Here is a 72,089-nt window from a genome sequence, read left to right as displayed (position 1 = left end):
AAATAAAACTGGAATTAAAGGATAGATAAACTATGATTTCTTCATCCTATTTCTACACACACGTGTGAATATTTTGTGGCTTCTCTACGAAAATTACAGGTCTAAACTTCATCCTTCACTATAGGTCCAAAAATTCTATGATTTGACCTTATTTTAGAGTGTTTAATCAACGCTGAATTTCATTGACTTTGACTTGGTTGGAGGAGACTTCGAGTAGGGTTGACTTGGATATTTGTGGCAATCTTGGTCTTGTTCTTGGGTCTTGTATATCTCATTTTGATCTAATTTTATAAGAGAATTATTTTTTGGTTTCCCCCTTATGGGATTTTTCCCTAGATCAGAGCCTAATTGTTGGTGTTCTTTGTTTCCTTGTGATCTTTATGTATTGGATTTTTGTGTAATGTCTTGATGAAGAAGACAATCTAAGTAATAAGAAGCCAAAAAGCATTCACAAGTAATTATCAAGTTAAGATAAATCAATAATTTTCTTCTAACACTTGGTTTGTGAACATGAAGTAGGGTAATAGGTCCTATGACATCCAACCTGCAATCAATGATGGGAAATCCTCAATAATCTCTTTGAAGAAAGATGACCTATTGAGGTGGTCAAGAAGAGGTATTAGGCATCACCAATTTTATAGTTGAAGAAGTTCAAATATTGGTTTTTCATTTTTTTTCCCTATGTAGGAAAGAAAACATGGAAGGAGGTGATCCCCTTGGAAGAGTTGAAAAGAGGAAGGCCACATAAGGCCTTATATAAATATCTAAATCCAAGGACCTCCCTCATAAATAGATTTAGACATGTATTGAAAGAGAGTAAAAAATGATCCTTCCAAATCTTAATAAAGAAAATAAAACATCCATTAAATATCATAATAAATGGGGCATCTACAGATGAGGAGACCCTCTGACTCTATCTCATGTATATGGAAAAGCTAATAGATATTATTGAGAAGAGGAAAATATCCCAAGAGAGACAGAAAATGTAAGAAATCTGATAGTGATACATATGCAGAAGATGATCTTTAAACTTGTAAGTTCATGAATCCATGACTGTAAGGTCATTGGCATAATCATAATCATTATCATCGTCTTCATTATCATCATCATCACCACCATCATCTTCATAATTATTGTCATCATTGCATTATCATCATAATCACCATTCATGTCATCATCATTATTATCATCATCATCGTCATCATCATGATTATGGACATTTTCATCAATTGTTAATAATTATTGGTGTCGTAAGAAACATCATCAACCCAAAAAATGTTACAAGTGCTATAAAAGGGTTGTTAAGACACATGATATATGCAAGACAAATAACAATTTTATTTTTGAGACATGATCGATGATCATCATCATCACTACCATTATCATCATCATTATAATTTTCATCATCCCCATCATCATAATTAATGTAATTTCAATCATCATTGTTGTCATCGTCGTCATCAACATCGTAATCATCATTCATGCCATTATTGTTGTTGATGACAACCAAGATGAAAATAATGATAATAATGATCATATGATGATGACTTGGAAGACGATGCCAAAGATAATGATTATGATTATGACCATGAAAACATTTTAAAATTGAGAAGATTGGCCAAGGCCATTAGCATTTTCATCATCATCATTGTCATTGTAACCCCCATCATCTTTATCATCATTGTCATTATCATCATAATCACAATTCATGTCGTCATCATCATCTTCATTATAATCATTGTCATAATTATTGACATTGTCATCAATTGTTCATAATTTTCAATATCATAAGAAATATCATCAATGCAAAAAATATGATGAGTGTTGGAAAAGGGATGCAAAAGTGAACAAAAAAATGGGGGCAACAATAGACATAAAATTGGATGAAGAGTGGACAAAACATAAGTAGATGAAAAACAAGACAGAAAAATTGACACAAAAGTGGATGAAAAAGTAGATGCAATAGTTGATGCAAACTTGAACACAAAATAGGATGCAAACGTGCATGCAAAAGTGGAAGAAAACATGGGAGAAATAGTAGGCATAAAACTTATCATGAATTGTGGTGAAACAAATGTGGATACAACAACGATCACAAAAAAGGACACAAACTTGGATGCAAAAATAAGGCAAAATTGGATTCAGAAAGGGATGTAAACATGAACCAAACATGGGTGCAATAGTGGACACAAAATTAGATTCAAAATTGGACGCATCAGAAGTGGATGTAAAAGTAGATGAAAAATGGGATGCAAAAAACATAAACAATATTTGATGCAAACTTGGACACAAAAGAGGATGCAAATGTGGATGAAAAAGTGGAATAAAATATGGTTGCAACGATAGGCACAAGGTATGACAAAAATTGTGGCACAACAAAAGTGGATGTAATAATAGTAACAAAAAAAAGATGCAAACTTAGATGCAAGATATGATGAAATAAGGGATGTAAAAGTGGATGCAAACATGGTTGCAACAAAATAAAAAGAATTGGATGCAAAATATGGATGCAATGGAAGTAGCAAAAGAAGATACAAAATGAGACGCAAAACCCAACACAAAAGTGGATTCAAAAATAGATGCAATATTTGATGCAAAAGAGGATGCGAAGATGGATGCAAAATTGGAAGAAAACGTGGGTACAAAAGTAAGTACAAAACATGGCACAAATTTGTCACAACAAAAGTGGGTGTAATGATAGATGCAAAAAAATAAGCAAATGAAGATGCAAAATAAGAAGCAAAAAGGGGTGCAAAAGTGGACATAAACATGGGTGCGGCAATGGATGCAAAATAGGATGCAACAAAATTTGATGCAAAAGTAGATGCAATATGAGACACAAAACCTTACGAAAATGTTGATGCAAAAGTGGATACAAAAAGAGATGCAAAAATAGATGCAAAAATCAATGAAAACCTAGATGTATATGAGGAAGCAATCGTGGATGAAAAATTAGAAGCAAAAATGGGTGCAAAGGGAGGTTCCAAACTAGGTGCAAACTATGGCACAAGAAAATTGGATCCAATAGTAGACAAATTAACAGATGAAGAAGAGGATGTAAATATGGATGAAAAACAAGATATAAAAGTGGATTCTACAAAAGTGGATTCCAAACTAGGAACAAACCTCGATGCAAAACTTGGCGCAAAGGGGATGCAAAAAATTATGCAAAAATTGATGCAAAAAATGATTTAAAAAATGATGCAAAAGAGGATGCAAGAGATGATGCAAAATTTGATGCAAGTGTAGGCGGAAAAAGTGGATGCAATAGAGGATGCAAAAGTTGGTGAAACAAAATTAGGTGTCAAACTTGATGCAAAACATGGTGCAAAGTATGGCACAAACCTTGGCATAAAACCTGGTGTAAAACCTCATGCAAAACTTATTAGAATACCTGGTGCTAAACTTGGTGTCAGACTTAGAGCAAAACTTAGTGCAAACTTGGCATCAAGTTTAAACTTGGTGCAAAAGTGGCATCAAGTTTTGCACCATATTTGTTAAATGGACACAAATAGCACCAAAAATGGGCTCTAGACAGAAAAAGGAAGCAAAAAGGGATGCTAAGCATAGGGTTTTGTTGTAGTGAAAGATGGTGTGTCCCACCATAAGCCTTATGCATTAGATAGAGAATTTTTTTCTAGGGAAAATAAAGTGGAAATATGAATAAGTTGTAGGAGTATTTTGGTGAGATATAACCAATTTTGGGAACAAAAGGGTCATCACAACAAAAATGCACAACTGTGGTATCATTAAAAGAGCTTATTTAGTCATTAATTTTTGTGCACAAAGCTATCAAGTATCAATGAAATAGTGATCCTCAATAATCCTTAGTGACAGACAAAGAGCATCAAGACAAAGTGTGCTAAAATAGTTTGTAGTTGTAGCTAATACATGTAAAAATTACCTTAATGTCTTTCTTGGAAGTTTTCTAAATCAAAATTTGTTGGAACTATCCTACTACATGAATAAAAATACACAGAAGAACCATTAGACTATATTTTCTAAAGTTTTTTCACTAAAACCCTAGTTGGTTATTATAGCATGATAAAACTTCATATCTTCACTTTTATATATAGACTCCTTTGTATGCAAGTTCATGATTTTAAGATCTGAAGCACCCATTAAAGTGCCTATGCATATCATTAATCACATACAATAGTTTGTAAACAATTGAACTAATACATGAATACACACTGAGAAACAAAATCTGCATGGCATGTTGGCATAATATCGAATATAACAACAATTACTATGCATAACATTGGTAACTTAAATTATTGGGACAAGATACAATTATCCTTTTACATCATAAGAATTTGTAATTCCTTCAAATCAACTCCAAGGTGCACTAAATACATTATTTCAACTGGATTCCCTTCCTATAACAATTTATAGTGGTCATCAAACACATTAAAGGTACACAACCACAGTTGAAACTTGATTTTCCTCAAGATTTACTTTCCCTTCAATGGCAGTTTAATGAAACTAAATAAACTTTTGTTAATGAATAATAAAATTGATGAAGGTATATCCGATTTGTTAAGGGATATATTTAAAACACCCAAATAAAAATCCCTAGTAGGGTATCCTATGGATAAACTATGCAAAAGGTTAGAAAAAATAGACTAATATGCAAAAAAATCTCTGTACACAACTCTTGACAACTTCAAATTTGAACATAGAAAGAAGGATATGTACAAGAAAATCATAAAACTAGGAGAAGAAATAACCACAGTTCCTAAGTGGGGATAATGTGAAAATGTTTAATAGCAACTCAATATAAAGGACTAAAATAAAAAACCCCAAATAGTGTGACCAGCTAGATAACTATACAAATGAAAGCTGCAACACATTGAGAAGAATCCATATATCCTTCTCAAGGTCTTGTAACAAAAGGATCTAGATTTAAGATAACCTTTATACTCTCAAATCTTCCAAGATTTCAGAGTCCAACAGAGCCTCAACAACTATATTGTTATGAGGGATTCAAACCCATATTATTGCACTCTGATTTTCTACGGATAATTAGATCATAAACAACCATACAAACGACAACTATTTTCCATTAAGAAGAATCTACATACCCCTCTCAAGGTCCTGCAAGGCAAGGACATGGATTGAAAAGAATTTATATTCTCTTCTCAAAATATTCCTAGTTCTCCAAGTCACAACCGAGCCTCAACAACTATACAATTGCGAAGCATTGAAACCCATATTCTTGTACTCTGGTTTTCGTCAAATGATTAGATAATAAAGAACTATACAAACATATGTGTCCTATTGAGAAAATATGTATACCCCTATCAAGGTCTTGCAATGCAAGGGCATTGATTGAGAAGAGTCTATATACTCCACACAAAATATTCCATGTTCTCAGAGTTGTAGCTGAGCCTCAACAATTGTACATTTGTGAGGCATTTAAACTTGTATTCTTGTAACTCTATTTTTCTTCAGATGATTAGATAATAAGAAACTATACCAAGTCAAACAACATCTTCATTCCAATAAGAAGACTCTATATCCCCCTCTCCAAGTCTTTCAAGGAAAGGACATACATTGAGAAGAGCTTATATACCCTCAAAATCTTCCAAGGTCATGTAATCACAATTGAGTCTCAACAAATATACAGTTATGAGGTAGTCTAACCCATATTCTTGTACTATGTTTTCCTTTAGATGATTACGTAATAAACAACTATACAAACAAATCTAAATTCTATTGCCAAGAATCTATATACCCCTATCAAGGTATTACAAGGAAAGGAAATGCATTGAGAATAATCCCTATATTATTATCCAAATGTTATGATATCTCAAAGTTGCAATTTGGGCCACAACAACACTATACTTGTGACTGATGAGGCATTGAAGCCCATATCCTTGTAATTTTATTTTCTTTAGATGATTAGATAATAAACAAGTTTACAAACAATATATGTATTCCATTGAGAAGAATCTACATACCCCTCTCAAAGTCTTTTTAGGCAAGACATAGATTGAGAAACTGTGTACTACTCTCAAAACCATCTGAGACTTGGAGTTGCAACCGAGCCTCAAGAACTATACAGTTGAAGGCGTCGATAAAACACATATTATTGTACTCTATTTTTCATTCATATGATGAAATAACTAGCCAAGGCCCATCTAAACCCTGGTGTCATATGCAACTTGAGGTTCAAAATATTGAGGTTGCATATTTCAAGTTCCAATATATGATATCCATTTATATGAACTAAAGATATTCATCCTTGATTTTTGTAACCTTTATGTGCATAATGTACGCATGTTTGAATAGGTTTGGGCTCATGCTCATATTAAATGTACTAGTCCACCCTCTGGATTCAATGAAGTGTTACACGGACACCACCACTACCATTCCTACCCAATACATAGAATGTAGCTTACTACTCTTGTGCACTTAGATAATTTCTTCTGTAAAAACAAAAAAACTATAATAATATTGGATCCTAGTACTCTATAAGAAAATAAGTTATATTTCTTCCTGCAACTGTAATTCACCCTGGTTACATCAAACTCCAACTTGAGTCATGAATGAATACAATACCATTCAAAATGGGATGAATTAAGTGAATTCCAACTCAATATACATATTACCAACTGTTTCATCAAATCAGTTGGCGTACTCCTATCATCGCAACCAAGGCTTGACAACTGTATAGTTATGAGGCACTGAAATCCATAGTCTGGCACTATTTTTTCAGATCATTATGTAATTAAATATTATATTCTATACAAACTTAAAAAATTACTAAACTGATTGGATCCCGATACTTTGCATCCTCCTCTCATCACATAGAAGCCTTGACAATTATGCACTTGTGAGGCATTGAAATCCACACTATTGCACTATTTTTTAAGATAATTATGTAATTAAATATTATATTCTCTGCAAACTCAACAACTGACTAAATTGATTAGATCTTAATATTCTACAAGCAAGTAAAGTATCTTTCTCCTTGTGACTGTAATCACCAGATTACATTATACTCCAACCCATGTTATGAGACATTTTCAGTAATAACCAACCCAACTTTGTATCACTGAAATAAGCAACACCCTACCTAACTGAGAAGAGTCGACCTTTCAATCATGCCCAAGAAATGAGCAATGAACCATTATCTGACAAAGAGTTGGTCTCCTAACTTCTAAGGCCAATCCTTAAAAAACAAGGTTTGAAAAGGTTCTAATAGATCTTGCATTGGCTTTCTTTAGGTTGGTCCTGAGTCAATCTTGGAGTAGGTAAGGTTCTACACCTTATCTAGTCACTAGCCATAATAGGTTGGTCCAGACTGGGTCCACCTTAAAGAAGTCAGGTAAGGACTTGAAAGGAGGTTGTACCAACATAACCCTTTGTAGAGCTTGCATAAGACCTTTAAGAACCAACCATTCTCTCTCAGATAAGGGCCAACTTTCCACCACTCTTAGCATGTACAAAATAACATTCAATATAAAAATAATTGATGGAATTCCAACTTCACTTTCAAGCTAAGTGCACTTTCTAGTGCCTAATGGATACTATTGTTATTGCCACTCACTGATGCTTAGCAATAAACAAATATTAATTTAAATAAATAGAAGGGAGCTATGAATAGACTGGGATAGAAAGCTAAAAAGGCTTGATTATGGTGAAAAACATCATGATTAAGTGTCCATTGAGCCAAGAAGCCTTAAAATGGTGATGTGACCTTCCTGTGAAGTCCTCGTTACTAGGTATAAGTCTCATAGGTGACAATTGATGCCATGTGATTTTATTTCATTGTATTCAATGCCACTTCTTCACCCTCTCACCTCATGCAATGAGCACATGAGAAATTGATCATTATTACCAATGCTCATGCGATATGAGTCACATTGAATAGATTTATATTCTATATAATTCCCTTGACTCAATGAGTGCATGAAAAATTGTTCATTACGACTAATACTCATGGGAGGTGGGTCGTGCATAATGACATAATACTCTTGCAAGTTCATTGTAACCTGATACATTGAATAGATGAGAAATTGGTTGTTATGATTAATGCTAATTAGAGATGAGAGTGCACGAGAAATCTAGCATAATGACTAATGTACATGGGAGATGGGTCCTGCTAAATGACTTAATATTCTAGCCAGTTCCCTTGATGCAATGAATGATAAATTGGTCATTATGAATAATGAATAATGGTCATGGGGTATGGATCATGTTGAATAACTTAATACTCTATCCAGTTCACCTAATGTAATTAGTGTATGATAAATTGTGTTGAAAATTGGAAGCTAAGGGATGAATTTCCTTGAATTAAATTTCAATTATGGCTATTCTAGAGTAACTTTCTAAATATAGAAATTCACGTCTATCATTGCAACAATGACTTTGTTGGTCAAGGTTGTCATTGATGTCAATATGGCATTGTTTATGATGGAAAATATTCTTGTCGTACATGCCCTAAATATTTTGCCCTAACCCTAGGCATGAACATGATGCATAACCTAATAATGAATATTAAAGCCCTAGAAAACCTCCTAGGCACATGCATGTATAATAATGACAATATGGTATTCTAGCCTTGTTGAAGATGCTTATGATGCCCTTAAATCCTTGCCCTAATGAAACTCCATCTATATGACATCCTTGTTCTTGATGAAGAAGCCCCAAATCCTCATGAGAATAATGATTGCTAGATGTGCTAATCCTAAGGCCTATGTCTATAAGAGGGGTGACCTAACATTGTCCAAATAATAAATTCCTAAAGGATGCCGTGGATAAATTCATTGGTAAAAATATAAGCTCATTACAGCTGGGAAAACCTCTCTCATTTGATTCCACTAGCTAAAAAATGTTTTATTTGATGATATAAAGAACTAGGCTTTTGTTTAATGAGAGACAATGTAATTTTTGCCAAAATGTTCTATTTCACAAGACAATAATTCCATAAATTGTGGGTATTGTGCTCATGTGGTCCTTGGCCAACACACTTGCGGTAGCCTACAAAACAATTATGTTGCTCGGTTTAGATTTTATGCCCCTAAACAAAATTATCATTATGTCCATGTAGAGATTCAAGAAGTGAGTTAAACCTCACATTAAAACTAAAATTTGGACTCCAATCGAAAAACCATTGATGATATTATAATTATAACATTGAATGACAACTTAGGGTACCTCTCTCATTTGTTTCCACAGGCAATTTCACCATATATTGCAAAGGAAAAGTCATAAGGCATAAATTGAAGAAGAATTGTGACATGTAAATTATCATCGAAGCTAGGATTTAGTAAATAATATTCCATGGAAAGGTAGAAGATGAAGGTAAATGATTTATATTATGTGAAATTTACAGAATGTGTAATGTTTCTAACATACATTGCATCTTGATTTTTTTTTTTTTAATCGTGAACACCATGATGGTTATCCTTCCACGTTTAAATTTGCATAACAACTTGTTGAAGACATCGGAGAGTCGAAGAAGTAATAAGCAACCTGCAAAAGCAATATTTCGTTCAAACTATATAGAAGAATTATTATTATTTTAAATATTGAAGTTAATTGTTGAAATTGACTATAATGAGTTTGCATGCGAATTTTGTATAATGAAATTGGAGTGAATGAAATTGAACTTACCTTTGTCATGGGAATTTCAATACTTCTAGTCGAAAATGCAAGGGGAACGATGGCATATCGAACACCATTGAAGATTTATGCATAATTGAAGATGCATATTTCTTGATTGCCAGTCCGTTCATATTTTTCACATTTTTTCACGTTCATGTATGTGGATTATATGTTTTAGAGTATATTTTATTTTTAGTAATAAATGTATAGTTGGTCGAAGGCGGTATAGTGGTATATTTGGATTTGGCATTGGTAGAAATATTGTTTCTATATTGTGTAATGTAATTATTGATTCCTCTATTTCTTTGCAATAATTATCTAGTTGTGATATCTGCAAGTCCATACGTCTTGTTTCAGAAGATGGATAATGTTAAAAGCAAGTAGTAAAAAAATATAATAACAATGTAATATTTGCAACTATGTATTAATAATGGGTAAATTTGACTATTGTTAATAGATAGAAAATGTATGCAAAAAAATAAATTGAGTTTAATAATTATGGGAAACCTTTTGGATATGTTAACATATGGATTGGGGCAAGTCATCTGGAGGAGACATTGAACAAAAAATTTCTTTTGCATGTTGTCTGTGAGAAATATTGTTAAATTTGGAAACTAGGGCCAAACTCCACCTTGGACAACTCATATGATGGAGATGATATTTTTGTTGGATTCCTCCTTCCGAGAGGTTCAGGATTGATCTAAAGGTCATCTCATTCTGACATGTATAAATGGAATTATGAATTTATTTCTTCTATGGACAAATTGTCAAGGTTGACTAGTAATCTAATGTAGGCTCAAGAAGCCCAAAAGTCATGTCTCTTCACCCTCAAGGTTGGATATAAATAGAAGGAGCATCTACCTCATTTGGAAATTCATCATCTCACACATATCTCTCTCTCTCCTCATCTGATTGGGTCATACGAATTTTAGGCAGCCTTCTTCTCCTCCACATGTGCGAAGGGTTGACTATGTTTTCTGTTTTCTTGCATTGACCAAGACGAATCAAATTTTACCAGCATTGACCTGGAAAGATTTGACCTTGCTTGACTGCGTTTTTCTTGGGAGAATTTCTATTTGGGTAGGCCTAATTCTTTAGCACATATTTCAAGGATTTCTAGGTAAGCGGACCAGCATTGACCATAGGCCCTTTGACCAGCATTGACCATAGGCCCTTTGACTGTAGGATTTCTAGTGCGTTGACCAATTTTGACTGATTTCTTCAGGACTGTTTTGGGCTTATTTCGATTGTTTTTGGAGGTTGAATTGACCGGGTTTTACTAAGCTGATTTGGAGTAATTTTGTTGATTTGACCATCGTTAACTTTATGGTTAGGGAATCCTGTTGACTACAATTTGGTTGAATAGATTTGACTGTGTTTGGGCAAGTATATCTTGTATATTGTACTCTCTCTCTCTGGTGAGCTTTTGAAGAATAATAAGAAGATTTGATCAAAGGGTTTTCCCCACAATGGTTTTTTTTCCTAGAATCTGCCAAATATTGTGTCCTCTTGACTTGGCTTGTCTTCTACTTATTGTTTATGTTATATATGCATTTCCTATCAATGTTAATGTGATTTCTAATCTAGAAATTGATATTGGGATAATAAGAAAAATTGAAGTAAATTTCTCTAAAGCATAGAACATACCATTGTTATCTAAAAATTAACATGGTATCAGAGCTGAGGTGAAGAAAAATCCCAAGCAAGAGTGAGAAGAGAAATCACTGAGATTTGTTGGAGAAGAACAAGATTCAATTACCTCCTCATCTTACTTCAAACCTGATGACAAGATCCATTATATGTCTGATTATCATGCATGGAAGATGTCTCTTGATTTGAATTTAGAAGAGCATGACGTTATGGACTATGTGTAGGGAAAGATTATGGAACCTCCTTCAAATGCATTGGCTGCTGCTAAGACAAAGTACAAGAAAGGTGAATTCAAAGCCAAGAAGATCACCAGGGATTCTATTCATAAGCATTTAGTTTCTTACATCTCTGATTCAAACACATCTAAGGAGATATATGATAGGTTGTTTGGCATGTTTTAAGCTAGCAATGCAAACCAAATCCTCTTTCTCAAGAATAAGTTGAAGGGCATAAGTAAGGGAAGAGGTGAAGATATCCAATCATACTTCATGATGATTACCGAAATAAAAAATGATCTTCTTTCAATTGGAGAAGTTATTGGTGACAAGGACCTCTGTTAGGTCCCTATAATATTAGTGATTACTCCATTACTGTTGTAGTTGTATCCCTTATTAATATTGTTGTGCCCCTATTGTCCCCATATTGTTATTAGTGTGCCCCATAGAATCCCTCTATTGTTATTTTTGTGGCTTTATATTATTATTGTTAGGTCGGCTGGGTTATATTGTGACTCCTTAGACTCCTATATATAGAAAAGAGGTTTTGTCATTTGAATCATCCAAGAATTGTTCATTTATGTAATGTAAAAGAGGTTTCCCCCTCAAAGAGGATGAATTCTAAGGCATTGATCTATCTTTTCTATCTTTTTTTGAGCTGGTTTCATAACATTTGGTATCAGAGCTTTGGATTCTAGGGTTTCGCTGCTCCAAATAGGTGATCGTGGCATTTTCACTATAATTTTTTTTCTGCGACATTTCAGAAGCTAAAAAAAAACCCATTTGAGAAGAAATCGCACTGAGCCTCGGGTCCAAATTTCAGAGCTTTTCACACTATAGTTACGGAGATGTGATCTGAGGAAGTGTGTCTTTTTGCAGACTCCTGAATTACATTCCAAACAGGTGACCTGGGGAAAATCGTCATAAATTTCTCTCTGAGCATCGGATTGAAATTTTGTAAGAAGGTATAGAAAGAGGACGGACTGCAGTTTCTTGTATATATTTTTTAGAGAAAAATGTCGAAACAGGGACTCATGGCACGTCGTACAAGTTCGCTCTATTGAACTAGTCTATAATCAGGTCACTGTGGGAGATTTGGCATAACTCTTCCTTGGAGAATCCAATTTGGATCAGACTGGTGGCATTGGAAAGCAGACACAGAGGGCTACTACGGATCACAATCTCAGAATTGGATGATCTAAAATTATAGAGATACATCAGAGGCAATATCGAGCTCCTACAAAGTGAAAAAAGGTGTGTAGATTTTTTTAAATTTTTTCTTAAGCTTGGTTTGAAAAATTATTTTGAAGAATTCAAAGGGCATAGTAGAGCATTATTATCGGTAACTGATGCCCCGAGAAAATAAAATGCAAACACCTAGTAAGCAACCTAAAAGCGCTAGCATGACTCATGAAGAAGAGGAAGAAATGCTACATGATATATCAAAATTACAAGACCAAGTGCAACAAATGTCACTCTCACAAAAGCTAACAGAAGCTAAGATAAATGGCGTGGAATCTAAGATAAATGGCGTGGAATCTAAGATAAAGGGCGTGGAAGCTAAGATGAATGGCATGGAAGCTAAGATGGACGATTTGAAGATAGATTTGAAGACATGCATGGAAGATTTGAAGATAGATTTGAAGATAGATTTGACAAAGTTTCTACAAGAAATTCTTACTAATGGTGAAAGGGTAGTGTCACACGGAATGATTCGATCTTGCGGACAAGATAGATCTTCCTAGAATCTAAAGAAGACCTAATGACAAGCAAACCAACTAGACACTATCTTTCTCTAAATATGCTTTTATAAACAATAGCAAATCAAGTGTTTTTAGGGCCTACCTTAGGTCCAAAGCAAGTTTGTGGATGCCCTCGCTCCTTCGATCCAAATGAGCTCCTTTGTCGCGAATCTGCAAACACAAACAAGGCAAACAAATTAAATAGCACCTGAAAAGCCAATATCTTAAAACATATTTAACATGAAAGTCAAGGAGTCCATGAAACAAATAACATAAGATACTTGTTGAGAAAAATGAGTTTGATTGTATTAATTCAAAAGAAGAAGAACTTTACAACCTATGCCTTGACGCTGTACAAGCTCCTCCCAGGGTCCAACAAGAAGTCTCCTCTACTTTGACAAGTTTCACTCACTCCCCAATGAAGCCAAAAAGGTATGTGATATCTCCTCTTAAGCTCAACTAGGAAGTCTTGATTTCACCAGCATTTACCCTCAAAATCTTCAGCTTCTAACCTCCCTAGTCCTCACCCCAATGCCTATATTTATAGTGCAATGGAGGGAAGTTACTAGGTCCTCCTTCAAAGGGATAAAGCCCTCCTTCAAAGGGATAGCTCGTTTAGTCAAGGGATTAGCTCCTTCTCTTTTGGGATGCATGAACCACCTCAGAGCGAACAATCCATGTCAAAATTCCTTCTAGAACCCTCTAGAATTAACCCAAAGTGAGTTTTTTAAGATAAACTTTGCGCCTTTTGACTTTCACAGGGGTACACACCCACCCGTTTATAGACAGAGCGTGCAGATATGCAGTTGACACGAACAAAGGGTGCGGGCCCGCAGGTGACAGTAGGAGAAAGTGCAGAACCAGAGCTTTGATTATTTTCAATGTCTTTCTCTCATTTTCAAAGCTTGACTTAAAGAGCTGAGGTCTGAGACTTGCTTAGGAGGACAGTATAAGTGTTGATAGACCCATACTGACTGCAGATAGTCATGGTGACGATATTTTTGTGTAACAGGTAGTAAAGGAAACTCATGATGAGAACAAAGGAAATGTTAATCATGATTTCATAGATTCTAATGTTGGACTGAAGACCCACCATATTCCAAAAATCGATATGAGGAAGTTTGATGGCAAGGATCCCGCAACATGGATATTACAAATGGAGCAATTTTTCGATCTCAATAATGTGCAAAACACACAAAAGGTACGTATTGCAACTTTATATTTGGAACCAAATCAGTTTGTATGGTATCAATGGCTTTGCTCTCGTAAACAAATTATCACTTGGGAAATTTTTACGAAAGAATTGACAGCACATTATGAGGATACAAAAAGCAACACTTTTTTTAGCCAATTGATAAGTCTCAAACAAAAGGGTTCAATAATGGAGCACATTGAGGAGTTCCAAAAATTGAACATAAGGGTAAAAAATATTCCAGAGGAGCATAGGATTGATGTGTTCATAGGGAATTTAAAGGATAATATCCAACATGATGTTCACCTTTGGGAACCTGATTCATTAGAGAAGGCATTCAGGTTAGCAAGAAAAATGGAAAGAAAAATTATGGCAACCAGGAAGCATACCACTCACAACTATAAAGATGGAAGTGTTGTTGCCCCTAGTCTTGCACAACCTATAAGGTTGACACCACAATAATTGGAAGAAAAAATATCAAAAGGTCTTTGTTACAGTTGTGATAGCAAATACACTAAAGGTCATAAGTGTGTTGAGAAGAAATTATTCTACATCGATTGTGAAGAGGAAGAAGAAAAGGAGCAAGAAAGGTCAAAAGAAGAGGATATACTCCAGGAACAAAGCATAGATAAAGAAGAAATGAATCTGACCATATCTTGTAATGCATTCACTGGAATTAACACTCCTCAAACTATCAAGATAGAAGGACAAATCAAGAAAAAAAAGGTAATAGTGTTGATTGATTCAAGAAGTACCCACAATTTTATTCATTGTAAGATAGCAAAAGAATTGAATTGCTTCCTATATCCAGCACCAGAGTGTCAAGTGATGGTTGCAAATGGAGGAACGATAAATTGCTCTGGAAAGTGCCATAATATCAAGATATCCATGGGAGAATATGTATTGACTAGCCCAATGCTTTCCATTCCAATGGGAGGTGTTGATGTTGTACTAAGAGTCCAATGGCTACAATCCTTGGGTACAATAGCTTTTAATTTTCAAGAACTTTTCATGAAATTTTCTATGGAAGGAAAGGAAGTTGAATTAAGGGGTATTGCAGGGAAACCGGGAAAGATAATCAGCTCTAACGGTATGACAAAGCTTCTAAAGAAGGAACAAAGAGGTGTACAATTATGTTCGCTAGATGTTTCCACATTGGAATCATCTATTTCTCCAGATCTCCAAAAAGTCTTGTACAATCATTCCAAGGTATTTGAGACTCCCAAAGGTCTCCCACCTATTCGTGATCATGATCATGCTATTCATCTGATTCCAAGAATTGTTCCTCCAAACATCAGGCCGTACAGATATCCCTATGCCCAAAAGAGTGAAATTGAACGTATGGTTGCAGAAATGCTAGAGGCTGGTATAATTCAACCTAGTCAAAGTTCTTTCTCTGCTCCAGTAGTATTGGTGCACAAGAAGGATGGATCATGGTGCATGTGTCCGGATTATAGGGAGCTCAACAAGCTCACTATTAAAGATAAGTTTCCCATTCCTGTCATTGATGAATTACTGGATGAATTGCATGGATAAATTTACTTCACATCAAATCAGAATTGATTCTTTTAGAACTCATGTTCAAGCATACATTTCATTTGATGAATTCAAATTCCTTAGAAAATTTGTGTTAGTATTTTTTGATGATATACTAATCTACAGCAAGTCTTGGAAGGATCATGTTGAACATGTTGACAGGGTGCTACAACATTTATGCAAAAAGATCCAAATGCTTCTTTGGAGTACAAGAGGTGGAATATCTGGGTCATATTGTATCTCATGAAGGAGTTATGGTAGACCCTAGCAAAATTAAAGCTATTAAGGAATGGAAAATCCCCACATCCATAACGCATCTGCAAGGATTTCTCGGGTTGACAGGGTATTATCGGAAGTTTGTTAAGAATTATGGGAGAATAGCAGCACCTCTAACAACATTATTGAAGCAAGATGCATTTCCATGGACTCCAGAAGCAACAAAGGCCTTCGAACATCTTAAAGAGGCAATGTGCCAAGAACCGGTCTTAGCTACACCGGACTTCACAAAAACCTTTATTGTGGAATGTGATGCTTCAGGAAATGGAATTGGTGCTGTTTTAATGCAAGATGAAAGACCCATTGCTTTTGAAAGTCATCCAATCAAGGGAAAGTTTTCACACAAAGCTATTTATGACAAGGAAATGTTGGCAATACTCCATGCACTTAAGAAATGGCGACCCTACCTAATGGGAAGACACTTCAAGGTAAAAACAGATCATGATAGCCTTAAACACTTTTTAGAACAAAGATTATCCTCTGAAGAGCAACAAAAGTGGGTCACAAAGATGTTGGGTTATGACTTTGAAATCATCTACAAAAAAGGGAAGAAAAATGTGGTGGCAGATGCACTCTCAAGAAAGGATGAGGATGTGGAAGCATTGTTCTGTGCCATTTCTATTATCCAACCAGATTGGATAAATGAAGAAAGGGAGGAATGGAAGAATTATGAAGAGTTGTGGGCACTTATTCGAAAGTTACAACAAGATTCCAGGAACATATACATTTAGATGGAAAAATGATTCGTTATGGTACAAAGATCGCTTATACCTCTGTAAGAATTCCCAACTAAAACAAAAGATTCTTATGGAGTTGCACACTTCTCCCTTAGGAAGGCACTCAGGATTTTTAAAAACTTACCGCAGGGTTAAGAAGGAATTTTTTTGGGATGGCCTTAAATCGGATATTCAAAAGTTTGTTGCAGAATGTTTGGTTTGCCAACAAAATAAAGTTGAAACAATTAAGACACCAGGTCTATTACAACCTTTATCCATTCCAAGCCAACGTTGGGAGGAGGTTTCAATGGATTTTATCACAGTTTTACCCAAGTCTGAGGGAAAGAGTGTCATCATGGTGGTAGTTGACAGACTTACCAAGTATGCACACTTTTGTGCATTATCACATCCATTTGAAGCCAGTACAGTTTCTACTGCATTTATGGAAACAATTCAAAAGCTACATGGAAACCCAAAGATTATTCTAAGTGACAGAGATCCCATTTTCACTAGAAATTTTTGGACAGAATTATTTTCTTGTCTTGGTACTCATTTAGTTCATAGCTCATCTTATCATCCTCAATCTGATGGGCAAATTGAGATAGTAAACAAATGTTTGGAAGGATATCTTCGTTGCTTTGTAATGGATAAACAGACATAATGGGTCAAATGGTTGCCTCTGGCTAAATGGTGGTATAACACTTCCTTCCATACAGCAACAAAAATGACCCCATTTATGGCACTTTATGGATATCAACCACCATCCATCACATCATATTTAAGAGAAAATTCTAAGGTTCAAGCAGTGGAACATCACATCGAACATCAACAACAAGTCCTCCATCTCTTAAAGGATAACCTCGTGTTGGCATAGAATAGAATGAAACAACAAACAGATCAACATCGTAGCGAAAGAAGTTTTGATGTAGGTGATTGGGTATTCCTACGGCTACAACCATATAAGAAAATGTCCCTCAAGCAAGCTAAGAAGGATAATAAATTATCACCAAAGTATTATGGTACGTACAAGGTGTTGCAAAAGATTGGTACTATGTCATACAAATTGGAGCTTCCTGCAGCTTCTCGATTGCACCCAGTTTTCCATGTTTCATGTTTAAAGAAGGTTATAGGCGACAAGCTCCCAGTTCAAACAATATTGCCAGAACTTGACGAGGAAGGAAAAATTATATTGGAACCGGAAGCAGTCACAGAAACAAGAACTCGACAGCTACAAAATCGATCAATTTCGGAGTATCTTATCAAGTGGAAGAACTTATCCGCTGAAGATTCCACATGGGAGGATGAAAATTTTATACAGAAGCATCCAGAACTACTCAAGCATTGAGGACAACACTTTTCTGAGGGAGAGGGGCATGTTAGGTCCCTATAATACTAGTGATTACCCCATTACTATTGTAGTTGTATCCCTTATTAATATTGTTGTGCCCCTATTGTCCCCATATTGTTATTAGTGTGCCCCATAGAATCCCTCTATTGTTATTTTTGTGGCTTTATATTATTATTGTTAGGTCGGCTGGGTTATATTATGACTCCTTAGACTCCTATATATAGAAAGGAGGTTTTGTCATTTGAATCATCTAAGAATTGTTCATTTATGTAATGTAAAGGAGGTTGCCCCCTCGAAGAGGCTGAATTCTAAGGTGTTGATCTATATTTTCTATCCTTTTTTGAGCTGGTTTCATAACAAGCTCACTCTCATTTCCCTTGGAGGTCTCCCTCATGATTGGAATGTGTTCAACACTACTATCCTCAACAATGACATGATTCCAGGTTTTGATGAATTTCTAACTAGATGTACTAAAGAAGAGACAAGGATGATGGAGAGAGACATGCATTTAAATAGAAATGATCCTACTCCATTCTCTTCTCATGCTAAAAGAAAGAACAATGCAGGTTCAAAGAAGAAATGTCAAGGAAGACCAAGATTCAAAGATGGAAGGAAGGGAAGATGCTTCATTTGTAACAAGATTGGCCACTATGCTAGGGAGTGTCCTAATAGAAGGGATACACCTCGATTTTATGGAAACAACCACCACAATAATTTATGGGGCAACAACAATCAAAGGAATGGCAGGTTCAACAACAAAGGAAAAAGGAATTCTCCCATTACTTAACATGGAAATAGTCGACCTCCCAAAAGATCAAGAAACTCCAGGTATGATGAATCTAATGTTGTAAATAAAAAGAGAAAACAATTTCATCTTATATCTTTCCTCTCTACTTCCTCTCCTTCGGATACCTTGGGAATTGGTTGATTGATAGTGGTGGCTCAAGGCACTTCACTTGGTATAAGGAAGCTCTTTCAAATCTGATAGAAGAGGATAAAAATTTGGAAATCATTCTTGAAGACAATACCACCTATCCCGTGAAGGGAGTTGGGAGTGTTACTCTTCAATTGAATCAAGGTAACACAATTCATCTACAAGAAGTACTATATTTACCTTATCTAAAAAAGAACCTGGTATCTATCTCGATGATTGAAGGGAAAGGATTCAGGTGGCACTCATTGATGGAAAGGTATGTGTTTGGAAAAGAAATTTAAAAGATGCATTTACTCTTGGATTCAGGGTTGATAGCCTATGTCAAGTTGGATGGATTCCATTAGGAGTTGTCTTGTGACACATATCTTCAGTCTGAATTATTGCACTCGAGGTTTTCTCATCTACATTATAAGGCTCTACCCGATGCAAGGAAGAAGGTGACAGGTATGCCAAAATTTAATGTAGAACATGAAGGTGTTTGTTAGGGATGTTCGAAGGAAAACATACAATGGGACCATTCCCCTCAAGTGATATCAAGACTACTGACATTTTGCAATTGGTTCATTATGATTTATCTGGTATGTTGCTCGTGACATCTTTGGGAGGATACTTATATTATGCTATCTTTGTGGATGAATTCTCTCGCAAAACTTGGATTTATTTCTTGAAGAAGAAGGACAAAGTGTTTACATGGTTCCTTTCTTTGAAATCCTTGGTTGAAATTCAAACATGGAAAAACATCAATATATTGAGGTTCGATAATGGAACTGAGTATGAATCAAATGAATTCAATGACAATTGTAGAGAAGCTAGCATCAAAAGGGAGACTACTACCACATATACTCCTAAGAAAAATGGTGTTGTTGAAAGGAAGAATCGTTCTATTATATAATCCACTCGTGCCATGCTTCATGATCAAGGCCTTCCGAAGCTCCTATGGGGAGAAGCCGCCAACACTGCTCTGTATGTTCAAAATAGATGCCCACATCAAGCATTGGACTCCAAAAATCCTGAAGAATTTTTCACCACTAAGAAACCTGATGTTTTTCACTTTGTAATTTTTGGTAACCACATGTATTTTCATGTGCCGAAATAAAAGAGAAGCAAATTAGATGCATCTGGGAAAAAAGGAACATTTGTGGGCTACAATGAAACTTCAAAGGCATAAAGAATATATGTGCCTAGTCAAAAAGAAGTGGAGATAAGTCATGATGTCACTTCGATGAAGATGTTGCCCTTGGGAAGATTAAGAACTTTCCTATTCCAAGGAAGGACAAAGAAGCATATACAGGAAAGCAAGGAGCACCGCAGGATGAGTTGATGCCTAATGTTGAAGAACCAATGGATCCCATTGATCCACCTCCCCATGAGCCCTCCTCCTCAAAAAGGAAACCCTTATGGCTTATGGACACTCTTGAAGATTCTTAGAGACATATTGTACCAAGGGGGACATTTCGTGAAAGTAAGAAGGCAAATAGGTACCAAGGGGACTTAGCTGCCATGAGCACCATTACTCAAACTAAGCCTTGCACATTCGAAGAATATGTGAAGAACCAAGTTTGCAAGGATTCTATGAACGAAGAGTATGAGTCGATTACGAAGAATGATGTCTGAGATGTGGTCCCTAAACACAAGGAAAAATATATTTCCACCTCTATGTTAGCCTCACTCTCTTAAGAATCAATAATAAATCCAATTATTAAATTAAATAAATAAAATCATGAGAATTCCTCAAACTAAGGAGTCTAGTTTGGATGAGAGATTCTCTCCAACTAGCTCTCCTAAATTAGTGTGTAAGTTGAGAAATTGTCTCAACCAAGTGAGTCTAATATAGACGCATTATCTTAAGACCACTTACTCATGTATTTAAATGTATTATTAAATTATTTGAATAATGTGAATTACATGAGCATGAGAGACCACATGACGGCTCTCTGCTGTTTCCGCTAGTTTAATTTTTGTGTGTTAATTTGTTGTGAATATGGTTATATGACTTTGTGATTCTTATACATGTGGTATCAAAGCTTTTCGAGGGAACCTGTGTAAGGAGTGTTCAGCAGAGCCTATGCATGGATTAATCCTGGGAAGTCCATCGAATGTGGAAGCTAGTTTAAGTCAGTCATAAAATGTGAAGTTTGCGTAAAGGAATTGAAGTCCTCTTGGTGTGCGCTATTGAGTACTGAAGGTTCAATTAATTATTGAGTGCTCTATGTAGCATATGTTCCATTGGCAAGAATAACATGTCTCCTCGAAGAGATGGTAATGGCGTCGCCTGAGCGATGGACAGATGGACCTTTTTGATCTAGTTTGAAAGGAAATGACTTGGGTTGCATCAACACCTCTTTGTAATTCTATTGGTGGACTAATTCCGCCTTAGAAGATTTAATTGGGGCCTCCCATTTTTCATCAATATTCATCCATTCGGGCACACCAGAGTGACCATCGTGTGTTGACAAGACTGATTAGAATCGTCTGATTGCTTCCATTGTCCAATCTTTAGCATCCCAGCTGCAATCAGTTCAACTGCATTATCTTCCAAAGGTCATAATTGGGATAATGCATGTTATCAACACCTATTCCTTTGTTGATTTATTTTATGTCCTTCACTGACATCTTTGTAAATCTAATTGCAAGCGCATTCTCTTTTCCTTCAGCCATTACTGCCACAGGTGATTCTGCAAGAACGTCATCATCCAAAGCGCCACCAGGAGATGTGAGTCCAGGACACATGATGTTTGCTCCAGCAAGGACAAATTTGATTGCCCCTCTGTCTACCTGAAAATTTTTCATTATGTTTGGATATTGATGTAATAGACGCAGGGTCGGCATGTAAGGACCATCTCGAACGTTGAAGAAGAGTGGTACATTATTCACCAAAATCAGATTAATATGATTCTGGCATTTTGCAACTATAAGAGGAGATTTCTTTGGAAGTAAATCTTCTAATACAGGCTCCAAATATGGATACTCCTCTGCAATGCTTTGACGGATCTTGCGTTGCACAGATGCCTTTACTTGATTCTGGGAAGAAATTTCTTCACTAGAAAACTTTTTGAACATTTTTGCCACAAATTGTCAATCCCTGGAAATGAGTAAGCTTGGATTCAGTTAAAACCTGGATGAATTAATATCATATTTCCAGCCAAATGAGTTGTGTCAGATGAGAAAGTACTTCGCATCTTTTTCTTGTGTCCAGGTTTGAAAAATGAACTCTGTTAGATTAGCGAGTTCCATGCTGCCAGCCCCACACTTGCAGACCATTCGCTCATCAAGAACCTCTACGACCGCTTTGATGTTAGCTCTTTTCCAGCAATTCTAGGTTAATATCTAGAAAAGCGTCCACGTAGACTCCTTTCTCGTTGGCATGTGGTGAAAAGCATCCACGCAAACAAGTGAATGCGTTAATTTTTTTTTGGTGTTGTAAGTATGTAATTGCTTCCCTTCCTTTTAAGGTGCATTTTTGAATTGTGCTTTGACCTTTCAAAAAAGAGATTAGTTCACTTTTAAAGTGACTCCATTCAATTTTTAATTCACTTTTTAAAGGAATTTCATAAAATTCTTTTAAATGGGAGTTTAAAAGAAATTATAAAAAAAATTATTAAAGTTTTGGAGAGATAAGTGTGTATTTTTTTTAGTGTGGAGTGACAAGTGAGATTTTTATAAAGTAAGGGCTTATTTCTTTGTAATGGAGTGATAAGGTGTATTTGTTACGAAAGTCATTTTAATATTTTGTTGAAGAAAGTGGGTGAGTCAGTTTTGAAGACAATTTGCTTCCAAGCAGTTTTGAAATTTTTCAAGGAGTTCTGGAATTTTGAGAAGTTTCAACGATGATATTGTGAAGGTGAAGGTTGATGTACTCCATATTTAAATAAAAACACATATTTTTGGTGGTGATTGTGTCCTAGACCAACCCGAAATTGAATAAGGGGATCTTAGGTACACCATGTGTAATGAATGCATGTGCATGACTTGTGTTCAGATTATCAAAATGCTCTCTTTGTATTATGCTTAAACAACTACATGCACATAAGCAAGCTTAAGTATAAGAACACTTAATCAAGCTCCAGTAATCAAGCTTAAGTACACAAGCATAAAGCGTCACATCATCAACTTGATAAGATGATCTTCCAAGCAAGCACATTTCACATCATGTAATCAAAGCAATCAAGTTAAGGATGCTACAAAATCAAGCATTTCAAGCCAAGATGACATCAACATCATCAACACATTTTGTATCACTTGCAGATAAACATTTTTTAACTGAATTGTACGGGTGCATTATCCGTTGAAACCGACACCCAAGCTTTGAATTGATAGGGAATCAATTAAACCAAGTGAATCCATTGTTTTTTAACTGAGTCATTCAAATCATTGTAAGCAGTTCTCTTGGGTGCATTTTCGATAGTATTTGACACCCTTGTTTTGATCAATCAAGAGTGTGAGTTCAAGCAAGTGCAAATCTTACAAGCATCAAGCGAGCGTGAAAGCAAGCAAGTGTGAGTACAAAAAATCAATTGTTAAAACAAGTTCAAGCGAGCGTGCAACAATCAATCAAACATCAAGCGAGCGAGTTCTGAAAGTCCAACAAGTATTAAATGCAAGCGAGCGTGAGTTCCAACAAGTTCACATGGCAAAAAGCATTAAGTTGTTAAAGATTCTCAACAATTTGATCCTCTCAACTGCTGAAGACATGGTGAACATCAGCAAAACAACTCTTGCTGACATTCAAGTGCATATTCAACATGCACATGAAATGATTGAGTTCCTTCAACTATAGCCGCAACTGCAGAGAAATGAGTTGCAAGAGAAGCGTGTTGCTTCCAAGTCTTTGACCAATCTAGAGACAACTTATCATTCGACTTCATTCATCCAACTAGCTTCTAGTGTTGAAATTGTTCCAGTTCAACTTTCTTCCAAACCCATCATCAAGCCATGGGAAGAACTTCAAAGTAATCAAAATAGACGCGGTTTAGGATATGTCAAAGATAATGACAACTTACATATCCTTGATTATTCAAAGCCCATTCAGTTCGTCAGTGCCGGATTACTTGCACAAATCACCTCAACAAGTTCTAAACAACTTGGAGACCGACGCCAATGCACACAAACTGAAGTTGCAGACAAACCGACATGTTCTCATTGTCAAAGAACCAGTCATCTGGAAGATCAGTGTTTTGATCTCCATCCTTGTCAACATTGTGGCAAGCAGAATCATTCATCAGAGAAATGTTGCAAACAAGACTAACCTGCTAGATTAAAGATCGATTATTCATGGATTGATCCATGGGAATGGTCATCCACAGCCAAAATATTGTACAAGTCTTACAATCAGATTCACTCACACATATTGCAGCCAACAGTCAAATGAAGATGGTACTCTCGTGCAGTTGAACGGGGGAGTACACCAGTGAGATACTCCTCCACCTACAGGGGGGATTTCAGATATAACCTGGAGAAGATTGCCTCTCCTTTTAGCTGACAAAGGGGGGAAATGTCAATGAAATTGACAAGTGGTTTTCAAACTGAAAGTCTCAACAACATCAATGAAGCAACCAGTGGGAATCTTCATTATCTAGTGGGCGATCATCATCAGCAAATACGCCAATGGGTGTTCATCAAATTGTGTTAGTGGACACTGGATGTTGTTTTCAAGAAAAGGACAGTTGTATCCTTTTGTGGCTTGGCACATGATGGAGTTGTCAAGCGACATTCAGAGATGAATCAGTCATGCAGCTGACTCATGGTCTCTTCATATTGTAGTTTCTTCAACATCCATCTTTGGTGGTTTTTCAGGAAAATGTTTTTTGAGGATCAACTTGAGAACTTGGAAGATGGTTCCTTGCTCATTTTGGATTTATCATTGAGGGGGGAATGTTAGCCTCACTCTCTTAAAAATCAATAATAAATCCAATTATTAAATTAAATAAATAAAATCATGAGAATTCCTCAAACTAAGGAGTCTAGTTTGGATGAGAGATTCTCTCCAACTAGCTCTCCTAAATTAGTGTGTAAGTTGAGAATGTTGGGTTGTGTTATATTCTTTCCACAAATAGCCCACGTAGTTAACCGGGGGGTTAGAAGGGGGGCATAGCCCCCCTTTGTTGCGCCGATTGTGTAGTGGGGGGGGGGGGTCACAGGGGGTTTGAGGGGTGCAGGTAACCCCACTCTATGGGGTCTGGGGCAGCGTCCTAAAAAATTTTGTTTTTGGACCCTATGTTAGGTTGGGTGGACCTACATATGGTTTTGTGCATGATTTTTGCACATGGTTTTGGACGCGATGGTTTTTTGGTCCATGGTTTTGGATGCGATGGTTTTTGGTCCATGGTATTGGATGCTTTAGCATGTATAGATATGTATTGTAACATTGAAAGTAACATAATAAAAAATCAAGCTGGTAGTCCCGGTTTTTGGATCCAGGGGAAATCTCTATGTATATGTGTTTTATGTGTTATGCTCTCGCATTGTTTATTTTCTATGTTTTAGAATTTGTATGCAGGTAATTTCTGTATGGGGTTAAAACCTACATTTGGTATCAGAGTTGTTTTGGCTTCAAGGGGACGCCTTTGTTGCTGAGGGGTTTCGCTCGGGCCTGTGGTAGACCCTGTTCAGTGGGAGATCTGTGAGATCGATTCTGGTGGTGAAAGAAGATGGCGAGTAGTGGAAAGATAGAGATCGAGAAATTTAATGGTCAGAGTTTTGAGCTGTGGAAACTCAAGATGGAGGATCTGTTGGTGGATAAAGATCAGTGGATCGCAGTAGATCTGGGTACTAAACAATGGGAGTGTCCGATGAAGAATGGAAGAAGTTGGATCGGAAGGTAAAGAGCACAATACGGTTGTGTGTCTCAGATTCAATGTTGTTGAATGTATCAGGGGAAGCTACGACGAAGGCTTTGTGGGACAAGTTAGGGACTTTGTACCAATCTAAGTCTCTAGTGAATAAACTGTTCCTACGGAAAAAGCTGTATAACCTGAGGATGAAAGATGGAGACTCAGTGACAGAGCATCTGAACGCATTTAATACTGTGGTAATTCAGTTAACATCTGTTGATATTAAAATTATATATGAAGATAAGTGCATCAGTTTGTTGTGTTCTCTACCATATTCATGGGATAGTCTGGTTATTGCAATAGGTAGCAATGCAACTGCCTTGCAGTTTGATGAAATAGTCTCATCCTTGCTGACGTAGGAGATGAGACGGAAAAATATGGAGAGCTAGAATGGTGATGCCTTATTTGTACAAGGGCGGTCCTAGAACATAAACAAAAATAAGTCATCGAATGGGAGATCTAAATCTCCAGGAAAACCTATAAAAGTGGTGTGCTAGAAATGCGGAAAGGAAGGGCACTACAAAAGGAACTATAAATCTAAAGCTCCTAATAAAGGAAAGGGATCTGATGATGCTCCTTTTGCAGAGGTGAAAACCACCTCAGATGAAGGTGGGGATGTGTACTTGTCTTCTTCAAGTACTCATGTAGATCGTGAGGCATGGTTGATTGACTCATGTGCATCCTTTCACTTCACTCCCCATAGAGAGTGGTTCTGCGAGTATGAGAAATATGATGGCGATGATGTCTTCTTGGGGGATGATAGGAGGGCTAGAATCATTGGTCGTGGAAAAGTAAAGTTGAATTTGCAAGGTGGAAGGGTTAGAACACTTGTGGGTGTTTTGCATATTCTTGCACTAGCCAAAAATCTGATTTCTGTAAGCAAGCTGGATGATGCAGGTGTAAAAATAGTGCTCGAGAAGGATACCTACAATATGGTTCGGGGGGCACTGGTATTGATGTGGGGATTTTGAATTGGAACTCTATACAAGCTGCAAGGTAGCACTGTTGTTAATGGGTGCAACAGTTCTGTGGTTCCTAAAAGTGGAGAAGAAAATCTGGTGGTCTCTGGAGAGAAGACCATGTTGTGGCATCAAAGGCTTGGACATATTGGAGAGAAGGGCCTTCGAATACTTCATGGTAAAGGTATGGTAGAAGGTATGAGTAATAGCTCTCTGGATTTTGATTTCTATGAAAATTGTGTATATGGGAAGTAGAATCGGGTGAGTTTCCCCTCTGGTGGTAAGAGGGCGAAACAAAAATTAGAACTTGTGCACAGTGTTGTTTTTGGACCTGTGAAGGTTCCATCACTGGGTAAGTCTATGTACTATGTATCATTTATAGATTACTTCTCAAGGAATACATGGATATATTTTCTTAAGAAGAAATCTGAAGTCTTTGACAGGTTTAAAGAATTTAAGGCTCTGGTGGAAAACTAGACAGAGAAGAAGATAAAGGTGTTGAGGACACATAATGGTGGAGAGTTTTGCACTAAGGAATTTAAAGAATTCTGTAAGAAGTGTGGTATAGCATGACAAAAGACTACTCCATACACACCTGAGAAAAATGGAGTTGTAGAAAGAATGAACAAGACGTTGATGGAAAGGGCAAGAAGCGTGCTCAGTGGTGTCGCGTTAGGATAGGAATTCTGGGCAGAGGCAGTGGAGATAGCATGTTACCTGGTCAACAGATCATCTTCATCAACGTTGGAGGATAAGACTCCACAAGAGGTATGAACTGGTAAGAAACCCTCTCTTTCACATCTGAGGGTATTTGGATGTGATGCATATGTACATGCTCCATAGTAGAAAAGACCTAAGTTGGATAGTAAATAAAAAAAGTGCATCTTTATTGGGTATAAGGATGGTTTAAAGGGTTATAAGCTTTGAAACCCAGTAACAAGGAAGGTTGTGTACAACCGAGATGTGGTATTCATAGAGGTGAAAGATGTTATTAAACATGAAGTCCAACCAAAGGAACCTGAGAAGATAGAGTTTGAGCTTAAGGAGGAAGATTCAAACTCTACAACAGAGGAGGAATCAGAAGATGAAGAGCCACAAACTCTGGGTGTGAGAAGATCAGTTCGAGAAAGAAGGCAGCCAGAAAGGTATAGTCCATCTACTTTTTGTTCAAATTTTGCTTTATCTATTACTGATGATGATCCCAGAACTGTGAAGGAAGCAGTAGATTCAGAGGATGGAAAACTCTGGAAAGAGGCCATGGTTGATGAAATGGCATCTTTGCACAAAAATGAGGCATGGGATCTGGTGGAGTTGTCGGCTGGAAGGAAACCCATTGGCAACAAATGGGTGTTCAAGAAGAAGACAAATGTAGAAGGAAAGGTGGAGAAATACAAAGCTTGGTTGGTAGAAAAAGGTTATTCCCAGGTGCCGGGAATTGATTTTGGTGATATTTTTTCTCTTGTTTCAAAGGTGGCTTCTATTAGATTACTTCTATCTGTTGCTGCTGCTTTTGATTTTGAGGTAGAACAGATGGATGTGAAGACAACATTTCTTCACGGGGATCTAGAAGAGGAGATCTACATGAAGAAACCTGAAGGCTTTGTGGTGAAGGCTAAGAAAGAGCTGGTATGCAAGTTAAAGAAGTCTATGTATGGGTTAAAACAATCACCAAGTATGTGGTATCAGAAATTTGATACATTTATACAGGGACTTGGCTTCACCAGAAGCAAAGCATATCACTGTGTGTATTTTAAATTAATTGGTGACCGTGTTATTTATCTGGCCTTGTATGTGGATGATATGTTGCTGGTTGGAAATGATAAAGAAATTATCCAGGATTTAAAGACCTATTTGTCCTCCAAATTTGACATGAAAGATATTGGTGTTGCAAACTATATTTTGGGCATGGAAATTAAGAGAGATCGGACAAAGAGGAAGCTCTGGTTAAACTAGAGGAAGTATGTTGAGACAATATTGCAGAGGTTTAATATGTAGGGTAGTAAACCAGTGAAGGTTCCTATTCCTTTAGGTGTAAAGTTATCTGCTGAACAGTGTCCCAAGACACAAGAAGAGGAAGAGGACATGTCCCGTGTTCCATATGCAAGTGTAGTCGGTAGCCTGATGTATGTGATGGTATGTACTAGACCAAATATTGCACATGTAGTGGGAGTATTGAGCAGGTTTATGTCAAAACCAGGGAAGAAGCACTGGACATCAGTGAAGTGGGTTTTCAGGTATTTGCGTGGCACTAGTGATTATGGTTTGTGCTACCAAGGAAGATCAGGATTGGATAGAGTGTTGGATATTCATGGCTTTGTTGATGCAGACTAGGCTGGAGATCTGGATCATAGAAATCTACAAGTGGGTATCTTTTTAACCTATTTGGAGGTGCAATCAGTTGGTTGAGTAAGAAACAGTCTGTAATGGCACTATCAACTATAGAGGCAGAATACATGGCAGCCACTCATGCAAGCAAGGAATCAGTTTGGTTACAGAGATTGTGCTCAAGTATGGGGTTAGTACGGGGAGATATAATGATAGACTGTGACAGCCAAAGTGCAATTTTCTTGGCAAAGAACCCTACTTACCATTCAAAGACAAAGCACATTGATGTTCAGTATCACTTTGTGAGGGGTATGATAGAAGACAAAAAGGTGTTGCTGGTAAAGGTGGACACTTTGAAGAATACTGTAGATGCATTGACAAAATTTGTGAGCTCTGAGAAGTTCTCTTGGTGTAGAGAAACAATGGGCATTGTAGGGCTGGATAAATGACTAAGCTCTCTTGTGGCCCCCTGTGGAAAGAAAACAACAAGTGGGAGAATTATTGTTTTGAGGCTTCTGCGATAAGTCGACTTCCATTCCCCGTGCATCTCTCATCCCTATTTATTCAAACCCAAGGAGATCTGTCCTACACAATTACTGATCTATCCTAATGATGAGCCACGGTGGAGGTCTCGAAACTTCGATACAAACAAATCATGGATGCGATAACTCTGGAAGAAAACAATGCACAAGTGGGAGAAGGTTGGGTTGTGTTATATTCTTTCCATGACTAGCCCATGTAGTTAACGGGGGGTTAGAAGGGGGGAAGATCCCCCCCTTTGTTGCACCGATTGCGTAGCGGAGGGGGGTCACAGGCGTTTGAGGGGTGCAGGTAACCCCACTCTATGGGGTCCGGGGTAGCGCCCCGGAAAATTTTGTTTTTGGACATTATGTTAGGTTGGGTGGACCTACATATGGTTTTGTGCATGATTTTTGCACATGGTTTTGGACACGATGGTTTTTTGGTCCATGGTTTTGGACGCGATGGTTTTCGGTCCATGGTATTGGATGCTTTGGCATGTATAAATATGTATTGTAACATTGAAAGGAACATAATGAAAAATCAAGCTGGTAGTCCTGGTTTTGGGATCCAGGGGAAAATCTCTGTGTATATGTGTTTTATGTGTTATGCTCTTGCATTGTTTATTTTCTGTGTTTTAGAATCCGTATGCAAGTAATTTTTGTACGGGGTTGAAACCTACAGAGAAATTGTCTCAACCAAGTGAGTCTAAGATAGACACACTATCTTAAGACCACTTACTCATGTATTTAAATGTATTATTAAATTATTTGAATAATGTGAATTACATGAGCATGAGAGACCACATGATGGCTCTCTCATGCTCATGTAATTCACATTATTCAAATAATTTAATAATACATTTAAATACATGAGTAAGTGGTCTTAAGATAATGCGTCTATCTTAGACTCACTTGGTTGAGACAATTTCTCAACTTACACACTAATTTAGGAGAGCTAGTTGGAGAGAATCTCTCATCCAAACTAGACTCCTTAGTTTGAGGAATTCTCATGATTTTATTTATTTAATTTAATAATTGGATTTATTATTGATTTTTAAGAGAGTGAGGCTAACATTCCCCTCCTCAATGATAAATCCAAAACGAACAAGGAACCATCTTCCAAGTTCTCAAGTTGATCCTCAAAAAACATTTGCCTGAAAAACCGCCAAAGCTGGATGTTGAAGAAACTACAATATGAAGAGACCATGAGTCAGCTGCATGACTGATTCATCTCTGAATGTCGCTTGAAAACTCCATCATGTGCCAAGCCACAAAAGGATCCAACTGTCCCTTTCTTGAAAACAACATCCAGTGTCCACTGACACAATTTTATGAATGCCGACAGGCGTATTTGCTGATGATGATCGACCATTGGCTGCTTCGTTGATGTTGTAGAGACTTTCAGTCTGACAACCACTTGTCAATGGCTCTACAAGATCAAGCATGGAGTTGATGAAAGTGCTGAAAATTTCAAGGCCAGGTTTGTTGCTCAAAGCTTCTCTCAAAAGGAAGGTGTGGACTATGATGAGGTATTTGCACCAGTTGCCTGATATACCACCATCCATTCGATTATAGCCCTTGCTTCCTCACAAGGATGGAACCTAGACTAGATGGATGTCAAAATTTCCTTCTTGCATGGTTCAATTAATGAGGAAGTCTATGTAGAAAAACCATAGGTGTTCAAAGTTCTAGATCGAAAGACACATGCATGCAAGATAAAGAAATCCCTCTATGGGTTGAAGCAAGCTCCCCGGGCTTGGTATGAGAGGATTGACAGTTATCTGATGAAGCTGGGTTTTAAAAGAAGTGAAGCTCATCTAAAGCTTTACTTTAAGGTTGAAATTGATAGGCCTCCCATCTTGGTACTTTATGTGGATGATCTCTTTCTAACAAGTGGAAAACCTATTATTTATCAATGCTAGAGGGAGTTGGCTTCCGAATTCAAGATGAACGACCTAGAATTGACGCACTACTTCCTAGGCTTGGAGGTCTTGCAAAATCCAAGTGAGATTTTCCTTTCCAACTGAAAATACATTGTGAAGCTATTTGAAAGATTTGGGATGGTGGATTGTAAGTCCATAAATACTACGATGGAACTCAATTTAGAGAAGCTACATGGAAGTGTTGTTGGGCTCGATTTGGGAAATACTTCTGAGTATCGTCAACTCATGGAGGCCCTGATGTTATTGGTGAAATCTTGTCCGACCATATGCTTTTCAGTGAATATGTTGAGTTAATTTATGGCTGACCCTCATCACATACATTCGATTGTTGCCAAGAATCTTCTAAGATATCATTGGGGCACAATCACCTATGGAATGAGATACACAGCCGAGAATGTGATGCTCCATGGTTATTCTGATGTTGATTGGGTTGGCAGTGTGGTGGATTGTAAGAGGACGTCTGGATGTTTCTTCTCACTAGGTTCTCCTTCGATATCCTAGATGAACAAGAAGCAAAAATTGGTTGCCTTGAGCATCGCTGAGGCTAAATATATTGTTGCTAGTATGGCCTCCTGTGAAGCTATTTGGTTAAGGAAGCTCTTTAGTGAGCTGTTTGGACATGTGCTGGATACCACCATGATATTCTACGATAATCAAAGTGGGATTTGTCTTTCCAAGAATCCTGTGTTTCATGACCGCTCCAAGCATATTGATAGTAGGTACCACTTTATTCGAGATATGGTACAACGAGGAGAAATAAGGCCCCGTCACATTGGGACTGATGAACAGGTCATAGATATTCTTGCAAAGGCCCTGGGGAAGGTCAAATTCTTAACCTTCCGTGAACAACTTGGAGTTGTGGGGAGACCATCTTATGAGGGTCCCCTTTGAGTTGGATATTAAGCTTTGGGAGCTTTGGGGGGCTTTGGGTACTTCATGGAGCTATGAGTGACCATAGGGTGAGTGGTTCACCTTCCCCTAGTGGTACGCCATGTATAGGGTGAGTGGTTCACCTTCCCCTAGTGGTACGCCATGTATAAGGTGAGTGGTTCACCTTCCCGTGTGATACCCCATGATGGTTGATATATTCATAGGATGAGTGGTTCACCTTCTCCTGCGAATACATCCTACCCCTACAGTCCGGGACTCATGGGAAGTACCTCTCATCTAGCCAATGAGTAGGGAAATGAGGATAGGGACCATTGTACTACTGATGGATGCATCGTGTACTACCATACTCCCTATGTGAGGATGCTTGATATTGATATGGGATTAATGGAGACTGACTTAGGGTCAGTGGAGAGTGGTATGATACACTCTTGATCATTTCTTATTCATTATTTCTTCATGGTTCAATAGAGCAGAGTGGAGTAAATCAGAGCAGGGATGACAGGGATGGTACAAATTGTTAGATGGTTTTGCACGTGGAGTTCTCCTAGGTTGAAAGGGAGTGTTAAATTTGGAAACTAGGGAAAAACTCCACCTTGGACAATTCATATGATGGAGATGATATTTTTTTCGGATTCCTCTTTTCAAGAGGTGTAGGATTGATCTAAATATCATCTCATTCTGACATGTATAAATGGAATTATGAATTTATTTCTTCTATGCACAAATTGCCAAGGTTGACGAGTAATCTAATTTAGGCTCAAGAAGCCCAAAAGTCATGTCTTTTCACCCTCAACATTGCATATAAATAGAAGAATAATCTATCTCATTTGGAAATTCATTGTCTCACACATATCTCTCTCTCTCCTCCTCTGATTAGGTCGTATGAATTTCAGCCAACCTTCTTCTCCGCCACATGTGTGAAGGTTTGACTATGTTTTCTGTTTTCCTGCGTTGACCAAATTGCAACAAGTTTGACCAACTTGACTAGGAAATATTTGACCTTGTTTGACTATTTTTTTCTTGGGAGAATTTATGTTTGGGCAGCCTGAATTCTCCAGCAAAGATTTCGAGGATTTATGGGAAGGTATAGTTAATGCCCAAGCCATATTTAGTGGAATTTGCATACGCCCATTTATTTTTATTGTTGGAATAGGCAAGTGAGTAGGATTTATATCATCCCAAGGAGGCTCGATGTATTTGGGAAAATCTATGACAACAAATGTTGGAAGTTGTGGAGGTGCATTTGATTCTTTGTAAAATATGGATATAATTTGCTCGAGGGAACCATTAACAAGTCCAGCTAAAACCCAAAGGTTGGAAGTTAGCATTACTTTTTGGCCTTTTCATAGAAAGACATTTGCTCAAGACGCTCGTCTTCTGAGGAAAGGCTAGAATATGTGTTTTTGTCTTCTTCGATGGATCTCGCGACTGGAGTCTCTTCCTTTTATTGTCAATACTCATCTGGAAGACAAAGTTATTGACATATGTGATGGATATTCCTTGGTAGGAAAACAAAGGGTATCTTATAAACATGCAATTATTGAAGCTTTCAGTCATACGGATCTATTTACACCTCTAAATGGATCTATTGTTGACAATAATGAAGTTAGACAACCCTAGAATATTGATGAAACTTGTAATGAAACCCTTGAGGACATATACAACTACAGTGCAGAGAATGAAAATGATGCCAAGAAAATCATTAATGAAGAATACGGGCTTTCCCTAATAAAAATTTCTCTCTGGACCACATAAAATGCAAAGATGTTCTCTTCTCCATGAACGTGTGGACAATAATTCATGCACTAGATTTTAAAAAGGAAATGTAGAAAATGAACCTCTAAAAAATCCACATGAAGTCAATGTCGAGGGACAATTTTAGGGCCTGGAAAATGTGCACTCTGGAATGATCGATGATATAGGTCAAAATGATCTTGAAACCAAACAGAGGGCATTTTCTCAACATAGTCATAAACAAGATATGGTTTCTCTAACCACTCAACTTATGGGGTACCTTTCAAAGTGTGATTCACATCAATAAGATCTGTATACACACAGGTAACCAAAAAATACAATTGCAAGAAAAAAAACTACTAGCAGGAGTAACAAGTTTGGATATGATCACAAGCCTTATGATATTTTTCATAGCAAAGATGCTCTCTAGCACATTGAATATGTGGTTCATCCCAAGTGGACTATTTTCTTGCATCATTACATTGGTTTCAATGCTACCAGTGAAAGGGCTAATGACAAGTTGAATATTTAAATCAACCATGTTGGAACCAAGCAACTAGTGGTTCAAAACTATAGGCTTGTTGAGCACCATGCAAATATAGCTAAAGGAAAACATTCTGATGCGGAATCTAGTGCCAGAAGCCATGTACAACCCAATCAAGAAACTGACATATTTATCAAAAATTTAAGTGCAACTTACATGACATGATACCACAGATAGTTGTAGTTGTAGATCTGTCCCTGACTACTCTGTATAAAGATCTAGGAACAAAAATGACAAATGAAGTCATACCCACTCTTTTCATACTCTGGGGGACAAGACTAGTTCTAATATAATTCAAAAAGACACAAAAATTGGCAGAGTTGACCAATGTGAAATATTTTTGAAGAGTGCTCTTCATGCTACTAGAAGAATAGCTAACTCACATGATATTTTATATCTAGAGGAACAATGGGATCCATATCCCCTCCATGACTATGAGTTCCTTGTCCACAATGAAATAATGGAACGAATGGAAAGAATTTTAAGCTTAAAATATTTAGAGTTTTAATTTTTACTACACAACATATGGGTGACCGACCAAGAATCAATTATGATGGAGAATCCATCTTAAATAGCCCGATAGACAAAAAAAAATGTGTTTTTACTCTAAAATTACTTAATGTTCGACATGAGACTGAGAATAAAATTTGGATTTTAAAAGTATTTCACATGGATTAATGCTTTCCCAAACAATTATTAAATAGGGATCAGTTTGGTTGGATCACTAGCACTTGCAATAGATTTAGGGGTCAGTTTGGTTGGATCACTAGCACTTACAACAAATATAGGGGCCATTACAAGTGCTAGTGACACATGGGCAATCAACCTCCAACATGTTCTCTTCTAAGACATAGTGCTGCAAAATTAAATCACATCATAATTGTTTTCAGATTCTAAACAATAGGCAGTAAAATTGATATTATATTGTGCAAAATGAAACTGTTACAAGATACATCCATGTACCACTGGCCACATCCAGCTACTAGTTTAAACTAATTTATCACAATATTGTGGCCATGCTTTAAACTAGAACCCAAACTTTGACTGGCATAAGCGTGAGAGAATGTTAGGCCTATGAAAATATTGGAAAGAGCCATAAATAGGCCAGACAAATAGAAAATAAACAATTACTAGTGACCAATCTTTACTAGTTTGTAAATGTTATGCAACCAGCTCACAAAATAGAAGAAAAGATAGATCAACACCTTCAAAATCAGCCTCTTTGAGGGGGCAACCTCCTTTACATTACACAAATGAACAATTCTTGGATGATACAAATGACAAAACCTCCTTTCTATATATAGGAGTCTAAGGGGTCACAATATAGTCAAAGCCGACATAACAATAATAATATAAGGGCACAACAATAACAATAGTGGGCTTCTATGGGGCACAATAATAACAATATGGGGACAATATGGGCACAACAATAACAATAAGGGCTACAATGACAATAGTAATGGGGGAATCACTAGTATTATAGGTACCTAACATGCCCCTCTCCTTCAAAAATGTGTTGTCCTCAATGCTTGAGTAGTTCTGGATGCTTCTGTATAAAATTCTCACCCTCCCATGTGGAATCTTTAGCGGGTAAGTTCTTCCACTTGATGAGATACTCTGAAATTGATCAATTTCGTAGCTATCAAGTTCTTGTTTCTATGACTACTTTAGGTTCCAATATGATTTTTCCTTCCTTGTCAAGTTCTAGAAATATTGTTTGAACTGGGAGTTTATCACCTATAACCTTCTTTAAGCATGAAAGATGGAAAACTGGGTGCACTTGGGAAGCTGTAGGAAGCTCCAATTTGTATGCCATAGTACCAATGTTTTGCAACACCTTGTACGGACCATAATACTTTGGTGATAATTTATTATCCTTCTTAGCTTTCTTGAGGGACATTTGTTCATATGGTTGTAGTGTAGGAATACCCGGTCACCTACATCAAAACTTCTTTCACTGTGATGTTGATCTTCCTGTTGTTTCATTCTATTTTGTGCCAAAGTGAGATTATCATTTAAGAGTTGGAGAACTTGTTGTTGATGCTCAATGTGATCTTCCAATGCTTGAACCTTGGAATTTTATGTTAAATATGATGTGATGGATGGTGTATGATATCCATAAAGTGCCATAAATGGGGTCATTTTTGTTGGAGTGAGGCAACCATTTGACCCATTATTTATGTTTATTAGATACAAAGCAACAAAGATATCCTTACAAACATTTTTTTACTATCTCAGTTTTCCCATCAAATTGAGCATGATAATATGAGCTATGAGCTGACTGAGTACCAAGACAAGAAAATAATTCTGTCAGAAAAATTCCAGTGAAAATGGGATCTCTCTCGCTTACAATAATCTTTGAGTTTCCATGTGGCTTTTGAATTGTTTCCATAAATGCAGTAGGAACTGTACTTGCTTTAAATGGATGCAATAATGCACAAAAGTGTGCATACTTGGTAAGTCTTTTAACTACCACCATGATGACACTCTTTCCTTCGAACTTGGGTAAACCCATGATAAAATCCTTTGAAGCCTCCTCCCAACATTGGCTTGGAATGGATAAAGGTTCTAATAGACCCAGGGTCTTAATTGTTTCAACTTTATTTTGTTGGAAAACCAAACATTCCGCCACAAACTTTTGAATATCCGATTTAAGTCCATCCCCAAAAAATTCCTTCTTAACCCTGTGGTAAGTTTTTAAAAATCCTGTTTGCCCTCCTAAGGGAGAGGTGTGAAATTCCATAAGAATCTTTTGTTTGAATTGGGAATTCTTACATAGGTATAAGTGATCTTTGTACCATAACGAATCATTTTTCCAGCTAAATGTATAAGATGTACTGGGATCTTGTTGTAACTTTTGAATAAGTGCCAACACTTTTTCTTCATTCTTCCATTCATCCCTTGCTTCGTTTATCAAATCTAGTTAGATAATAGAAATGGCGCAAAGCAATGCTTCCACATCCTCATCCTTTCTTGAGAGTGCATCTGCCACAACATTTTACTTCCCTTTTTTGTAGATGATTTCAAAGTCATAACCCAACATCTTTGTGACCCATTTTTGTTGCTTTTCTGAAGATAATCTTTGTTCTAAAAAGTATTTAAGACTATCATGATCTGTTTTTATCTTGAAGTGTCTTCCCATTAGGTAGGGTCACCATTTCTTAAGTGCATGTAGTACTGACAACATTTCCTTCTCATAAATAGCTTTGTGTAAGTACTTTTCTTTGATTGGACGACTTTATAAAGCAATGGGTCTTTCTTCTTTCATTAAAACAAACCAATTCCATTTCCTAAGGCATCACATTGCACAATAAATGTTTTTGTGAAGTCTGATGTAGCTAAGACTGGTGCTTAGTACATTGCCTCTTTAAGATGTTCAAAGGCTTTCGTTGCTTCTGGAGTCCATGAAAATGCATCTTTATTCAATAATGTTGTTAGAGGAGCTGCTATTCTCCCATAATTCTTAACAAACATGCGATAATACCCTTTCAACCTAAGAAATCCTCATAGATGCTTTATGGGTGTGAGGATTTTCCATTCCTTAATGGCTTTAACTTTTCTAGGGTCTACCTTAACACCTTCATGAGATACAATAAGACCAATATATTCCACCTCTTATACTCCAAAGAAACGTTTGGATCTTTTTGCATATAATTGTTTCTCCTCCAGTAGTTTGAGCACCCTGTCAACATGTTGAACATGATTCTTCCAACAGTTGTTGAAGACTAGTATATCATCAAAAAATAATAACACAAATTTTCTAAGGAAGGGTTTGAAAATGGAATTCATCAAACCTTGAAATGTAGAAGCTACATTGGTAAGGCCAAAAGGCATGACCAAAAATTCATAATGACCCTCACGAGTTCTAAATGTTGTTTTCAGAATGTCTTCAGTCTTCATTATGATTTGATGATATCCTGAATGGAGATCCAACTTGGTCAGGTAAATTGATTCATGCAATTCATCCAATAATTCATCAATGACGGGAATGGGAAATTTATCTTTAATAATGAGCTTGTTGAGCTCCTGATAATCCGGACACATGCACCTTGACCCATACTTCTTGTGCACCGAGACTACTGGAGTAGAGAAAAAACTTTGACTAGGTTGAATTATACCAACCTCTAGCATTTCTGCAACCATATGTTCAATTTCACTCTTTTGGGCATAGGAATATCTGTAAGGCCTGATGTTTGGATGAACACTTCCTGGAATCAAATGAATAGCATGATCATGATCACGAATAGGTGGGAGGCCTTTGGGAGTCTCAAATACCTTAGAATGATTTTCCAAGTCTTTTTGGAGATATGGAAAAATAGATGATTTCGATGTGGGAACCTCTAGTGAACATAATTGTGCAATTACACCTTGTTTTTATTTCTTTAGAAGCTTTGTCATTCCGTTAGAGCTTATTATCTTTCCCGGTTTCCTTGCGGTACCCCTTAATTCACCTTCCTTTCCTTCCAAAGAAAATTTCATGAAGAGTTCTTGAAAATTAAAAGCTATTGTACCTAAGGATTGTAGCCATTAGACTCATAGTACAACATCAACACCACCCATTGGAATGGAAAGCATTGGGCTATTCAATACATATTATCCCATGGATAACTTGATATTATGGCACTTTCCAAAGCAATTTATGATTCCTCCACTTGCAACCATCACTTGAGACTCTGGTGCTAGATATAGGAAGCAATTCAATTCCTTGGATATCTTACAATGAATAAAATTATGGGTACTTCCCGTATCAATCAACACTATTACCTTTTTCTTCTTGATATGTCCTTCTCTCTTGATAGTTTGAGGAGTGGTAATTCCGGCCAATGCATTACAAGATATGGTCGTATTCATTTCTTCTTTCTCTAGGGTTTGTTCCTAGTGTATATCTTCTTCTTTTGACGTTTCCTATTCCTTTTCTTCCTCTTCTTCACAATCTATGTAAAATAATTTCTTCTCAGCACACTTATGACCTTTAGTGTATTTTCTATCACAACTGTAACAAAGACCTTTTGCTGTTTTTTCTTCCAATTTTTGTGGTGTCAACCTTATAGGTTGTGGAAGTCTAGGAGAAACAACACTTCCATCTTTATAGTTGTGAGTAGTAGGCTTCCTTGTTGTCATAATTTTGCTTTCCATTTTTCTTGCCAGCTTGAATGCCTTCTCCAATGAATGAAGTTCCCAAAACCGAACCTCATGTTGGATGTTATCCTTTAAAGTCCTTATGAACACATCAATCCTATGCTCCTATGGAATATATTTTACCCTTATATTCAATTTTTAGAAGTCCTCAATGTGCTCCATCATTGAACCCTTTTGTTTGAGATTTATCAATTGGCTAAAAAAGGTTTTTCTTTTTGTATCCTCATAATGTGCTATCATTTCTTCCATAAAAATTGCCCAAGTGACAATTTTGTTATGAGAGCAAAGCCATTGATACCATACAAACTGATTTGGTTCCAAATATAAAGTTTCAATGCATAGCTTTTGTGTGTTTTTCACATTATGGAGATCAAAATATTGTTACATATGTAGTATCCATGTTACGTGATCCTTGCCATCAAAATTCCTCATATAGATCTTTGGAACTTGGTGGGTCTTTGTTCCAACGTTAGAGTCTATGAAATCATGATTAACATTTCTTTTGTTTTCATCATGAGTTTCCTCAACTAAATTTTCGCCATTAGGAAGCCTTTCTTGTAGAAATTTGTCAAACCTTCTTTCAAACCTTCCACATCTTTCTTCAAATCTTCAATGTTGTCATTCTTTCAATCATGACTAACATTTCTTTTTTTATCATTATGAGTTTCCTCTACTACCTTTTCGCCATTAGGAAGCCTTTCTTGTAGCAACTTTGTCAAACCATCCTTCCAACCTTCCATGTATTTCTTCCAATCTTCAATGTTGTCTTTCATACCATCTATCTTAGCTTCCATGCATTTCTTTAAACCATCCATCTTAGCTTCTGTTACTTTTTGTGAGAGTGAAATTTGTTGCACTTGGTCTCGTAATTTTGATATATCATGTTGCATTTCTTCCTCTTCTTCATGAGTCATGCTAGATATTTCAGGTTGCTTACTAGGTGTTTCCATTTTCTTTCTTCGGGAATTCAATTAATGATAATAATGCTTCACTATGCCCTTTGAAATCCTTCAAACTAATTTTTCAAACCAAACTTATGCAAAATTTTAAAAAAACTACACACCTTTTTACACTTTGTAGGAGCTCGATATTGAATCTGCTGTATCTCTGTAATTTTGGATCTCCAAGGTATGAAATTGCATCCTCTGGTAGCCCTCTGAATCCTCTTTCTAACCCCACAAGTCTGTGTTGGAAATAATACTGAGAGGGGGGATAAATTAGTATTAGTAATTCAATAATTTTTCATTTCCATAATTAGATTCATATACGCTACTTCAGTTAATGGAACTTGCATGTATATGCAACCGTGTTTAAGGCAACTAGCATATATCCTGCAGACTTATGATTCAGTTAATTCATCATATGTTGATCTTTAATCAGTGCATCAGAACCATATAAACAGTAACCAGTGGCAGTAAAAATAGAACAGACAATCGCACACAAGAACACAAGATATAAGGTGGAAACCCAATGTGGGTGAAAACCACCTGCTGCAATCGTTTCTATCTTCTTTTTAAATTAGAAACTTCTTTTTACAATTTTTGTACTGGTGTAGTCTTATACCAGTACACAGGCTTCTACCTGCAAAAGGCTACAACCTTCTCTCATTCTCCAGCTTCTCCTAGAAGGGAGCTACAACCCCCTAGCTCTTGTACTAGCTGATATGTGTACTAGTACATAGGTGCCAGCCTACAGAAGGCTACAACATTATCTTTTCTTCCAGGGACCACGTTTCATAAATTTTCAAACTGGATCCATCAATAACATCAATCAAACATCAAATATATCTGCATCAACTAATCTCCTTTGTACCAATCACAACTGAATCAATCAACAACCCTTCAATATGATCTTTCAGAATGTTGCAACCAAAATACAGTAACCAGAACCCAGAACACTGCAACAACAAACAGAAGCAGCTAAAACATATTTTATAAGGTATACGCTACTTCACTGTGTCGAACCTACGTGTATACGCTCTTTCCTCAAGGCGAACCTGCGTATAGATCTACAAATCAAATTTAAGATGTATAGCGTGTATACGCGCCTTTTGTAAAGTGAACCTGCGTACAGATCTGCAAATGATGATTTAACCACTACAACAATTCCAGACTTCAGTTATACCCAAATCATCATATTTTCAGACTACAACATGTGCCAATTATTCAGATAAATGATCAAACCATATAAAGATAACTCATTTCAAGCCTTAATATCTTGACCCATCATTAGATCTTATCCTTCATCAATCGCTACAGTTCATCCTCGATTCAGATCCAGCTATGCACCATAACCCGATAACCTGTATGCTAGATCTTACTCTTCATCGGATATTCAATACTTGAGTGACTTGGCCTAATTATCTTCTCCTCCTTTTATAGTCTTAGGCCTTACTCAATACCATGGACCAAAACCACTTAGGACCAATACCTTGGACCAAATACCTGGGGTCAATACCTTGGACCCGATACCTTAGACCAATACCATGGACCAAGTACTTTGGACCAAACATTTAGTTTTCCAAGGTATACGCGCCTTTCCTTCTGTGAAAGTGTGTGTTTACATATACGCGCCTTGAATACAGTGAACCCGCGTGTGCAAGCGGCTTAGTGAATGGCGAACCTGCGTAAAGCTTTCTTTCTTCATTCTGTGAGGTTTGATCTGAACTCTGAGCTGTTAACCTACCGCACTGTGATCTATTATCTGAGTGAGTTGCCATCAAGGACAACACCTGTGTCATAATGCCAACAATCTCCCCCTTTGGACTTGATGGCAACCCCAAGTCACTCTCCCCCTTTATCATCAAGGGCAATGGGTTATGCTCCCCCTGAGTTTGTGAAGGTTTCTCTCATATGCTGAAGAGTGCTGATTGAGTTCCATGCTCCCCCTGAATATCTGCAAAAAGATGTTCTAAAAGAAGAACATGACTCTATACATACATCATAAATGACCCACCTATCACCAATGAACCATACATACATCCATCTCCCAACCAAGTGGGGATACACCAAGTTTGACTCATCCACCCAACCAAGTGGGGATATACCAATTGTTTATACATGTCAAAATAAGAACATTACATCATTCATCCCATGCATAGTGGGGTAACAAAATAGGACGATTCATGACCTCAACATTTAAAAAAAATACATGACATAGAGACCAAATATCTGAAACAAGACCATGATAGACATCAACAACTATCATCAGCAACCTCCATTAATCAGCATCCAGACCAACAACCATGATCTCCCCTAAACCTATTCCACCTGAATAAAAAACAACTATGAATTTGTACCAAGATCTTCTAAGATAATGCAAAGAATGCATTATTAGAAGTATATGATTCCCCGGAACCTGTGCTAGATGATCACTGTCAGACCCATATCAGACTCCTTTTATACTGAGTCCGACTCACTTCTTTTCTTCAAACCAACATATACGCGACTGTATCTACAGAAACCTGCGTATGTACACGGCTACACTTCATGCAACTCACATATAACCACTTTTCTCGGAAACAGATAAGTTTTAACAACAGAATGATGCATCAACTACTCCCAGCTTCTTTCTGAGATATTGAAATGTCTCTCTAGGCAGTGGTTTGGTGAATATATCAGCAACCTGTTCTTTGGAGGGAACATACTCCAATTTGATGGGTATGTGCTTGGTCTTGGAATGCATGACTGGATTCTTTGAAATACTGATGGAACGTGTATTATCACATAGAATGGAGATGGGTGGAGTACATGTGATTTGAATGTTAGGCAATGTTTGCATCATCCAAAGTAGTTGTGTGCAGCAAGATGCAGCAACCACATATTCTGCTTCAGCTGTAGATAATGCAATAGAAGTTTGGTTCTTGCTGAACCCAGACACTAATCTGGAACCCATATAGAATGCACCACCACTAGTTCTTTCTCTGTCATCAACGCTTCCTGCCCAATCTACATCTGTATATGCATGAAGTGTAAGATCTATATCCCTAGGATACCATAATCCAAAATTCTGTGTTCCTTGGAGATATTTGAAAATCCTTTTAACTGCCTGAAGATGTGATTCCTTTGGATTTGCTTGGAATCTTCCAACTATTCCTACTGCATGCATGATGTCTAGTCGTGTACCTATTAGATAGAGCAGACTACTAATCATGGATCTGTAAGTTGGTTGACGTACTGCTGTTGATTCATCATTTGAGCTGAGACTGCATCTTGTTACCATTGGGGTACATATTGGTTTAGAATCTTCCATGCCGTATTTTTTCAAGATCTATTTGAGATATTTGGTTTGTGACAGAAAAATACCATCTTTATTTTGTTGAGCTTGTAGACCAAGAAAATATGTAAGCTCACCAAGCAGAGACATTTCAAATTCTTGCTGCATTACCGAAGCAAAATTCCGACTCATGGCTTCTTCATTGCTACCAAAAATGATATCATCAACATATACAACAAGTATTAGCAATTTATTATTGTCAATCTTTGTATATAGATTGCTATCAGCTGATCCCTTTGAAAAACCTTGTTGATGGAGATATTTGTCAAGACAGTAATACCAGGCCCTTGGAGCTTGTTTTAGACCATAGAGAGCCTTTCTAAGTCTGCATACAAGTTTTGCATCATTTCCAAGAATGAATCCGTCTGGTTGCTCAATATAGACTTCTTCTTCTAAGTCTCCATTAAGAAAAGCAGATTTTACATCCATTTAGTATACTTTGAATTTCTAAAAGCTACAAAGAGCAAGGAACATTGTTATGGCTTCAAGTCTAGCAACTGGTGTAAAAGTTTCTTCAAAATCTATACCTTCTTGTTGAGCATATCCTTTACAAACAAGTCTGGCCTTATTTCTAATAACTTCTCCATTTTCATTCAGCTTGTTTTTTAATATCCATTTAGTTCCTATGATATTCTTACCATGAGGTCTAGGAACTAATTCCCAAGTATTATTCTTTTCAATTTGCTCAAGTTCTTCATTCATGGCCTTGACCCAACATTCATCATTGCATGCTTCATTTACATTTTTAGGTTCGGTGGAGGATAGCAACACTAGATAGCTTGAAACTTCTGTAATAGTTCTTCTTGTTTGCACACCTGCCTCTTTCTGTCCCAAAATTTGAGTCTCTGGATGGTTTTTCTGAACATATCTGGACGGAGTCTTTTCTTTTACTGTTATCTCTTCTTCTGGTGCTTCATTGGTTTCTTCTTCAGAATTAGTGTGATTTGATGTAGGCGAATAATCCTCATCTTATTCATAATCTTCGATTTTTACTTGTTTTGGATTTTTGCATGTTTCATCAACCACAACATCAATACTTTCAACAATTTTCCCAAGTCGTTTATTATAACATTCATATACTTTACTTTGGGAAGAGTAACCAAGGAGAATACCTTCATCTACTCTGGGTTCAAACTTGCCAAGTTTTTCATCAGTCCTTTTGATGTAACATTTGCTTCCAAAAACTTTGAAGTATTTTACAGTAAGAGTCTTACCATACCAAAGTTCATGTGGAGTTTGAGTGTTGTTTACCCGAACATTTGTTTTGTTGAGAATAGTGACGGAAGCGAATGTAGCTTCACCCCAGAAGGTTGCAGGAGTTCCAGACTCATCTAGCATAGCACGAGCCATTTGTTGAAAAGTTCTATTCATCCTTTCTACCACTCCATTTTGCTGAGGAGTCCTTGTGGTGGAGAATTGCCTTTTTATTCCATGTTCTTCACAAAAGTCAAAGAATTCATCTGAGGTAAATTTCCAACCTCGATCAGATCTGAGGCATTTGATTTTGTGATCTGATTCATTTTCAACCAAGGCTTTGAAGGCTTTGAACTTTTCAAATGCTTCATATTTATGCTTTAGAAGTCCTATCCAACACATTCTGGAAAAATCATCAATGAACAATACAAAGTATTCTTCTCCACGAGGTGATTTTTTCCTTGATGGTCCACATAAATAAGTATGACCAAGTTCAAGTGGCTTACTAGCTGATCCTTCCTTTTCAGGGAAGTGTGATCTGGTTTGCTTACCAAATTGACATGATTTGCATACCGTATTTTTTGGAATGTTGATATCAGGAAGATCATGAACAGCCTAGAATCTACATGCTTTTCTTATTTGAGAAAAGCTTAGAAGCCCCAATCTTCTGTGCCATAGCCAGTGTTCATCATTTTTTCTTAGATAGCACTATTGTTTTCCTCCCTTGAGTATGTATAAGTAGTTTGGAGTTCTTATACCTTTGATCACGGTTTCTCCTGTATCAAGCTCACGAACAACACATCCATTTGATTGAAATACTACTTCATTTCCTTGATCACACATTTGACTTACACTCAACAGGTTATGCTTTAGACCATCAACATGCATAACATTCCCAGGTTTAACTTTTTCTTTTAAGAGAACAGAGCCTTTACCTTTTATGACAGCAAGAGTTTCATTTCCAAATGAGACTTTCTTTTCCTTTGCTAAGGCATTATATGATTGAAGTTTTTCTTTGTCACTTGTCGTGTTTTGAGCATCCACTGTCGATGCACCGCTGATTTTCCTGTCCTTTGTATACAAGGCTATACCACATTGTTCTGTTTGCGGTTCTTTCTTTCTACATATTTTGGGACTTATAGAAGTTTGTTCCTTTTGAAATACTTGCTGAAATTTACTCCTGCATTCAGATTCTTCATGGCCAAAGTTGTTACAGATTGAGCATTCTAGTTCATTTTCAAGAGAAGAAAAGTTATTGTAGGTTATTTTCATGATCCCTGTCACATTCTTTTGATTTCTTGCTTCTCTAGTCATGATGGTCTTGTAAGAAGCACATTGAGAAGCTTTGTGTCCAAAGTTATGACATGACAAACATTGGCCATTAAAGAAGTTCCTACGATTATCGAAACTACTAACCTGGTGATTGTAGTTTCTATTCATTCTTGAGGCAGATTGAGTATGATTTACTTTAGGTTGATTGTAGCTTCTGTTCATCCTTGAAGTAAATTGGGCCTGATTTTCCTGGTGATCTGCTTTATGCCTTTGTTGACGATTGTCAAACTATTCACTGCTCTTTGTTGCATCAAGACAACTTTTAGTGGAGGTTGACGCCTTCTGTGCTTGAGATGCTTCTTCATTATATCCAAGACCTGTCTTTATCAGAGGATAACGCTGCACTTTGATAATTTCATTTAATGTTTCTGATCCTTTAGCAAATCGAAGGTTGAGAGCTTTTGTTTTCTCAATATCCTTTCTTAGACCCACAATTTCACATTCTAGTTTTTCATTGTGTTTTTCTCTTTGAGCAAGTTGGAATGTCAAAGTATCTATAATCATATTCTTTTCTTCTAAACATATTTTGAGTTTAGAGATTTCTTCATAAAGGTCATCTTCATCTAAAGCATCCAAGAAATAATCATCTTCAAAAGCCATTAGAAGTCTATAGTCATTACTATTTTCATCTTCATCACTAATTGATAAACCATCGCTATCTTCATGAGTATAGTAGCTCTTCTTACTTACACTTTGTTTTCTATTCCATTTCGTAGATTCCTTACCTTTATCAAATTTATCTTTATGAGGACATTTGGCAGCATAATGACCAACTCTTCCACAAGCAAAACATTTGAAAGGTAGTTTACCTCTGAATCTTCCGGAACCCCGTTGAAGGTTCTTGACAAAGTTTGCTTCTTCCTCACCTTCTGAAATATGTCTTGATTCATTGAGTTCTTCTCTTCCTGAAGCTTTCAATGCAGCTTTTCTCATATCTTATGGACCTCCTTTTCTCATTTCGAAAGCAATTAAGATTCCGTGCAGCTGTGTCATAGTAATAGTCTGAAGATGCTGCTTTTCTTCTATGGAAGATACTTTTGATTCAAAATTTGTAGACAAGGATCTTAAAACCTCTTCAACTAAATTAACTTCTTTTATCTCTTCACCCAAGTTCTTCATGCAATTAACAATCTCATCTATACGTAAGAAGTAACTAGCTATACTTTCATCATTGTGCATTTTGATAGTTTCATATTGAATTCTGAGGGTTTGCAGATTTGCACGTTTTACCTGATTGTCTCCTTCATAGCTTAGAATGATCTTGTCCCATATTTCTTTGGCGGTTTTGAGCTGCATAACTTTGACAAATTCTGATTGTGATAGACTCCCCAACAAGGTATTGATAGCCTTGGCATTGGTTTCATATTGCTTTTTACCTGCCGTATCTGTAGGAATTGCTGATGGAAATGTATATCCTCCTTCCACGATCTCCCATACATCTGTTCCAAGAGATTTAAGATAGGATGTGGTTCTTACCTTCCAATACACGAAGTTGCTCCCATCACATATTGGTGGTCTAATGGATCCCTCTCTTTCGTAGCTACTCATGATCATAGATCTTCCTTCAAGCGATCAAGCTTCTTTTGAAGGACCTACTCTGATACCAATTGTTTGAAATAATACTGAGAGGTGGGGTGATCAGTATTAGTAAGTCAATAATTTTTCATTTCCATAATCAGATTCATATATGCTACTTTAGTTAATGGAACTCGCGTGTATACGCAACTGTGTTTAAGGCAACTAGCGTATATCCTGCAAACTAATGATTCAGTTAATTCATCATATGTTGATCTTTAATCAGTGCATCAGAACCATATAAACAGTAGCTGGGTGCAGTAAAAATACAACAGACAATCACACACAAGAACACAAGATATAAGGTGGAAACCCAATGTGGGTGAAAAGCACCTGCTGCAATCGTCTCTATCTTCTTTTTAAATTAGAAACTTCTTTTTACAATTTTTGTACTGGTGCAGTCTTATACCAGTACAGAGGCTTCTACCTGCAGAAGGCTACAACCTTCTCTCATTCTCCAGCTTCTCCTGGATGGGAGCTACAACCCCCTAGCTCTTGTACTAGCTGATATGTGAACTAGTACATAGGTGTCGGCCTACAGAAGGCTACAACCTTCTCTTTTCTTCCAGGGACCACGTTTCATAAATTTTTAGACTGAATCCATCAATAACATCAATCAAACATCAAATATATCTGCATCAACTAATCTCCTTTGTACCAATCACAACTGAATCAATCAACAATCCTTCAATCTGATCTTTCAGAATGCTGCAACCAAAATATAGTAACCAGAACCCAGAACACTGCAACAGCAAACAGAAGCAGCTAAAACATATTTTATAAGGTATATGCTACTTCACTGTGTTGAACCTGCGTGTATACGCGCTTTCCTCAAGGTGAACCTGCGTACAAATCTGCAAATCAAATTTAATATGTATACACTGTTTATATATGCAGAACCAGTGTGTATACGCGCCTTTTGTAAAGTGAACCAGCGTATAGATCTGTAAATGATGATTTAACCACTACAACAATTCCAGACTTCAGTTATACCCAGATCATCATATTTACATACTACAACATGTGCCAATTATTCAGATAAATGATCAAACCATATAAAGATAACTCATTTCAAGCCTTAAGATCTTGACCCATCATTAGATCTTATCCTTCACCAAGTGCTATGGTTCATCATTGATTTATATCAAACTATGCACCATAACCCAATAACATGTATGCTAGATCTTACTCTTCATCAGATATTCAATACTTGAGTGACTTGGCCTAATGATCTTCTCCTCCTTTTATAGTCTTAGGCCTTACTCAATACCATGGACCAAAACCACTTAGGACCAATACCTTGGACCAAATACCTGGGGTCAATACCTTGGGCCCGATACCTTGGACCAATACCATGGATTAGAAATACCATGGACCAAGTATTTTGGACCAAACATTTAGTTTTCCAAGGTATACGCACCTTTCCTTCTGCGAAAGTGCATGTGTACGTATATGTGCCTTGAATACAGTGAACCGCGTGTGCACGTGGCTCAGCCAATGTCAAACCTGCATATAACTTTATTTCTTCATTCTGTGAGGTCTGATCTGAACTCTGAGCTGTTAACCTACTGCACTATGATTTGTTATCTGAGTGAGTTGCCATCAAGGACAAAACCTGTGTCATAATGCCAACAATCTCCCCCTTTGGACTTGATGGCAACCCCAAGTCACTCTCCCCCTTTATCATCAAGGGCAGAGGGTTATGCTCCCCCTAAGTTTATGCAGATTTCTCTGATATGCTGAAGAGTGTTGATTGAGCTCCATGCTCCCCTTGAATATCTGCAAAAAGATGTTCTTAAAGAAGAACATGACTATATACATACATCTTAAATGACCCTCCTATCACCAATGACTCATACATACATCCATCTCCCAACCAAGTGGGGATACACCAAGTTTGACTCATCCACCCAACCAAGTGGGGATATACCAATTGTTTATACATGTCAAAATAAGAACATTACATCATTCATCCCATGCATAGTGGGGTAAAAAATAGGACGATTCATGACCTTGACATTCAAAAAAAATACATGACATAGAGACCAAATATCTGAAACAAGACCATGATAGACATCAGCAACTATCATCAGCAACCTCTGTTATTCAGCATCCAGACTAGCAACCATGATATCCCCCTGAACCTGTTCCACCTGAATAAAAAACAACTGTTAATTTGTACCAAGATCTTCTAAGATAATGCCAACAATGCATTATTAGAAGTATATGATTCCCCTGAACCTGTGCCAGATGATCACTGTCAGACCCATATCAGACTCCTTTTATCCTGAGTCTAGCTCACTGCTTTTCTTCAAACCAACATATACTCGACTCTATCTACAGAAACCTGCGTATGTACGCGGCTACGTTTCATGCAACTTGTGTATAACCACCTTTCTTGGAAACAAATAAGTTTTAACAACAGGATGATGCATCCACTACTCCCAGCTTCTGTCTGAGATATTCAAATGTCTCTCTAGGCAGTGGTTTGGTGAATATATCAGCAACCTGTTCTTCGGAGGGAACATACTCCAATTTGACCTTTCATTCAAGCACTTGTTCACATAGAAAATGATATTTGATGGGTATGTGCTTGGTCTTGGAATGCATGACTGGATTCTTTGAAATACTAATGGCACTTGTATTATCACATAGAATGGAGATGGGTGGAGTACATGTGATCTGAATGTCTTGCAATGTTTGGATCATCCAAAGTAGTTGTGTGCAGCAAGATGCAGCAACCACATATTCTGCTTCAACTGTAGATAATGCAATAGAAATTTGTTTCTTTCTGAACGAAGACACCAATCTAGAACCCATATAGAATGCACCATCCCTAGTGCTTTTTCTATCATCAATGCTTCCTGCCCAATCTGCATCTGTATATGCATGAAGTGTAAGATCTGTATCCCTAGGATACCATAATCCAAAATTCTGTGTTCCTTGAAGATATTTGAAAATATTTTTAACTACCTGAAGATGTGATTCCTTTGGATTTGCTTGGAATCTTCCAACTATTCCTACTGCATGCATGATGTCTGGTCCGGTACCTGTTAGATAGAGCAGACTGGCAATCATGGATCTGTAAGTTGGTTGATGTACTGCTGCTGATTCATCATTTGAGCTGAGACTGCATCCTATTACCATTGGGGTACATACTGGTTTAGAATCTTCCATGCCGTATTTTTTAAGATCTGTTTGAGATATTTGGTTTGTGACAGAAAAATACCATCTTTATTTTGTTGAACTTGTAGACCAAGAAAATATGTAAGCTCACCAAGCAGAGACATTTCAAATTCTTGTTGCATTACTGATGCAAAATTTTGACTCATGGCTTCTTCATTGCTACCAAAAATGATATCATCAACATATACAAGAAGTATTAGCAATTTATTATTGTCAATCTTTGTATATAGATTGCTATCAGTTGATCCCTTTGAAAAACCTTGTTGATGGAGATATTTGTCAAGACGGTAATACCAGGCCCTTGGAGCTTGTTTTAGACGATAGAGAGCCTTTCTGAGTCTGCATACAAGTTTTGCATCATTTCCAAGAATGAATCCATCTGGTTGCTCAATATAGACTTCTTCTTCTAAGTCTCCATTAAGAAAAGCAGATTTTACATCCATTTGGTATACTTTGAATTTCTAAAAGCTAGAAAGAGCAAGGAACATTGTTATGGCTTCAAGTCTAGCAACTAGTGCAAAAGTTTCTTCAAAATCTATACCTTCTTGTTGAGCATATCCTTTACAAACAAGTCTGGCCTTGTTTCTAATAACTTCTCCATTTTCATTCAGCTTGTTTTTTAATATCCATTTAGTTCCTATGATATTCTTATCATGAGGTCTAGGAATTAATTCCCAAGTATTATTCTTTTCAATTTGCTCAAGTTCTTCATTCATGGCCTTGACCCAACATTCATCTTTGCATGCTTCATTTACATTTTTAGGTTCAGTGGAGGATAGAAACGCTAGATAGCTTGAAGCTTCTGTAATAGTTCTTCTTGTCTGCACACCTGCCTCTTTCTGTCCCAAAATTTGAGTCTATGGATGGTTTTTCTGAACATATCTAGACAGAGTCTTTTCTTCTACCGTTATCTCTTCTTCTGGTGCTTCATTGGTTTCTTCTTCAGAATTAGTGTGATTTGATGTAGGCGAATAATCCTCATCTTCTTCATAATCTTCGATTTTTACTTGTTTTGGATTTTTGCATGTTTCATCAACCACAACATCAATACTTTCAACAATTTTCCCAAGTCGTTTATTATAACCTTTATATCCTTTACTTTGGGAAGAGTAACCAAGGAGAATACCTTCATTTGCTCTGGGTTCAAACTTGCCAAGTTTTTCATCAATCCTTTTGATGTAACATTTGCTTCCAAAAACTTTGAAGTATTTTACAGTAGCAGTCTTACCATACCAAAGTTCATGTGGAGTTTGAGTGTTGTTTACCTAAACATTTGTTTTGTTGAGAATAGTGATGGTAGCAAATGCAGCTTCACCCCAGAAGGTTGCAGGAGTTCCAGACTCATCTAGCATAGCACGAGCCATTTGTTGGATAGTTTTGTTCATCCTTTCTACCACTCCATTTTCCTGAGGAGTCCTTGCGGTGGATAATTGCCTTTTTATTCCATGTTCTTCATAAAAGTCAAAGAATTCATCTGGGGTAAATTCCCCTCCTCGATCAGATCTGAGGCATTTGATTTTACGATCTGATTCATTTTCAACCAAGGCTTTGAAGGCTTTGAAATTTTCAAATGCTTCATCTTTATGCTTTAGAAGTCCTATCCAACACCTTCTGGAAAAATCATCAATGAACAATATAAAGTATTCTTCTCCATGAAGTGATTTTTTCCTTGATGGTCCACATAAATCAGTATGAACAAGTTCAAAAGGCTTACTAGCTGATCGTTCCTTTTCAGGGAAGTGTGATCTGGTTTGCTTACCAAATTGACATGATTTTCATACTGTATTTTCTGGAATGCTGATATCAGGAAGATCACGAACAGCCTGGAATCTGTATGCTTTTCTTATTTGAGAAAATCTTAGATGCCCCAATCTTCTGTGCCATAGCCAGTGTTCTTCATTTTTTCTTAGATAGCATTGTTGTTGTCCTCCCTTGAGTATGTATAAGTTGTTTGGAGTTCTTACACCTTTGATCACAGTTTCTCCTGTATCAAGCTCACGAACAACACATCCATTTGATCGAAATACTACTTCATTTCCTTGATCACACATTTGACTGACACTCAACAGGTTATGCTTTAGACCATCAACATACATAACATTCCTAGGTTTAACTTTTTCTTTTAAGAGAACAGAGCCTTTACCTTTTATGATAGCATTTCCAAATGAGACCTTCTTTTCCTTTTCTAAGGCATTATATGATTGAAGTTTTTCTTTGTCACCTGTCGTGTTTTGAGCATCCACTGTCGATGTACCACTGATTTTCCTGTCCTTCTGCATACAAGGCTATACCACATCATTCTGTTTGCGGTTCTTTCTTTCTCCATATTTTGGGACTTAAAGAAGTTTGTTCCTTTTGAGATACTTGCCGAAAGTTACTCCTGCATTCAGATTCTTCATGGCCAAAGTTGTTACAGATTGAGCATTCTAGTTCATTTTCAAGAGGAGAAAAGTTATTGTATGTCCTTTTCATGATCCCTGTCACATTCCTTTGATTTCGTGCTTCTCTAGTCATGATGGTCTTGTAAGCAACACATTGAGCAGCTTTGTGTCCAAAGTTATGACATGAAAAGCATTTTCCATTAAAGGAGTTCCTGCGATTATTGAATCTACTGACCTGGTGATTGTAGTTTCTATTCATTCTTGAGGCAGATTGAGTATGATTTACCTGAGGTTGGTTGTATATTCTGTTCATCCTTGAAGTAAATTGAGCCTGATTTTCCTGGTGATCTGCTTTATGCCTTTGTTGACGATTGTCAAACTGTTCATTGCTCTTTCCTGCATCAAGATAGCTTTTAGTGGAGGTTGACACCTTCTGTGCTTGAGATGTTTCTTCAATATATCCAAGCCCTGTCTTTATCAGAGGAGAATGCTGCACTTTGATAATTTCATTTAATTTTTCTAATCCTTTAGCAAATATAAGGTTGAGAGCTTTTTTTTTCTCAATATCCTTTCTTAGACCAACAATTTCACATTCCAGTTTTTCATTGTGTTTTCTTCTTTCAGCAAGTTGGAATGTCAAAGTATCTATAATCATATTCTTTTTTTCTAAACAGATTTTGAGTTTAGATATTTCTTCATAAAGGTCATCTTCATCTAAAGCATCCAAGAAATCGTCATCTTCAAAAGCCATTAGAAGTCTATAGTTATTACTAATTTCATCTTCATCACTAATTGATAAACATCGCTTTCTTCATGAGTATAGTAGCTCTTCTTACTTACTTTGTTTTCTATTCCATTTCGTAGATTCCTTACCTTTATCAAATTTATCTTTATGAGGACATTTGGCAGCATAATGACCAACTCTTCCACAAGAAAAACATTTGAAAGGTAGTTTACCTCTGAATCTTCCAGAACCCCGTTGAAGGTTCTTGACAAAGTTTGCTTCTTCCTCTCCTTCTGAAATATGTCCTGATTCATTGAGTTCTTTTCTTCCTAAAGCTTTTAATGCGGCTTCTCTCATATCTAATGGACCTCCTTTTCTCATTTCGAAAGCAGTTAAGATTCCGTGCAGCTGTGTCATAGTAATAGTCTGAAGATCCTGCTTTTCTTCTATGGCAGATACTTTTGATTCAAACTTAGTAGACAAGGATCTTAAAACCTTTTCAACTAACGTAACTTCTTTTATCTCTTCACCCAAGTTCTTCATGCACTTAAAAATCTCATCTATACGTAAGAAGTAACTAGCTATACTTTCATCATTGTGCATTTTGAGAGTTTGTAGTTTTGCACGTTTTACCTGATTGTCTCCTTCATAGCTTAGAATGATCTTGTCCCATATTTCTTTGGCAGTTTTGAGCTGCATAACTTTGACAAATTATGATTGTGACAGACTCCCCAATAATGTATTGACAGCCTTGGCATTGGTTTCATATTGCTTTTTACCTGCCGTATCTGTAGGAATTGCTGATGGAAATGTATATCCTCCTTCCACGATTTCCCAGACATCTGTTCCAAGAGATTGAAGATAGGTTTTGGTTCTTACCTTCCAATAAACGAAGTTGCTCCCATCAAAGATTGGTGGTCTAATGGATCCCTCTCTTTCGTAGTTACTCATGATGATAGATCTTCCTTCAAGCGATCAAGCTTCTTCTGAAGGACCTTCTCTGATACCAATTGTTGGAAATAATACTGAGAGGGGGGGGTGAATCAGTATTAGTAAGTCAATAATTTTTCATTTCCATAATTAGATTCATATACGCTACTTCAGTTAATGGAACTTGCGTGTATACGCAACTGTGTTTAAGGCAACTAGCGTATATCCTGCAGACTTATGATTCAGTTAATTCATCATATGTTGATCTTTAATCAGTGCATCAGAACCATATAAACAGTAACCAGGTGCAATAAAAACAGAACAGACAATCACACACAAGAACACAAGATATAAGGTGGAAACCCAATGTGGGTGAAAAGCACCTGCTGCAATCGTCTCTATATTCTTTCTAAATTAGAAACTTCTTTTTACAATTTTTGCACTGGTTCAGTCTTATACCAGTACGCAGGCTTCTACCTACAGAAGGCTACAACCTTCTCTCGTTCTCCAGCTTCTCCTAGAAGGGAGCTACAACCCCCTAGCTCTTGTATTAGCTGATATGCGTACTAGTACGTAGGTGCCAACCTACAGAAGGCTACAACCTTCTCTTCTCTTCCAGGGACCACGTTTCATAAATTTTCAGACTAGATCCATCAATAAAATCAATCAAACATCAAATATATCTACATCAACCAATCTCCTTTTTACCAATCACAACTGAATCAATCAACAACCCTTCAATCTGATCTTTTAGAATGCTGCAACCAAAATACAGTAACCAGAACCCAAACCAGAACCTAGAACACTGCAACAGCAAATAGAAGCAGCTAAAACATATTTTATAAGGTATACGCTACTTCACTGTGTCGAACCTGTGTGTATACGTTCTTTCCTCAAGGCAAACCTATGTACAGATCTGCAAATCAAATTTAAGATGTATACGTTGTTTTGATATGCAAAACTAGCGTGTATACACGCCTTTTGTAAAGTGAACATGCATACAGACCTTTAAATGATGATTTAACCACTACAACAATTCCAGACTTCAGTTATACCCAGATCATCATATTTATAGACTACAACATGTGCCAATTATTTAGATAAATGATCAAACCATATAAAGATAATTCATTTCAAGCCTTAAGATCTTGACCCATCATTAGATCTTATCCTTCATCAAGCGCTATGGTTCATCCTCGATTCAGATCTAGCTATGCACCATAAACCGATAACCTATATGCTAGATCTTACTCTTCATCAGATATTCAATACTTGAGTGACTTGGCCTAATGATCTTCTCCTCCTTTTATATTCTTAGGCCTTACTCAATACCGTGGACCAAAACAACTTAGGACCAATACCTTGGACCAAATACCTGGGGTCAATACCTTGGACCAATACCATGGATTAGAAATACCATAGACCAAGTACTTTGGACCAAACATTTAGTTTTCCAAGGTATACGTGCCTTTCTTTCTGTGAAAGTGAATGTGTACGTATACGCTCCTTGAATACAGTGAACTCGTGTGTGCACACCGCTCGGCCAATGTCGAACCTGCGTATAACTTTCTTTCTTCATTCTATGAGGTCTGATCTGAACTCTGAGTTGTTAACTTGCTGCACTGTGATCTGTTATCTGAGTGAGTTTCCATCAAGGACAACACCTGTGTCATAATGCCAACAGTCTGATCAATATTGGATTCTCCAAGGAAGAGTTATGCCAAATGTCCCACGATGAACTGATTATAGACTAGTTTAGTAGAGTGAACTTGTACGAAGTGCCACGTGTCACTATTTCAAACTTAGGACCTGAAACCGATACAAATAAAATTACGGACTGGGATCTTTTGTAACTTCTTACGAAATTTCAATCTGATGCTCAGAAAGAAAGTTATGATGATTTTCCCCAGGTCACCTATTTGAGATATAATTCGAGATCATGCAAAAACCCTAACTTCCTTGGATAATAGCTTCGAATATATAGCAAGAAGAGATCTGAAATTCAGACCTGCGGTTTAGAGAGATTTCATCTCAAATGGATATTTTTTTTTAGCTTCTAAAACATTGGAGGAGAAAAGATATAGAGAACATTCCATGATGACCTATCTGGAGTAGCGAAACCCTAGAATCGAGACCTCTGATACCAAATTTTATACAACCAACTCACAAAATGGAAGAAAAGATAGATCAACGCCTTCAAAATCAGTCTCTTCAAGGGGGAAACCTCCTTTACATTACACAAATGAACAATTATTGGATGATACAAATGACAAAACCTCCTTTCTATATATAGGAGTCTAAGGGGTCACAATATAATCAAAGTCGACATAACAATAATAATATAAGGGCACAACAATAACAATAGTGGGCTTCTATGGGGCACAATAATAAAAATATGGGGACAATAGGGGCACAATAATAACAATAAGGGCTAAAATGACAATAGTAATCGGACAATCACTAGTATTATAGGGACCTAACAACAAAGCAGGGGCATTTCTTACACCCCTCTAAGGCTCACTGTTTTGTGTGAATGAAACCAAGTGCAATCCTATAGAATTTTGTAGAATAGATATTCCAGCCATGGCTCCTCAACCAAATGGATTTGATCACTTTCCATTGTAGTAAACCTGGAATGAGGAAAGGCACATTTGCAACACAGATATAAAAGGAAGCATCTTGTCAAATGAACCAATAAAGAGTAAACAATTTTATTTTAAATAAATTCAAAAACTGAAACTAAGAGATGTAGGACTTTCAAACAGTAGAGGAATGATTGACAATAGTGACAAATAGATAGTATTATAATCAACATGAGACAAATGAAGGTAGGCACATAGAAGACTTAGGTAAGCAATGTAATGCACTAACAATGAGAGCTCCACTTATATAAATGATAGGAACAACACTTGTTGAATTGAGGCTTCTGTGATCCATGTCAAGTTTTTTGGGGAGATTCTTCGGCAGAAATCACATAATAATACATTTATTGACGCGTTTCGAACCAATAAGTGCGGTTCATCGTTAGGACAAGTTGAGGAACCATTTCATGGCAGCAATACGCCAGATTTGATTTCAACTTTGAAACCTGCAAGCGTGCTCGTTCAAAAATGTGAACCTTAGTCGCAATGGATCTTCCGTGCAGGGATTCTGTGATCCATGTCAAGTTTTTTGAGGATATTTTTGTATCTCCTCAAAAAACTTGACATGGATCATATAATCCCTACACGGAAGATCCATTGCGACTAAGGTTCACATTTTTGAATGAGTACACTTGCAGGTTTCAAAGTTGAAATCAGATCTCGAGTATTGCTGCCATGATCTGGTTCCTTAGCTTGTCCTGATGATGAACCACACTTGTTGGTTTGAAAAGTATCGACAAATGTATTATTATGTGATTTTCGTCGAAGAATATCCTCAAGGAAAAACACTTATTGCTCTACAATTATATTTTTGCTTATAGGCTCATCGGGCATGGACATTGAAGTTTTTTCTTTAGAAATTACAACCATATAGACAACCCTTCAACGGGTAAAGCTACGGAAAAAACTTCAGCACAGTCGGTTGGAGGAGAAACCATGCTACAAAAGATATTAGATTTGGTGTTGAATCCAGAGTTGCAATGCTACAAGGTGTGGAACAACTGACATATGTTGCAAATATGACAATGGGACCAAAGGTTCCCAATGTTGTTACTGAACAAATTTATGGCACTCCAAAAGTAAGAAGATATTTGGATAAAACATAAAATCCAACTTAGAGGATCTTGTTGTACTCATTGGTGGTCAAATGATTACAGAAGAACTTGGCATGAAGCTTGAAAAGGTTGAAGCTGGTATGTTTGGTTCAATAAATAAGGTAACTGTATTGAAGGATGACACAATTATTCTTGATGGAGGTGGTGATAAGAAGGATATAGAAGAGACATGTGCACAGATTCAGGCTGACATTTAAGCCAACATGACAGAGTATAATCAGGATAAGTATCAGGAGAGGTTGGAAAAGCTTTCAGGAGGAGTTGCAGTTTTGAATACTGGTGGTGCTAGTGAGGTGAAAGTAGGGGAGAAGAAAGATAGAGTTACAGATGCCTTGAATGCCACCAAGGCAACAATTGAGGAGGGTATTGTGCTAGGAGGTGGTGTTGCTCTTCTTTATGCGACAAAAAATCTAGAAAAAATCAGACTACGAACTTCGACCAAACGATTGGAGTGAAAATTATTAAGAATGCATTGAATATGCATGCATATATGATTACTGCAAATGTCGATGTTGAAGGTGCAGTGGTTGTTGGGAAATTATTGGAGCAAGATAATCTTGACCTGGGCTACGATGCTACCAAAGGTGAATACATTGTCATGGCGAAGGCAAGGATTATCGATCCCCTAAAAGTGATCAGAACTGCTTTGGTTGATGCTGCAAGTTTGTCTTCACTGTTAATCACAACAGAGTGCGTAGTTGTTGAGATTCCGAAGGATCAGAAGGAAGGCCCAGTTATGGTCCTAGTTTTGAAGGTTAAACTTCGAGCCAATTAGTTTGATAGAAGTTAGTTTGACCCCAGACTAGGTTTGTGGTTCTTCTCTCTAGTAAAGCTTATTTTTCTCCTTTCTAAACCTTCTTATCCAGGTAGATAGAGTGAGCATATAAATTACTAGATCCATAAACTATAACATCATTATACGATCTAGCAACAAATTATGTAGCTTACCCTCTACCGGTTATTATAGATTCACTATCACAAGTAGCGACTTCAGTAGTTTATCCACAGGTACCACCTATAGTAGAGGAAGAAGTTGAAGCACCAGTAGTAGCATCAGTACCATCATAGCCAGTTTACCGATAACAAAGGAAAGACACATCACTAGTATATATAGTAGAGTTAGTTGTTGATCCAAAATCAATAGAAATAACAATATACTACTGCTATTACCTTTGCTAGAACCGTCATTTCTACTATCTGTGAAATCGATGGATCCATATCTTGATTTGCTATGGGTGAAATGGTAGCTGATAGGTTTGGGACTGGCTCTACTACTGACACTAACGAGAATGCTGAAGCTAAAGCTAACATATAGGAAAATTGTTGATCAAGGTGCCCTGTAGTTTCTACAACCTATCAACCTATCTTTTCTACAGGGAAAGTGTAATCAAAGAGAGATCAGAGAAATTTTTATTCAAAGAGATAATTTTTAAAGAAACAAAAAAGGTGAAAAAAATACATGTTTTAGGAAAAAACCATGGAAGATCGGGCCTCACATTGTAACTTCTAAGCTCGTAAACCTATCTTGGCGGTTTGGAAGGGTTGTTGCTAGAAGCGCCTCGCCTGTTAATGCTCCACGATACTTCCCAATGATAGTGGAGTTAATGTGTGCACTGACTAATGCTCCTCAAAGAATGGATTATCTGTCTGCTCAAAAGATTACCAAAATACTTGAATACCAAATTATTAGAGAAATGCTTGAAATTTTAAAATTTTCCACAAAATTGTTTGAAAATTCCCGATCAATGTTGGAAAAATGACTCTTCATTAATTTGATTTATGTAATAATTACATAAGATCCTGTTTGAAATTTTAGGAGAACTAAATATGTAGTTTTAGGAGAACTAAATATGTATAGGAGAGAAGTTACAATATAAATTTAAATAATAATAAAGGTCAAATAATTTATCTTTTTAGACTATTTCTAATGAGAATGTTGAAAGAAGAAACTAGGATCTCATCTTATTTTTATATCATTGGTAAAATGAATATGGCTTGATTATTCAATATTTCTTGTAATTGAACCAAACTTATGTATTAGATGAATAGTTATAGGTAAGAATTCCCATAAATGATCATGATTACTATCTCACATATTGATATCTTTAATTTCATAAATATTTTCATCATCTCTAATAGATAAAATAACCACAACTTCAGGTATCACTTTTGATGGCTTTTACCCATTCTTAACTAGATTTATTATATCTTTGTGACTAAAGTTGAAAAGTGGAAATACAAATTATTTAATAAATGAGAGTAAATATTATTTGAAGGGTGTTACCAAGCGTATGGCTTTAGGTTTTATAGGAGACAACTATATATTGCTAGAATAAATGAGGTTGAAATATAAAAAGTGTAGCAATAGGCATCAACATATAACATGAAAAATTTCAAACGATATTTCATGCTAGATATTCCAAAATCTATAGTAGCAGTCAATAGGAATTAGCCACTAAAGGAAAATATTAAACATTATCCATGCAACATACGTGGTGAAATATTTTCTTTGTATGGGTTGCATTGAAGTAGCTTGGGAACTTATACATGGACAATAAGCATTATGTTACACCTCTTTTGGGCCCTTAGGGACTAGTTTTCATCCTTGAAAAATGTTCAAGGCCTTAAGAATCATCCCTTAGATGGTCTCCATGAGCACCACTAGGCCAACTATTCACCTTAGAGGCACCAGGTGATGGTTTTGTTCCATGTGCATAGTCTATATTATTAATTAGCTTTAAAACCACTAGTAGGCCCTAGGATGGTAATGGTGCTTCTTCTTAGATGATCTCCAAGGTCCCAACAAAAGGTATCCTTGTTAGGAAAATCCTCACATTGACACCCATACAACATATATATACCTATGGTTTATAATGATGGCAAATAGTGTTTCCCATCACCTAATTGCGCAAGAATCCCCAACTAACATAGATGTCATGTCAAACATGTCCTTGATATTAGTAAATCCTACATTATCCATTAGCTCATGGAGAAGAGGGCTCAAGTAATGTCACTTGATGATTGGGGACTAGAGTCCATCGAATTGTCAGATGTTGGGCTAACGATATTAAGGACACCTCAAGATAAACTAACACTAATGAAATGTATTAATTTTTAGAACATCGACCTATCAAAATGTCACAATATTGGGTACTAGACGTTGGTAAGTAGGACACTAGTCACCAACAAGAACTCTCGATATCAATAGAGTAATGTAGTGGTGAGTTGATGTGGACCTATGGATACCACATGTCAATTGTGTGGCAATTGATTTGACATGCTAATGTCTCATTATGATGTGGCATCAATGTGGGTCTAGCTGACATGGCATACCAATGTGGAATGTTGACATGGTAATGGAGGGTTGACTTGGCACCAAGGTGATCACTAGGTGGTAGTCAAATAGCAACAACATGGATGTTGGGCTTTTGGATGTTAAGATATCAACTAATTAGTATCAATGACACTCTTTAGCCTCTTCCCGAGGGCCCAATGGCTTGATAATTCGACCATTGGCCTTTCGAGATATCAGGTATTAAGACATTAGGGCTTAAATCTACAAGCTCGTATGTATGATAGGTGTCGAGTATTGAGACAATAAGTATGTATAGAGCATTAAGTGTCCTTGGGGGATAGGGGCTCAGTGACTGGGTAGATGGATAAGGTAGATGATGGAAAGGTAACTCTGTCAATTGATGACCCATTGTGTAGTTATGTGAAGACCGATTAAGCAAGTTTTAAACTAATGTGATATTTCCCAAGAGGCCAATAGTGGATATAATAGCCAATTGACTAGGTAGGCTACCGTGGAAGTTGATAGTCCATTTTATAATGGTGACATGTGGGAAAAGGGTTGCCATGTGATTGAAAAGAAGCAACTAAATATGTATAGTAGAGAAGTCATAATATAAATTTAAATAAAACTAGAGGTCAAATAAAACACCTTTTCTTTAGACTATTTATAGAAATTTCACCAGTAGAACAAACCGATATATGCAATGTCCTAAAGCATAATACTTGTTCTACTTCTACAAAACATTAAGCGAAAGCATAATCGAAATCATGAGCAACATCAAGTAGAAACATGCATAACTAATGAAGAGAAATAATCACACCTAACACAAGATATATCTAGGGGAAAGCACCAACATAAAACTGCAACCATGTATTATCAATCAAGTGGAAATCCTCTTCACAATACAAGAAGAATTAGCTCACAAGCTATTCAGTTCTCAATGAACTATGAAGATTTGAAGATATGTCTCATGAACCACCCAAGCCCTGTTTATATAGGCTTTCCCTATGGTCCTTGCATATTTTGCTTAGGAAATAATAGCAAAAGCATATGCTATTAATTGCAACATACCAAAAACAACCAATGGTCCAACTATGTATTCCTTGAGAACACTAGTTCCTCAACCATGCAAAAACTACTTACTAGAAATAGTTAAGCATATGATAGTACATTGTGCCACATATGATCTCAACTAGGTCTCTGACAGAACTGACATGCAACAGTTATCCATAAGTGAATCCTCAGTGATCTAAAATAATAGTTGTCACATGCATGCAAGCATTAACAAACTATATTTTATTATTTTAACAACTTGTTAAAATAATCTAATCGGACTTGACTAGTTAGACTAAGTCAATTGATTCTCTCATTATAGAACTGAACCTTATCTCCTTTAATCAAGGGATAAATTCCTAAATCAAGGGAGAAAATAATTGCATGATCTCACAAAGACTTCAAGTTTGATTTTTCATAATTAATTAACTCGTGGAGATTAATTAATTAATATTTTAAACTATTGTTAAGACTAAAATTTATTTTACTTCCTATAGAGAGACTAGGGACTGCTCTAAATAGGAAGGGACCTAGAAATGATGTTTTTAGAACTTTCTATTTTTAGTAGTTTCACCTCTCACCCAATGTGTCCAATGACCTCACTGGCCAAAATGCTATTTTTAGACATGCTATTTTTAGCAGGTCTATTTTTAGCACATTCTAAATTTAGCATTTCTTGTTGCACACTTTTCAACACTTCCTCTCAACAAGAAAGGGATTATTAGCAACCCCGATCCTGTCTCTATGGAACTCAAACTTTCCCTTTGACAATGCCTTTGTCAAAATATCTGCGTCCTGTTCCTCGGTCGAAATATACTGCAACATCATGATCCTCTTGACCAGACAATCTCGTAGATGATGATAGAAGATATCTATATGCTTGGACCAGTCATGAAACACTGAATTCTTAGAGAGTTTAATGCAAATCTGATTATCACAATATATCACCGTCAGATCCATCATCTGACCAAACAATCCCACTAGGATCTTCTGCATCCAGATGGCCTCACATGCAGCCTGACTTGCTACCATGTACTCTACCTCCGCTGAGCTAAGTGCAACTGATCTCTGTTTCCAGCTATACCAAGAAACTGCAGCTGACCCAAGGTTAAAGATCCCTCCAGAAGTGTTCTTCCTGTCTGATGGACTACCTGCCCAATCTACATCTATGAAGCCTTGGAGCTTCACTCCCTCTATCCGCTTGTACCATAATCCATACTGTGTAGTGCCTCTGAGATATCTCAGTGCATGCTTTGCCGCTTTCCAAAATAACTTGGTTGGCTGAACCATAGCTTGACTCAGCTGGTTAACTTCAAAGCACAAATCTGGTCTTGTGTTCACTAGATACATGAGTGAACCCACAAGCTGCCGATAAACTGTAGCAGCTACTACCTCACCTGAAGTAGCATCCTCCTTCCTCCTGTTACCTACTAGAGGAGTCTCCATGGGCTTGCACATATCCATGTGGAAGCGCCTCAGTATCTCATTGGCATACTTTCCTTGAGAAACAAATACTTCTCCATCTCTCTGCCACACCTCCATGCCTAGAAAGTAGTGCATGAGGCCCATGTCCTTCATCTCAAACTCTCTTGCAAGATCCTTCTTGCAAGACTTGATCAAATCATCATCACCTGTCAAAATCAGATCATCGACATAAAGTAAAATAATCAATAGCTTACCATCTACAATGATGTGGTAGAGGTTCGCATCCGCTTCACTCTTGGTGAAGCCCAACCTGGTGAAATAGCTGCCGATCCTGGTATACCAAGCATGGGGTGCTTACTTCAGCCCATACAATGCTCGCTTGAGCTGACACACATGAGACTCTCAATTGAAGGTCTCAAATCCTTTGGGCTGCTCAATGTATACCTCTTCCTCAATATCCCCATTGAGGAAAGCTGTCTTCACATCCATCTGATGGATCTTCCAACCCATCTGTGCTAATAGTGCTAGAATCGATCTGATCGATGAATACCTTGCAACAGGAGCAAAGGTCTCATCATAGTCAATCCCCTCAACCTGTGAGAAACCACGGGAAACAAATCTTGCCTTATGTTTCTCAATACTACCATCCGCTGCCTGCTTTACCTTGTAAAGCCATCAGGAAGTAACCACTGACTTGTCCCCCGGTCTAGGAACAACATCCCATACACTGTTCCTCATGATAGAATCATACTCCTCTACCATTGCATCCATCCAAACTGGCTTCTACACTGCCTCCTCAAAAGAAGAAGCTCGGTCACTACACACTCCCCAACCAGGGCCATGATGCATGTGTTGTACTTGATGGCAACCCCCCTCATAGAAGACCATCTCATTTATATACATTCAGAAGTGATATCAGATGTAACATAATACATAGATGCAGGACAGCTCAAAGGAATCAAATGGCAAGTTCTTAGTAAGCTTTGCCATCAAGTCCAAAGGGGGAGATTGTTGGCATTATGGCTAAAGTGTTGTCCTTGATGGCAACCCATTCAGGTGGTAGTTCACTATTCTTCAAGTCAGCAGCAGAAGTTGATGATCAGCTCTCATTTTATTGAAAAATTATGAAGGACGCAGGAAGCCAGTTCAGAAGGTGCGTACCCACAGGTACACGATGCAGAAACTGCGTCCAGGGACGCAGGCCAGCCGTTCAGCGGGTGCGTCCACCCAGTGCACACATTTCAAGGTAGAGAAAAGCACGTGGGGGTTTCTTGTGTGGTATCTAGCCGACGGATTTGTGTTTCTATGGTGTCGGCTCGTGGTATTGTTCCATGTTTTGAGGAGGAGCTTGCCTATATAAAGCAAAGGAGATCATTTGGATTTGGCAAGTCTTGGGTTGAATATCTTATGAGGGCTAGATCTAGTCTAGATCTAAACAAGGCGAATCTACTGATGGACCGAGATCTCTTCGGCGCATGTTCAGATCTGTGGATCCGATTGTCTGGGTTACTTCTGAAGTCTTGAAATCATCTATGCCCGGAGGGACGCAGGTGCAGTAAGGGATCAGGTGTGCCGGGACGCAGGAGCGAAGTGTTTTAGGTGCGTCCGGGACGCAGGAGCGAAGAGTTTCAGGTGCGCCGGGACGCAGGAGCAAAGAGTTTCAGGTGCGTCCAGGACGCATGCTAGCAGTTGAGCAGAGTGCGTCCGGACTCAGGCCAGCAGTTGAGCAGAGTGCGTCCGAGACTCAGGCCAGCAGTTGAGCAGGGTGAGTCCAGGGACTCAGGCTAGCAGTTGAGCAGGGTGAGTCCGGGACTCAGGCTAGCAGTGGAGCAGGGTGCTTCCTTCTCTTAAAATCTTTGTTTATCATTGTTGTATTCTGGGTTTGGTCCTATTATTGTTGATCTGGTTACTTCAGTTGATTGGGTGTTTCAGAAGGTTGTTTGAGCTTCAATGTTGTTGTTGGGTCCAGTATGAAAATTGGATGAAATGTGGCCTTTCAGTTTATGGGTTGTGCTTCAGTGTATCCAGTATGAAAATTGATGAAACGTGGTACTTGAAGGAGAGAAGATTGTAGGCCGGCGCCTACGTACTAGTATCTAAGCTAGTACAAGAGCTAAAGGAAATCTTTGGAGCATTGTAGCAGGTAGTAGCCTGCGTACTAGTAAATGGATCGACTAGTACAAGAGCAAAGGGGGTTGTAGCTCCCGTACTGGTATAAGGCTGCACCAGTAGAAATATTGTAAAAGAATTTTCTTATTAAGAAGAAGATTGAGATGACTTGCAGCAGGTGGTTTTTCTCCCACATTGGGTTTCCACCTTACATCATTGTGTTCATGTGTGTGCCTTATGTGTGATGATCTACTTTATGTTACTGCATCTGTTAACTGATAGTATGGTTGATAATGTTCTAATGCACTCATTGAAGATCGATTAACTTAATCATAAGAAGTTGTGGAAGTAGCATATATGAATCTGATTATGGAAATGAAAAAGTTTTATTAATATGATAATACTGATTCACCCCCCCCTCTCAGTATTATTTCCAACAATTGGTATCAGAGCAGGTCCTTTGATAGAAGCTTGATCGCTTGAAGGAGATCCGTGGAACAATGGGAAAGAAGCTTAAGAAGAAAGCTCATAAGAAAAAGAAGTCATCTCAGAAGAACTATGATAGTGGAAGAATCGATTGGGGATTAGGCATAAGAAGCTCTTCAGATTCAGAATCAGATTCAGAATCAGATTCAGAATCATTATCAGGTATGAATGTGTTATCATCTGATGTTCCAGCTATATTTCCTTGTGAAAGAGATGAAAGTGATAGTGAGACTACTGAACTTGCTCTTATGGGTGAGCAAGAAAGATGTCAAATAGAGGCAGAACTTAACAGGTTGACAAACAAAATTATTGAACAAGAAAAACGTTTTGACGTAAAGAATGGTGCCCTCAAGTTATGCAAGGAAAGGTATCAAAAGTTGCAGGATGAAGCAACATCTCTAAAGAATGAAGTCATTGAAAAGAACACAACAATCAAGGAGCTCAGAGATCGATCCAGTTATTATGAAAATCTTGAAGCTACAATCCTCTCACTAAAAGGAGATCTTGAAGAATCAAAGAAGCAGAATACAGACCTTCTCCAAGCTATTGAAAAACAAGAAAACGAAGTCATCAGCTTAAAATCTCAACTAGAATGTGCCTTCCGAGTTCGTCAAATGCAGCAGGATCTGAATGAAGAACAAGAAAAGGAGATTCTCAAACTAAGGGAACAAATGGAAGAAGGAAGGAAAGCTGAAGAAGTTTTGAAAAAGAAATCTCTTGAAAAGGAAGAACAGCTTCAGGTTGAGGTAAATATCTTGAAAGGTAAACTAGAAGAAAAGGATAAGCTTTTACGATTTCAAGATAGCTCTAAAGTATTGGATGATATTCTTAGTAGTCAAAGGTCCCCTGCTATAAAGACTGGTCTTGGTTTCCATGAATCTTTGAAGGTGAATCTAGTTCACAAGGTGAGGCAAGAAACTCTAAAAGGAAATCTAAAGTGATCAACGAAGAAGTGAAAGATCAATCTCATCATCAACCAAGGAAAGAGATTCCTCAAAGAAAATCCTTTACTCCTCCTATGAATAATGTTGAATGTTATGTATGTCATAATCTTGGACATGTTGCAGCTAGATGTAGAAGAAGAAGAGTTCAAGACCATTATGCAGAAAGGTCATCTCAATCAAGGTACTTTTATGGATATTGCTTTGCTTGCAATATGTTTGGTCACAAAGCTACTGATTGTTACAGGAGGAATATGAAACATGTAAGATGTTATGCATGTAACAAGCTTGGACATATAGCCAAGGAATGTAGGAACAAAGTTTGGGCACCATATCAAAAGGAGAAAATGTCATCATCACGCTTGAAGATATGGAGGAAAAAGGAAGTACAGTCAGAAAAGGATGGCACAGTACAATGTACAGACATACCAGAATCAGAGGAAGCTGAAAGTACAGGACGCAGTGCAGTAACAGGAGACCTGCGTGCGGACGCAGGCCAGACCAAGTCCAGGTGCGTCCAGGACGCAGTTTAGTAACTGAAGATCTGCGTGGGGACGCAGAGCGACTGAGGATCAGGTGCGTCCCTGAAGCAAAAGGACGCGGTGCGATAGTAATTTTGGGTGCGTCCCTGAGTGAAAGTACGCGGTGCGATAGTGTTTTTGGGTGCGTCCCTGCAGCAACAGGACGCAGCGCAGCAGAAGATGAAGTGCGTACCTGTCTCAAAGCATTTATTGGCTGATTCTTCTTGATATGCATGATCAGATTTAACAGATGGCACTGGTTCAGGGGGAGCATATGTCCTAAATTCATTGTTGGCATTATGGTCCTTGGTGACAATGCTTATGATTCATCTTGCTATTATGAGTTGGTCACATGATCAGATGTATGGTTGATTCTCTAATGATGCTTGCATGAAGTCTTTATTATCCTTGGCACATATATGGATGAGGTTGGCTGATTTCGTGGATGATTATTCAAAGTCGCATTGTTGGAGACATGATGATGATGAAGTTACTCATATGCATTTCATGATGATGTTGACATGAGCAAGATGCATGATTTCTTTCTTGGCACAAATGGATGAGGATTGTTGGCTGGATACAGGGATGATTATTCATACATATGTTGATTGATGCTGATGCTTCCATTTGATGGCTCTTGATTCATGTAGATCTGGATGGTTATGAGTTGATGTTGACAGATACTATGGAGCAGATTATACAGTGCTGTTGTTTGTCATGATCTTTAGATGTTTGGAAGGTCGTAGCAAGACTCATGTTGTAATAGTCTATCTATTATCGTCATCTCTTCAGGTCATGTAATGGCCTATGTCCCCCCACTATGCATAGGATGAAGATGTAATGTATTTGGTTTTCATATTTCTGATGTATTCCAACTTGGTTGGATGGATGATCCTTATTGTGATGGGTGATGGATGTATGTATTTTATAGAGTCATGTTCTTCTTGTAGAACATCTTTTTGCAGACCTTGCTTACAGTCAGGGGGAGCTTGAGCATGAACAGCACTATATAGCAGAGCAGACATCTCAGCCTGCTCAGAAAGACCATTATCAGATTGGAGCACCATGTCATATTCAAAGGGGGAGCTCATTCAGAGACTTCAGTAGATCTGGTTTATAGTCAAAGGGAGCATGTTCTTAGGGGGAGCATACCCCTTTGCCCTTGATGTCAAAGGGGGAGAGTGATCTGGTGTTGTTGCCATCAAGTCCAAAGGGGGAGATTGTTGGCATTATGATGCATGTGTTGTACTTGATGGCAACCCCCCTCATAGAAGACCATCTCACTTATATACATTCAGAAGCGATATCAGATGTAACATAATACATAGATGCAGGACAGCTCAAAGGAATCAAATGGCAAGTTCTTAGTAAGCTTTGCCATCAAGTCCAAAGGGGGAGATTGTTGGCATTATGGCTAAAGTGTTGTCCTTGATGGCAACCCATTCAAGTGGTAGTTCACTATTCTTCAAGTCAGCAACAGAAGTTGATGATCAGCTCTCATTTTATTGAAAAATTATGAAGGACGCAGGAAGCCAGTTCAGAAGGTGTGTACCCGCAGGTACACCATGCAGAAACTGCGTCCAGGGACGCAGGCCAGCCGTTCAGGGGGTGCATCCACCCAGTGCACACATTTCAAGGCAGAGAAAAGCACGTGGGGGTTTCTTGTGTGGTATCTAGCCGACGGTTTTGTGTTTCTATGGTGTCGGCTCGTGGTATTGTTCCATGTTTTGAGGAGGAGCTTGCCTATATAAAGCAAAGGAGATCATTTGGATTTGGCAAGTCTTGGGTTGAATATCTTATGAGGGCTAGATCTGGTCTAGATCTAAACAAGGCGAATCTACTAATGGACCGAGATCTCTTCGGCGCATGTTCAGATCTGTGGATCCGATTGTCTGGGTTACTTCTGAAGTCTTGAAATCATCTATGCCCGGAGGGACGCAGGTGCAGTAAGGGATCAGGTGCGTCGGGACGCAGGAGCGAAGTGTTTCAGGTGCGTCCGGGACGCAGGAGCGAAGAGTTTCAGGTGCGCCGGGACGCAGGAGCGAAGAGTTTCAGGTGCGTCCAGGACGCATGCTAGCAGTTGAGCAGAGTGCGTCCGGACTCAGGCCAGCAGTTGAGCAGGGTGCGTCCGGGACTCAGGCCAGTAGTTGAGCAGGGTGAGTCCAGGGACTCAGGCTAGCAGTTGAGCAGGGTAAGTCCGGGACTCAGGCTAGCAGTGGAGCAGGGTGCTTCCTTCTCTTAAAATCTTTATTTATCATTGTTGTATTCTGGGTTTGGTCCTATTATTGTTGATCTGGTTACTTCAGTTGATTGGGTGTTTCAGAAGGTTGTTTGAGCTTCAATGTTGTTGTTGGGTCCAGTATGAAAATTGGATGAAATGTGGCCTTTCAGTTTATGGGTTGTGCTTCAGTGTATCCAGTATGAAAATTGATGAAACGTGGTACTTGAAGGAGAGAAGATTGTAGGCCGGCGCCTATGTACTAGTATCTAAGCTAGTACAAGAGCTAAAGGAAATCTTTGGAGCATTGTAGCAGGTAGTAGCCTGCGTACTAGTAAATGGATCGGCTAGTACAAGAGCAAAGGGGGTTGTAGCTCCCGTACTGGTATAAGGCTGCACTAGTACAAATATTGTAAAATAATTTTCTTATTAAGAAGAAGATTGAGATGACTTGCAGCAGGTGGTTTTTCTCCCGCATTGGGTTTCCACCTTACATCATTGTGTTCATGTGTGTGCCTTATGTGTGATGATCTACTTTATGTTACTGCATCTGTTAACTGATAATATGGTTGATAAT

At 37.5% G+C, this 72,089-nt stretch overlaps 2 pseudogenes; one reads left to right on the top strand and one right to left on the bottom strand.

Annotated features, from left to right (window-relative positions):
- Nucleotides 1-21,738: 21,738 nt before the first annotated feature.
- On the bottom strand, nt 21,739-22,383 carry LOC149231795 (uncharacterized; annotated as a pseudogene).
- Nucleotides 22,384-31,949: 9,566 nt separating this feature from the next.
- Nucleotides 31,950-60,239, top strand: LOC149231794 (chaperonin CPN60-2, mitochondrial pseudogene; annotated as a pseudogene).
- The last annotated feature ends 11,850 nt before the right edge of the window (nt 60,240-72,089 follow it).

The sequence above is a fragment of the Pinus tabuliformis genome, chromosome J (genome assembly GCF_031772625.1).
Source record: "Pinus tabuliformis cultivar Carrire ecotype Pingquan chromosome J, CPIR1, whole genome shotgun sequence".
Taxonomy (NCBI): Eukaryota; Viridiplantae; Streptophyta; class Pinopsida; order Pinales; family Pinaceae; genus Pinus; species Pinus tabuliformis.
The sequence above is the reverse complement of the archived record's forward strand: the minus strand, read 5'-3'. Positions and strand labels throughout refer to the sequence as shown.